At 41.0% G+C, this 72089-nt stretch overlaps 2 protein-coding genes across 4 annotated transcripts in view; both read left to right on the top strand.

Moving 5' to 3' along the window:
• Positions 1-10548, top strand: part of LOC107146081 (polycystic kidney disease protein 1-like 1) — an 82951-nt gene extending 72403 nt beyond the window's left edge. For all 3 annotated transcript variants that reach the window (XM_048786581.1, XM_048786584.1, XM_048786582.1), the window contains 5 exons: positions 491-686; positions 1450-1506; positions 6272-6484; positions 8509-8751; positions 10316-10548. In XM_048786581.1, the coding sequence (XP_048642538.1) occupies positions 491-686; positions 1450-1506; positions 6272-6484; positions 8509-8751; positions 10316-10462 (856 nt within the window). In that variant the 3' untranslated portion in view covers positions 10463-10548. The remainder of the gene's footprint in view (positions 1-490; positions 687-1449; positions 1507-6271; positions 6485-8508; positions 8752-10315) is intronic.
• An 8511-nt stretch (positions 10549-19059) lies between these two features.
• Positions 19060-65141, top strand: LOC125611480 (polycystic kidney disease protein 1-like 1). Its single transcript, XM_048786319.1, has 25 exons — positions 19060-19130; positions 19321-19404; positions 22222-22429; positions 23911-24017; positions 25283-25499; positions 27428-27601; positions 28965-29034; positions 29614-29660; positions 30586-30745; positions 32549-32684; positions 33873-33957; positions 34349-34525; positions 36991-37109; positions 40550-40660; positions 47893-48025; positions 48883-48966; positions 49569-49720; positions 50702-50936; positions 53022-53126; positions 53403-53543; positions 56217-56351; positions 58631-58861; positions 60286-60447; positions 61687-61857; positions 65081-65141. Exons 1-25 carry the CDS (start codon positions 19060-19062, stop codon positions 65084-65086), a joined length of 3321 nt encoding a protein of 1106 aa, XP_048642276.1. The 3' UTR covers positions 65087-65141.
• The last annotated feature ends 6948 nt before the right edge of the window (positions 65142-72089 follow it).

Here is a 72089-nt window from a genome sequence, read left to right as displayed (position 1 = left end):
GACTATTTTCAGGGCTTCGTGTTGTCTTTCCAAGTGCAAATAACTGAAATATACCATTTTTAAATAAGTAAACTAATACCCAGTTGTTGAAATCTGAAGTCATTAACTTGTAATTTTACCAGAAACCACAAGTACAGTATGCATATCCACTCCGTCATGCATCTGAGCATTAATTACCAACTCTGAATTATTAGGATGCTGTGAAACTTCATCCAGCTCTAGCCTCTGTGGTATCTCTGGACTACATTTCCTCACCTGACATGATGTTTCCATATCAGTACCTGTGTGACTTCTTGAGCCCTTTTCAGTTCAAACCAAAGGGTTTTATGGGAGTTTGACAGGATGTCTTGTCTCTGCACAGACCAATTCTCCTTTGTGTCATACTCTTTCTTTCGGGAATCACCCAAGACTAAATTCCATTCCACCCTTAGTCAGCAAGATGAATAGTTTTACAATGTGTCTGATCATGATAGCTCTGTGTTTTCTTCAGATATAATTCCAGTCTGAAAAACCTGTCCACCCTCCAGCTGATGGGGAGTTACATGGAAATGAAGAACTATGTCACCATGATCACTGGGATCCTGAGTCGTTTGGTTAAGGAGAACAGAAATGCATCCTGTGGTCAATGGTCACAAATACAGGATGCATTGATTTCTTCTGTGTGCAAATTAGCTTTTGCAGATCAGGTATGGCCTAGAGCATGGTGAGGGCAGGGTCTGTAAACTTGTGTCAGGTAGTGGGTTCATGGCTGTTTGACTCCCAGGAAGTAGTCATACTGATGAAACACAAGCAAGAAAGGTGACCAGATAGGCAGCCAGCTTGGCTCCCATACATGGGTTTGGTCTCTCTTGCCTTCTGACATGTCTTATAAATGAACACTGCAAGTCAATCATCATAATAGATAATTCCTCTAGTGTAAGTTAAAATTCTGTAAATCCAATCTGATTTTATCTTGTTGACTATAATATCCTTGATAGTCATTATTTTATGCAACTTCTTATGAAATGATGATATAATCAAAGGTTACCATCTTTGTTCACATTTCTGCACCTCTGTCTTATAATGGGCACTAGAGATCATTCACATCTACAAAAAACCTATCTTGTTTCATTGTAAGATTATTCACTTGAACTACTGTTTTTCTTCCTTTATCATTCTCTCTGAACTTTTCTCAAAGTTTCAATTAGTTCTGTTCCTTAATTTCCTTCTCTTTCATGTCAGTTTCTTGATGGGATATGTGAGACTGGCCAGAGGTACATAGGAAGAGGCATGTTAGACCGAAAAGAAAACTCAAACCGGGGTCCTGGTCTTACTGGAGAAGGGCTGGCTCCAAGTCATCTCTTAGTTGAAAGCATAAATTCTGCTCTACTTTTACATAAGCAGGCTGGAACTGAACTAATACACTAATTTCTTCTTTGTTTGTTTGTTGTTTATTTGATTTTGCTGCAGGAAGAAATAATTCATTCTGTTCTTATGTTGAGAAATCTTATAAGCTTCTCTAATAAGGTAAGTGCTATTTCTTTCCATGTTTTATTTTCCTGGTTGTTTTTTTTTTTTTGCATAATTATGAGGCCATGATCATTTTTTTAAATGTTTTGGTACTGGAGATTGAACCCAGGAATGCTGTACTGCTCAGATACATCCCCAACTTTTATTTTTTAGTTTGAGTGACCACAAACTTGCAATCCTCCTGCCTCAGCCTTCTGAGCCTCTGATATTGCCAGCCTGTGCCATGTTGCCCCGCCATTATCAGTTCTTGAAAAATATTCTGTTTAGAGTTATATTTTGACACTTAGATTAGAAACATGACTTTCTCCTAAGAATTCATGTGAATGGGATTGTGCATCTCCAATCATAGCTGAATAATTTCTTTATTTCTATAGAAATTTGGAAACCCAAAGTAGAAATGATTAAACATAAGAGCTATCGATGCTAGGAATCATTTGGTGAAAGAGACATTATTTATTATTAATGCATGTTTTGGATTTTCCTATCTCCCTGCATTCTTTTTTTTTTCTTCTTCAAATCTCTGATGCTCTGCTGTGCCCCCTTCAACAGATGTTCTAATTCTGCCACACTTTAGAGAGCCCATGGGAGTCTCTCATTGCCACCAGTCTGCAAGATGGGTGAAACCACACCCACCTCCCACACTCAGTCACCATAGCAATGATTCCCTACTTCCAGCAAGCATCCGTCCCTCGTTTTATGTTCAGAACCCCATTCAGGACCACCTCATAGTGCCTTATTTCAGCCTGGATGACAAATGCTTCTTATGGTCAAGCTGAGTGCCTACTGCTGGTGGTCCAGTCTGAGTGCCTACTGCTGGTGGTCCTGCCTCCCTCCCATTTTGCATTTTTGGGATTTTTCACCTTGGGTTAAGCTTTCCCTTTGTGGCTTTTTTCCATTTCTCCCTCTGCCAAATGATACCCAACATGCTTAATAATCTTTTTTTTTTTTTTAAATCACTGTCTTCTATCTGGTCCCTCATTTCTATGCACCTCTTTATAGCACAGCATTCAGAAAGTGAGTTCTGAGCTTGCTGTGGCCTATACTAGCTGTCAGTCCTGCATTTTTAAACTGTCAAATTTGAGCTTCCATCTTCTTATCAACACTTTAGTGCTTTCATCAAAGTCACTGGGGATCCTCTCGCTGCCAAGTTCACTAGACACTTCTCCTCACCATCCTCTCCCTCAGAGGACATTCTGTGGGGGTCTTGCCTTTCATTGGGACTCACTTCTCTTGGTTTCATGACACATATTTTCTTGATTGGCCACAATTGCCACCAGTCTGCAAGATGGGTGAAATCACACTCACCTCCCACACTCAGTCACCATAGCAATGATTCCCTACCTCCAGCAAGCATCCATCCCTCGTTTTATGTTTAGAACATAGTAGGATGACCCTATCCCCTTCCCTACCCATCCATGTTGATGTGGTCAGTAGTTCAGGGTTCTGGCTCAGGACTACTAGACTTCTCTGTCCACATCTTCTGTCTGGGTGCTCTCATCTAGTCCTTTAACCCTAGATGGAGATGATAATTACTCCACATCTTATGTCTTCTACCCACACTTTCTCAAGTGCTCCAGTCCCATGCATATAACTACCCACCTCACATTTCCATGAAGGAAAACACTGTGCTCATGCCCAACATGACAAGGTGGAGCTCCCCTGATCCACTCCTCACCTCACCCTCCCCAGCTATGGACAAGGTAGCATTATACACCTGAACTGCTGTGAAAACCCCAGTGTCACCTCAGTATCCTCCCTTTTCCTCATCCAATAACTTACAATTGAGTCTTGTTAGTTCCTCTTCAAAAACATAGCCAGACTCTTCCTGCCTCTTCCATCTCTACTGCCCACCTCTCTAACCTAAGGTCAGAGCCTGTTTCCCCCAGGCTAAGCATCTCTCTCACTGTTCTCTCTGCCTCCTCTCTTGCCACCTTATAACGCATGTCATAGAGCAGCCAGAGGATCATTGTGCAAGCCTGACCCAGTTGATGCCACTCTCCTGCTGAACACTCTTCCAAGGCTTCTCATAGCACGTTGGCTCCTCCTTACCTGTCACTTCTCCTCTCGTGTTCTTTCTGTTCTCCCACGATCCTGGAGACTTGTTCTGGCTCAGAGTCAGGATGGTAATCCCTCTTACTGCCATGCCGACTCCTTTGTTCATCAAATAGCTGAAACCTTTCCTTTGACTCTCAGCTCAAATATAACTTCCTCAAGAGGGTCATCCTTCACCTTCTTTTCTTGTTACTTGGGTTATCTCCTTCAGTATTTTTACAGTCAACATCCATCTCACTTCTTTATTACCCCTCTTTCCTCACTGGAAAACTTCCATTGTAAACTCCACAATGGCAAGAACACAGTTGTGAAATGAATAAATAAATAAGTCATAGTAGGATGGCCCTATCCCCTTCCCTACCCCTCTTGCTCATCTCATCCTCCTCATCTTAAATTGCTCTACTATAAGCATCACCATTCTGGGAAGGAAGGCTGGGTTCCCTTGGCAAAGACCCTCCTCTCTTCTGACAGGCTGTCTTCCTAAGGCATATCTGGCCTATCTCCTGTTTACTGTAAAATTGATGGTTCCTGGTCCTCTGAGGATAAAATTTAATCCTTCTGCATATCGTTTAAGTACTCTACCTGGTTTCAACTCACTCTGCACCTCATATTCAATATCTCCTGATGTAACCACCTTTCACCTTCAATCTCTCTTGATTTTCCTAATGTCCCTGAAATAATAAGTTTTTTCTTAACACAGAAAATGTTATTTCCTATCCTGGGAAATTATTACTTTCTCTTGAAGGCTAGATTCAAATGCCACAATCTCCACGAAATCTTCAGAGCTCCAAAAGCAGGTTTCATTTTATTCTAATAAATTTTGCACATGACTTTATTATAGCACTTTAACACTTGATTTGTAATATTTATTTATTTATTTATTTTGGTACATCTGTCTTCTGACTTGACTAAGCCTCCTAAGACACAAACTGAATTAGTTGAAGTAATGTCAGCTGCTATAACAAATAACCCTGACATCTCAGTAACAGAATACATAGAAGTTTATTCACTCACACATGTTCAGTGTTCAATAGGTATTCAGTACGGGTCTTTCCCATGAGGACTCAGTGGCTCCAGCTCTTTTCCTCTTGTGCTCCAAATATCCCAATATTTCCCCAGTCAAGGAAATAGAAAGTGGAGAAGGTCTACCATTTGTGGATAATGATGTCCTGGAAGTGGGAATGCCTCATTCCATTCACATTCTTTTGGTGAGCAATGGTCACACAGCCTCACCTGAACTCCAGAGACCTGGGACATGGAATTACTGTCCAGCTATGACCCTGCACAGAGCTCACAAGGATGAATCTGGTGGAGATCAAACCACCTCTGCCACAATCCCTCTCTCTTATGTCTCTGAACACTACAGTCTGTTGCAAGCAGTTTTGGGCTTTAAGTGATAAATAAAATTGAACATGATTGACATTTCTAAAGTAACTATTTCTGAAATTTTTGGTTTAAAAGTGGGAAGTGTGAAATTGGGCATAATATGTTCTCTGAGGCATTTTTTGAATTTCTGATGAAAGATGATTTATATTTTAAGTCCTATTTTGATGGTAAGTAACCTTTTGGGTGGGGCCCTTATTAAGTAGTTTAAATATACTTCCAAACTACTTTAATTTTATTGTTGTTAGGAGAATTTGATTTTAAAAGGTATTTTTAAGCTGCATTTTAGTTAAATAAGTATGACCATAAAAAAAAATAGAATGGTAATTTCATATCATTGTACACACATTTGTTTATCAACTTCTGGGAGCTGCTAAGGAACAAAAAAGAAAAGATATAGTCCTTATCTTTTAGGCATTAATGAATGAAATTAAACGTGGAAACATATACTTCAATAAATATGCTGAGTCCCATGCATAACATAACCACAGAATTCTGCAGAAATAGGTAACGGTGAAGCTAACTCCAGTACACATTTAGAGTTGGTTTCAAAATATAAGTAGGAAAAACTCATAACTTTTTTAGATGTAAAAATGGCATTGTGAACCAGCTTTTAGAGAGTTCTTACCTATCAGCAAAACATGTTAAAGTATTCATGGGTAAACATATGTGAGATTTACTTTTAAATATTTGTAAAAAAAAAAAAAAAACTGAGTAAGGAATAAAAGAAAAAATATTGCCAGTGAAGGATAATTTTTGAAGGTGGGTGACAGGTGACTGTATGACTCTACTATTCATTCTCTCAACCTTTGTGTATATTTGAAAATGGTCTATAGTCACAGTTTAGAAAGAGAGAGACAAAAAAGTGGGATTTTGCTGGGTAACAAGAGGTTAAAAGTATTGCAGATAGGAGGACTTATATATTTCATAAGGTGCTAGGAGAAAGCCTTCATTATTTGGGAGAAATTAAGAGTTTAGCATGACTCAACATAGAACATATGTGGGTGATAGGAAAAGAGAAGAGGTTGGGACCATTTTGTGAAAGGATTTGTGAGCGAATTTTAGGGTTCAACCTAAGTAACATTTTAAAACATAAAGGTCTGTAAAGAACAATTTGATTTCCTTGGTCATTTTGTGTGTGAAAAACTAAATGACAGAGAACAAACTGTTATTAAGGAAGCTGACCAGTAGAGATGAAATGTGAACTTAATTCAGTTCTTCTGACCCCAAGTTCAATAATTTTAATTCTCGATAATAATGAAAGAGGCAGAAGCATATGTATCGTATGCTTGGAAAGATTTTATTTACATCTCTTCTTTCCATGAAGTTAAGCTTTTTGAGTGCAATGCACATTCTCAAGTACACGCGGTCACTCCTTGCTCAAGGACAGCTCTTGGGAAGGTTTGTGGTTGACAGACAACTCAGGCTAGAACTTATCCTTCTCATCTCTGGAGTCTGGGAAGCCTCTGCACAGGAAAAATTTAGAAATGAGAACTATCTACAAGAAGAAGGAATGAAGATTATCTCAGATGTATTACTGGTAAGTTAGATTTATTTTTCCTCCACTCATCTGCTGTCATATATAACAAATTAGAATAAATAAAAAAAAGAAAGAATGCTAAGAGAAACATAATGGGTTGGTATGTTATCAGTAGAAGAATTTAATTATTTAGAAATTAAAAATGCAGATGTTTTAATTTAACAATAAAACATTTTATAATGTCAAAACCAAACAACAATAGAAACAGCTTCTGGGCTGAGAATGTAGCTCACTGGTAGGGCACCAACAAACAACAACAGTGAAGCAGCTGTTCCTCTCTCCCAGATTTAACCTGCATTTGTAATTGCTTCTCACAATTGAAAGTAGAATCGTTTTCTGAAGAATTGTGATTACAATTCTAGGTGGTAGATTGATATTTGGAAAAATTTTTTTAAAGGCGATGATTGCATTTTTTTAACCTTTATTTTATTTATTTATTTTTTTGTGGTACTGAGGATCAAATCCATTGCCTCAAAATGCTAGGCAAGCGCTCTACCGCTGAGCCACAATACCAGTCCAAATTTTTTATTTTGAATTTTAAGAGTTTTGTGGTACTTCTGTAATGTTCCCAATGTTTGATAATTTACATTTGGAATACTTGGAAAGATTTTGGACTTAGAAACATCATTCCTTGGGGTACCTTCAATTTTTTTTGAGGAATGATATGAAGTAATGCAAACAATTATATGCATTAACTTAAAAAGTAGCCCTGCTGATCTATAACTGCTTTTAAAAATTCCACAGTTCATTTCACTTATTTCTGCCTCAGGAGCTTTGGAAAATTATAAAAGACAGTTTGTTTTATTGTTTGTTTCATCTTATGAAATGGCCAGTGCTTTCAGGAAGGAGTGAGTTAGTGAATGGGGCTTTGGTCTCTCTTCTCCTACAATCTATCATCCCTGTCACCCAGGTCTCCTTGTTTATGTAATTGGTAACTGCTGGAATTACTTAGGAAATTATACAGTAAATAAATACTCTACTTGAATCTGCTAATAATTGTCATTACACATTAGCATGCTGTGTCACAGCTTTTTATCACTGTGACCAAAATACCTGGCAAGAACAACGTAAGGGAGGAAAAGTTTATTTGGGGCTCATGTTTCAGAGGTTTAGTCCCTGGCCATCTGACTCTATTGCTTTGGACCTGAGTGAGGCAGAACATCATGTGGAAGGGCATGGCAGAGGAAAGCTGCTCAGCTCATAGCAGCAGAGAAGCAGAAAGAGAGTCAGGAACAAAATATACTCTGAGGTCATATCCCCAGTGGCCCATTTCCTCCAGCCTCATCCCACCTGCCTACAGTTTCCACCCAGTAGTTCATTCAAATTATTAATCCAGTTGATGTATTAATCAACTGATATGATTACAGCTCTCATAATCCAATCTTCACTGGATTATTGCTATGTTGTATAACACATGAGCTCTTTGGGGAACACTTGTAGATCCAAACCACAACACATATTTAAAAATGGGTAATAAGTCCTAGGACCCTATGGTCAGGTTAACTATCAAGTCTCCAGATTTTAAAAATGATCATGTATAGCTGGGTGCAGTGGCACATGCCTGTAATCCCAGTAACTCGGGAGGCTGAGACAGTAAGATTGCAAGTTCAAACCTAACCTCAGCAACTTAGTGAAGCCCTAAGCAACTCAGTGAGACACTCTCTCTAATAAAATATGAAAAAGATCTGGGATATGATTCAGTGGTTAAGCACCCCTGGATTCAATCCCTGGTACCAAAAAAAATGAGCATGGTATTAAAACATTTTTGATGGGCTAGGATCCTCTAAGAGCACAGAAATCATTTAAAGAATGAATAAAATTCACAAAAAGATTTGCTTAAACAAAAGAAATCAGTTTGTCTTTTATTATTTGCCATTTTAATTCTTGAGCAAATATTTGCTCAGGCAAATGAACCCAATCTACCTTTAGACAGGTTATCCTGGAATGACTTTTCACCTCTCTCTGGTCTGCATTCAGGTCAGTTTGCTTATTTGCATGCAAGTGTGTGACTCTCTGTGTTTCAGGGCTGTCTTTCCTTGAGCCATCAGAATCATCTCATTGTGAATGCTGGGCAGATGGAGTTCCAGACCCTTCTTCATCACAACCTTCAGCGCTCCATCCAGAACCTGGGCTCTGTCCAGGTGTACTTACCTGGTGACCTGACAGGGCACAGTTCTGCTCAAGAGGGAATGCAGAGCCTGTGCTACATAAGCCAGCTCATGTTCTTCAAGAAAAGCCCTTATCCAGAAGCAGGAGCACCTGGGAAGGTACAGGACAGTGGCAAACTGCCATTGTTAATGGTCATTTTAAATTTTCAGTGATGGCTTCCATAGTAAAGAGACTCGATGAGCACATTTGCACCTGTTTAGTTCCTAAAGCGGATACCTAGAACATGTTGTTGACTCTACTCCTCTTGGAAGAACAGTTTCTTGAGAAAAAATCTTAGCAAAACTTGGTGTTCCTGATAGCTGGGTAATTGGACCCATTCAGAATTCCCTGTGAGGTTTTAAATCTATTGTCAGAGAATACGAGATTCCAGTAGGTTAGAACATGTAGTACAGTGATTATGAGTTGGACAGGTTTGCTTGTTCCTAAAATCAAATGCACATTTCCACTAGAATGAAATCTGAGGAGGGGCTGCCCAGGGTCTATCAGAACTTTCTTTTCTTTTTCTCACCTGAGAGGCACGTCTGGCCTAAACCCAATTAAGATAGGGAAGTCAAGAGGATTGTTCCAGCCACCTGGAAATTTTGTGAATATTCACATCAACTTCTGCATTTAGAAACCCAGTGAGTTCTCCTGAAAGAGAGATAATGTTCACTGTGTTCTCTCTGTTCTCAGCCTCCTGACCCTGCTCCAATACTTGGCTCATTTGAGCATCCAGTGAAATCTAATGAATGAATGTACTAATTATGATGTGCATCTTATTTTCATTAAAAAATCCTTTTTTTAAAGCATTTGTTTCTTTTTTTAGGGAACTGTAAATAGCTAATCAGCATGTGAAAATAATTCATACTAGCAAGAAATAAAGAAATAGCAATTAAAATGATGTTTTAACTTACAAAAATGCAATTATCTAAAAATACTACTTGTGGAAATGTCATGGGAGAACTAAGATGGTGGTTGGTATAAGCTTTGTGAAAGTGCTAGGCACCAAAAGTTTCAAAATACCCAGACCCTGTTAACAGTTGTAGAAATTCACACCAAGGAAATAAGGAAAGATTTCAAAGCAAGATGGGTTTTTTTTTGTTTGTTTGTTTATTCAAAACATTATTTATGATGACCCAAAAAGACAGGTACCTAACTGTTCACTGGTCATTTAAGTGAATTGTAATTTATATATAACTAATTAAAATTATGTCCATAAGGGAATTTTATGAACTTTAGATTTCATGCAAAAAATATGGAAGACTGAATTTCTTTTTTCTGCCCAGTGCGTACTCCATGCATGGAAAAGGTTTGAAATGCATCACCCCCAAAGTTACCTTCTCTGAGCAATGGGCAATCTGTTCTTCACTCTTTTAAATCCCTCTGTGCCTTTCTGATTATTTCTAGTAAGCAGATATGTCTTTTTTGTATGAACACTTCAAAAATTAAAAATACTTTAAAACAAATAATTTTAATAAGGGTAACATAAATGAAGCATTAAGCTCATCCCCAATCCTGCCATTCTAACTGGTAAAACTAGTTTGGGTTTCTATATGATTCTCTAATATCTGGCACATAATTTTGCAGTACTGTGATGGTACCATCACTATACCTTGGTTTCCTTCTTTTCTTGTTTGAGTCAACTCTGGGCTTTGTTTTCTGAGATGGTCTTTGCTTCCTAAGGTTGGCGAAGTCGTGGGGCTCACCCTCTACAGCTGCTCCAGCAGGAGACCCATCCACAGAGGACGGCTGAACACACCTGTAACTGTGGAGTTTGGGGAGGAAGACAGTCCAGTAAGGAGAGCCTTGCCCCATGCCTGCTTCAGTTAGACTGTGCAGGCTAGTTTTTCATGCACTCACTTTTCCACGTACAACTTTCATTTAATTTGTTTTCTTCTCAATGACAGGATAATAAGCACAAAGTGGTCAGACTAAGAATTTTCTAGGAACTGAAAATTTACTTCTTCTGTGTGTTGAAGAAGTTAAAACTTGAACTCTNAGTGAAGCTAGCCAATCCCTAAAAAACAAATACCAAATGTCTTCTTTGATATAATGAGAGCAACTAAGAACAGAGCAGGGAGGAAGAGCAGGAAGAAAAGATTAACATTAAACAGAGACATGAGGTGGGAGGGAAAGGGAGAGAAAAGGGAAATTGCATGGTAATGGAGGGAGACCCTCATTGTTATACAAAATTACATATAAGAGGTTGTGAGGGGAATGGGAAAATAAACAAGGAGAGAAATGAATTACAGTAGATGGGGTAGAGAGAGAAGATGGGAGGGGAGGGGAGCGGGGATAGTTGAGGATAGGAAAGGTAGCAGAATACAACAGTTACTAATAGGGCATTAAGTAAAAATGTGGATGTGTAACCGATGTGATTCTGCAATCTGTATTTGGGGTAAAATTGGGAGTTCATAACCAACTTGAATCTAATGCATGAAATATGATATGTCAAGAGCTTTGTAATGTTTTGAACAACCAATAAAAAAATCAGAAAGATAAAAAAAAACAAAAAAACACATTAAATTAGATTAAAAAACACATTTATGAGGATCTTGTTACATCCTAGGTTCTTGGATAAATGCTCACATTTCAAGTAAAATGGACATTTTCACTTTTAAGATATTCTTTTTAATCAAGTGAGAAAATCAACAAAATGTCAGTAATCATTTTAGAATCTATAAATGTATGTATTTATGCATTTATATAACTTTTGCTGTTATATATTATATTTAGTCATATTGCTTATTAATGCAAAAAGAAAATTTAAAAAAAAGAATGTTTTGTGAAAGTGAATTAAAATGTTTTCAAAGCAATGAAGAGGCTCATTGTCTAAAGAAATTATTTTACTATTTAGACAATAAGCTTCCACATTTTATTTTCCAGGTTACCTTCCTGCCTACTAATTGGCGTGAGAGGAGATATGGGCCAGAATTCTACGTTCAACCCTTTGTTGTTTTCCTTCCTTCCTTCCTTCTTCTTTCCTTCTCTTCCTTTCTTTCTTTTTCCTGCTCCTCTTCTTCCTCCTCTTCCTTCTCCCCTCCTCCTCCTCCTCCTCCTTCTTCCTTTCTCTCAATAAGGAGAAAATGTCCTCAAATATATATAGATATATCTAAGGAGACTTCATAGATTATCTTTCTTAGTAATATTTAGTCTGTGAAATTGGATGGACATTTTAATCACTAAATTGCATAAGAAGGATAAATAAATGAACATTAAAATATTCTTTGGAATCTTACTTTGAAATTGCTAATGGAAGCCTTGAGTTTGTGGGGTGATGCTATTCCACTGTACCTGTTGATTGAGAGAGTAGCTTGACTGAACCAAAGGGGACTCTCAAGCAAGGGCTGTCTCTTAGGCAGACACTGCCTGCTAGCCCTGGCACAGTGCCATCCTGCCCACTGACTTAACCCTCATTCTGCCAAATGAGCTAAGCCATCAAATGTCTGAAATTGTCTATTTCCTCAAAGAGTTCAAGTTTTAACTTCTTCAACACACAGAAGAAGTAAATTTTCAGTTCCTAGAAAATTCTTAGTCTGACCACTTTGTGCTTATTATCCTTTATCTGCCAGTTTCCAGCTCTGCCAACAGGTGCAGTGGAGCATTAAGACAGCTGTGTATGTGCTGCAGAGCCCTCCTAACATGGAGCCAGCACTGTATGTTTTATTCCTATATACTGTGCTGGTTATTCTTGTTTTTCTCTTTTACTGAAGTTTTTTGGTTTTGTGTTCTATTTTTTTTAATGAAATGAAGGATGAAAGTGTCATCCATTTATTAAAAGGCCAACTGGTGCCATGGGATTAGCACATCAGATCGTTTTAGTCCATGCTACTTCTTGTGGCAAGAAGGTTGTTTTTCACAAATTATGTGACTAAAGAGTTGAAAGAGGAAAAAAAACTAGACTTCACTACTTCATTTCTATTTTCTAGATTCTCCAAGAAACCTACTCCCTCTGATTTTCTTGTGAAACGAATCTACTCCTGGGATGAGCAAATTGTCCAAATTTACATACCTGCTGTTCCACAGAAAGGTCAGTGGACAAGATGCTTTTTAATTTTCAATTCTCTTCAGGTGGTGAGAACACAGGCTACAACCTGAGTTTGCAGAGCAGTGTTTTTCTTTCTCATAACATAAACATCCTCATGACACAACCATCCAAGTCATCTCTTTGCCTGCTAATAAATAAACCATTTCTCAATACTCTTGTGAAAACTATACCATAACCAAGTACAGTCCTTGACACTGGGGGACACATGCATTGTTCACAGGACCCTGCCCAACTTTCCACTTCTCCCTGCCTCAAGCTATGACTCCTCCTTCTTCTCAGGGTCCTGGGTTTGTTTCACTGGTAGCTGTCTGCAGTTCCTTCCATTTTCTTTCCTTGGACTCCCCTCCATGGAGCTGCTTTGACCCTAGCAGTTCATTATCCTCCTTTGCCCAAATGCCTTGACTTTGCTTTCTAGCCTGCTGCCCCTTGCGTCCCAGCTAGACATCAGGGACCATGACTTCAGAGGTGAGGCTTCTCTGTATGTCACATAAAAGCAGAGAGCAGGCCCTCTCTGATGATCCTTGCAGAATATTGATCTTGGGGCTCACCCCTTCACAGCAATCTGACTCGTTGCTCAGAATCCTGAGCTCCAGTGTCTTCCCCTGAAGATCAAGAAACTGGAGCTCTATGTGCTTAAGTGGACCACACAGGACTAATAGACACATACTCTAGACCCATGTCCAGCATGCCATGTGGACCTTGAAGGAGAAGTTGGCTTCTGACTCTCAGGTGAATGGGTGAATCCTTTCATCTCTAAATTTTTCCGTACTGAGATATAGTTAATTTCCTCTGAGACCCAGTCACTTCACTTCTCTTTTGAAATGAATTGTATTGCTAATCAGATTCAAATTAAATAAGCCAAACTCAGAAAGTCAAAGGTTGAAAGTTTTCTCTTAGATGCAGAAGCTAGAGAGAAGTCAGGAATTAAAAAGAGAGAGGTGGTCCCATGAAAATGGAAGGGAGAACAGTGGAAGAGAGGGAGGGGATCCAGGAGGAGGGAGAAGGGAAGAAGGATGGGAAAGGGAAGAAACTTCAGGATGAAATTTTTTAAATTGTGCAGTGTGCATGCATGAATATATCACAATGAATGCCACATTTATGCACCAATTTAAAAAATAAATAAATAGAAGGAAGACCAATAAAGTAGAGTAAGGAAAGCAGTGGAGGGGAAAAAGAAGTACTGGAAATTGAAAGGAAGCAAATAATGACACACACATGTTTGAATATGTCAAAATGAACCCCACTGCTATTAACTATAAAGTATGAATAAAAACTTTTAAATTCTGAATTTTTAAACTTCATGGCAATTTTTAAAATTTTACATTTCATATTTCTTTTCTACAGTATTTTTTTTTGTAAAAAAAAATTTCAAACTGACAAAAAAGTTTTAAAAAGTAAAACAAACACCTATATTATTCCATCTGGATTTACCACGCAGCTCACATTTTGCTACACAGAATTTATCCTGGTGTACGACTGAATGTGCATGAATGTGTGGGGGTGTGCATGCTTGTGTGCTTTTGGGTGAGCTCTTAGGAGGAGAAAGAGGAGGAGGGGGAGGAGGAGGGAGAGGAGGAGGATCCAGGGGAAAGAAAATTTCAGACTCATGACATTCCACTTTGAAATACTTTGACAGACATCTCATTAAAAAAAGGGGCTCTCCTACTGAACTCAGTACCATTATAACCCCAAACAATCAACATTAACTTAATATCTACCCTGTAGCCCCTAGTTAAAATTTTGAAATTTTCCCCAATGTCTTTAAACCTTTATATTTCTTATTCAGAATTAAGTCAGACTTCATGAGTGCATTTCATTGCCATATTTTCATAGTCCCTTTAAAATCTAGAACACTTCCCCCAGTTTTAAAAATAACAATGACTTTTTAAATTATTCCAGCTCAGTCATTTCTTTTGGTGTCTCACATTCTAAAATTGTATGATATTTTATGATTAAATTCAGTTTGTAGGTGTTTGGCACATACTCATCAGGTGATGCCCAGCATGGTAGTTAGCTTGAGGAGAGCCCCTCCAGTCTAACAGGCCACTTTTCCCTGCATAGTCATGTGAGGTGAAGCTCCTGAGCCAGCTGAGTGTTCTCTTGCCTGCAGCCTCTCACCCCATGGTTTTAAGTTAGCACTGGTGATATACAGTGGTCCACAGAATGATGACTTTCTAGCTCCACCATAAATCATGTGGCATTCTTCAGTAAAGGAGCACTTCTCTCTCCCTCACCCTTGCTCTTTTGTCTCTTGGTGCATAGAGTGTCTCAAAAATGTGTTCTGTTCATTTCCATCATTTTTCTTTCTGATGCTCAACTTGGTCAAAGAGAGTTCCTTCATAATACTTCTTGAATTTTTTTGACAGGGTAAACCTTCGAGTGCTTGCTTGCTTCCTGGGGTGCAGGATGCCCTGCCTTGTCATGCACTTGACCTGCCCTTCCTTGGAATCAGCTCTTTGTCGTGGGGACATTTAGAATTCCAGACCTGGGCACCAAATGTGCTCATTACTATCAGGGTGTCATTGATTTAATAACTGTGTGTGTGTGTGTGTGTGTGTGTGTGTGTGTGTGTGAGATGAGCTCATGCTAATGTCTTCAATTCAAATCCAACATCCTGGGTTTCTTCTTACTTTCTCCCATTGCACCTTTTTATCCCCATTTTCAAAGATATCTCTAGTATGGCCCAAAAAGCACAGTCAAAATTATTCATATTAATTATTTTCTCTGTGTAGAGTTTTGACATCAATATTATGTAAGATTAAGTCCACTTTTTTTCTTCATGTATTTAATAGTAGAATTTAATTTTATTCATATGTTTTTTTTTTTGCATATGTGAGACATTTACATCATTCACTTGTCTAAACCATACTTGGAGTTAAATCCTGCTTCCAAAAATATCACCCACTCTGCTTGTTCTGAAGTGTCCCTTATGTTTGAATTAGTTCATCTTTTTTTTCCCCCAGTGTTTCAGTTTGGAAAACTGAGCATTCTTTCTTATACTCTCTCATATTTTGCTTTCTTGATTAAATTAGATATTTAGAAGTCACTTCATCAGTTTTCATCTATCAGTTTTTTCAGTCTTCTGTGTGTACGTAAGAAGTTTGTGCATATAGTATATTGAATCTGGGGGAGGGGTGTATCCTCAAGTTAATTCCTAGGTATGTTTTTTCTGGGTCAAAAAGAAAATTCATTTATGGCTATATAAATATTCCAAATTGCCCTCCTGCAATGAATGAAAATACCTGCTTTCCCACAGCTTTGTCAAGAAAAGATATTTTTGATCTATTGAATTTCATCAGATAAGTGAAAATGATAGTTTTAATATGAATTTTATATGAACTGAGCATTTTTCATATGTTTAAAGACAGTCACCAACTTTTTCATGTAAACTTTCATATATACCTATTTTTCTATTGAGCTTGCTTTTTCTTGTTTTTAAGAGCTCTATCTACGTTAGGATGATTTGTGATGTTCCAAGTCCCTCCTGAGACCCTGAACAAACCAGTCACCTCATCTTAGTGGGGATGGAGAGAGTTCAGTGTCTTCAATTGCCATTCAAACCACTTTCTATTTCTCCAAGGCTGTCAGCCAACCTGTCAAACATCAGCATATTGGAGTCTGCATCCTTTTCTATAATATAGATTGCATGTATTTTCTTACAGCTCACCATTGATTTATTTTACTTTGTTTTGAAAAAAAAATTAATAGTGAAATTTACCAGCATTTTCTAGTATTAAATTGTTAGAAACTAATTTCCTATATTCAGATTCTAGAAGAAATCATTCATGTGCTATTTTAGTGTTTGTACAGGTTTTTTTTTCCATTTGTACCTCTGATCAATTGGTGCTTATTATTGTGAGTGAGATGAGGAATGGACCTAATTCCATATTTATACAAATAGTTCATATCTAATGAATGATGACCAGGTATCAGGTTTCTACCTGGTCATCATGCCCACCCCTCCCCGTGGTGACTGCCCTGGTATTTGTTAAAAGTATTAGGAGAAAATTTTAAATAAGTGAAAGATTAAAATGCTTTTTCTTTTAAACATAAAAATTATCTAAAAATGATAGCTTAAAACCAAATGGGTCACTAGGTGCAGTGGTGCACACTTGTAATCCTAGTAGCTTACAAGGCTGAGGCACAAGGATGGCAAGTTCAAGACCAGCATTAGCAACTTAGCAAGGCACCAAGTAACTTAGTAAGTCCCTGTCTCAAAATTAAAAAAAAAAAAAAAGTTTAAAAGGGCTGGGGATGTGGCTCTGTGGTTAAGTGCCCCTGGGTTCAATCCCCTGTACCAAAAAACAAACAAACACCCAAAACACCACACAAATCACTGTACTGTCCTTAAACAAGAAGGATGCAGACTGATATGCTGATGTTTGACAGGTTGGCTGACAGGCTAGGGAGAAATACAAAGTGGCTTGAATGACAACTGAAGACTGAACTCTCTCCATCCCCACTAAGATGAGGTGACTGGTTTGTTCAGGGTCTCAGGAACATCACAAGCCCTAGAAATACTGTTTTCCTTCCTAGCACTTTGCCATAGTCAAATGAAAGTTTGGGTGGGTGTAATTCACCATTTAAATGCTCTGGGAACAAAAAAAGGCCAGAATTTAATGTCCCCTTTCAATCTCTGTCCATCTCTTTCTACTTTCCCCATCTGCCAGTTCCTCTGTCTGGAATGGAGTATACCTTTTGCAAACTTCAGACTGTACTTACTTTCTATTTGCTTTTTCTCTGTGTAGGTGCCAATGTGGGATATTTATCCTTGTTAGACGCTGACTATGACAGAAGACCTCCAAACAAATACTTTGCTAAGGCAGTGAACTACACAGTACATTTCCAGTGGATCCAATGCCTGTTTTGGGATGAGAGAGAGTGGAAATCTGAAAGTTTCTCTCCACAACCAGGAACTTCTCCAGAAAAAGTTAATTGCAGGTATGAGCATACTGTTGGGAAAGAGTCCGGGAATTTTAGCAAGTGACTACATTGGCTTCTTCATTTGGTCTGGGCCCTGGAATCTCTTCTGAATCATGTCCTCCCATGAATAGCTGGAAAAGTCTTGGATGGCACAACCCTAACAGGATGAGCCTTTTATACCCATTCTCATGTCAGTCTTGATTCTTCCATGCTGTCCTGTGGCTCTGAGGGGAGGGGACTGATTTCTACCTGGTCATCATTCCCACCCCTCCCAGTGATGACTGCAGTGCAGTAGCTATTTATTGAGCTTCTTTCTACTCAGAAAAGATTCAATAGAGAAGAGGCAACAGGGGTCCAGTTTTATTATCATGGAAATGCTGGCACCCCTTGGGTGTGCAGTTTGAAGTCAGACAGACAGGGTCCTCTGCTCTCACTGCCCCTCTGTCCCTCCTCTTCCTGTGCAGAGGAGTCCTCACCCCACACCCCCAGGCCTGGCTCAAGGATGAACATCATGAGACTCTGCACAGACATGAGCTCCCTTCTCAGGAATTTCTGGGTATCTGAATCATGTTACTAAATTGGAAATTCTTTATTTTCTAGCCACAAAATTTACAATTGTATGAGAAGCTTAGTCCTTTCATTTTGGTTGTCCTTACCCTCTTGTTAAGTTAGATATCAACAATAATTTAGGCATATTTAGAAGTAGAAATAGTTGTTTCCTCCTTAGGAAAAATTAAACCATAAGAAACTGTATATTATGGTTGCCAGTTAGGAGGCAAATATGTCCTGATTAGAGCATCTCAATGACATTCATCTTTGTTTTTGACTTTATTGTGTTGCACCCTTTTGTGGTTGTGCCATTTGAATTTTCAGGTAATGGCCCAATATTCCACTTTTATATTTAATTATAAATTAATGCCATCATTCATTCTCTATGACATACCAGTCCCTGCTAGGTACTTTTACAGAAATGAGTAACACATGGAAATTGCTCACAAGTTAGTGAAGATGAGATAGGTTTTATTTTTAAAGATAATATACCATAGTGAGCTTCATCTTTATGTATATCTGTAATACACTGATTTTTTTTGAAAAAGCTATATATAAATATAAGACTGATAGAAGAAAGGGAACCAAGAAAGGAAGGAGGAGAAGGAAAGAAATACTGGGGACTAAATTAGAGCAAATTAAATTCCATGTTTGTATAATTATGTCAAAATGAACCCCGATATTATATATTACTATAATGCACTAATAAAAAGTTGTTGTTTTTTTTTTTAAAGATAGTACTCATGGTGGTGGTCATGGTAGGAGCTGCCAATGATAGGGCCTTTGCAATGCCGAGAACAGGTGCTCAGGCAAAGGTTCACAGCATGTGCTGAGTTGCAGAGAGCAGCCCACAGAAGGGCTTAAACTGAGAGTCTCATGGGGAAGCTGGGCTGAGGCAGGTCCTTCCATGGAGTCTGCAACACATTCAGGACAGTCTCCACAGGCGCTGTATCCAGTTCCTGGATGTGAGGATGTCTGGTACTTCAGAGGAGTCTTGGTCCAAAAAATAATTTCAAACTTAGGTTGGGATACACATTGTGAACTGGGCACACATGGTAGCAGTATGTTTAGGACCTGTTTTCTTTTTCATTCTGGTTAGCTTACCACTACCCTGTGAACAGCTGCTCCTGTTACACATTTGGTATCATAATGTGCATTTTCCTCCTAGCTATGACCGCCTCACAGTGTTCTCTGTCTTGAGAAGAAAGCTGAAGGCTGGTTTTGAAGTGAACGACATATCCAGTTTACAGCAGTAAGTTCCATCTTCTAAATCAAGATTTCATTTTGTTGTTGCCACTGCCCACTCAGCATGCTCATGTATAATTAAGCAGATGCTTGAAATCTGTGTTTTAAATGCATTTATTTATTTATTTTTGCATTACAATTCTTAATACACCACTATACCATAATTTATCATATCTCTGATTATATATAAAGTATGTTGACACCAAATTCACATCTTCATACATGTATTTTGTATAATGATGAGGGTCTTATTTTGTTTTTTGGATTATGAATATTAGGAGATAATTGTCTTTAAATACTATATCCAACTGTCTGTCTTAGCTTTTTCACTGCTGTGACTAAAAGATCAAATCAGAATGACTTTAGGGGAGGAAAAGTTTATTTGGGGACTTGCGGTTTCAGAGGTCTCAGTCCATAGACAGCTGGCTGCATTCCAGGCAAAGCAGGACATCATGGTGAAAGAGTATGGCAGAGGGAAGTGGCTCACATGATGATCAGAAAGCAGAGAGAGACACTCCACTTGCCAGATACAAAATACATACCCCAAAGCCACACCCCCAGTGCTCTATCTCCTCCAGCCTCACCCCACCTGTCTTCAGTTACAACTCAATGCCACCAGTGATTAATTCACTGATTGGGTTAAGGCTATCCTAACCCAATCCTTTCTCTGCTAAACCTTCTTTCATTGTCTCACACATGAGCTTTTGGCAGACACCTCACATCCAAACCATAACACTGTCTATACTTACATTCACTGACAAAAGAGATTTATAAACATAAGAGAGTCAACAATTTTTTTTTTAATTTTTAGGTTTAGATTTAGTTCAGTGTGAATTTGGATAATTATAATTGATTATGTTAATATCTATGGTAATGTCACCTCTAGATTTGTCTGACCTGGTTTATACTTATAGTCACAGCTTAATTGTTAATAGCTCTCTTGGTCTCTGAGATGTATCCATTTTAAACAGTAAGTTTAAAATTCACCCTATTTTAATAGCCACTGTTTCATATGAAACAACTTATATTTAGAGTCTGAAACAGGGGCACATCAAGGGCAAGCTTCTGTAGGCAGCAACCTTCTCTGTCTCATTTGTCAAGCTGACCCATGTTTAATACAGAGCTTGTCCCTGGTAGGTGTTCCGTAAACATTTGCTGAGTGAATATTAAGGGCAGATCTGCACTTCCTTGGGTGTTGAGTTTTTGAGTTTTCCTACCTTGATATTCTTATAATAGGAAACTCTGCCTTTATTACTTAATCAACCATAGTATTTCCTGGAATAGTTGGTGAATAAGAGAATTTGTAAATAAGACATTAATTACTAATGTAATTCTTGCTGACCTCAGAGAAGGGTCACCAGTCGTCCAGTGATCAGGGCTCTAAGTGCAGCAGCTCAGCCCTGGTTTCCACAGCACTGACACCATTGGGGAGGGGGCTGTAAACAAAGAGGTTTGGGGAAGCTCAGGGGATGTCCAGATAGAAGACAACACCTGAAGTCACACAGAGGCAGTAGCATCAGGGACATCTGGCCAGAATCCAGGAGGTTCCAAGCCACAGCTTAGGTATAGTAAGGACAAACTAGAGCCAGGTGGTTGTGAGCTGATTGGGTATGGCCTAGAACAAGCTTGTCCTGGTCTTGCTGGGAAAGAAGGAAGAAGAGTCCAGGCAAGACCAAGAGCACAGCCCAATCCTAGATATAGTCAAAGAGCAGTGAGGCAGGGGACATAGCACAGAGTCCCCAAGCAGTATGGACTCCAGGCTCTACCTCTGAAATCTTATCAAAGATTTCATAAGGCTGAGCCCAGCCAGAATACCTTATTAGGTTAAGGGCCCAACACAGGGGACTCTATATGGATACCATTCTGTGGGTCTGCAGGGGCTAGAGGATCTCTCTCCCCAAGCCAGGATTGGTGTGTGACCTACAGGTGGGGAGTAAGCAGTGCCACCCACAGACAGGTACAGGTGGGATGTAGATAAGTCTACCTGTTTGGGTCGCTGCGTCTGAAAGACCTGACCAGAACAACTGTAGAGGAGGAAAGGTTTAACTGAGAAAGGTTTATCTGAGAGCTCACAGTTTCAAAGGTCTCAGTCCATAGACAGCCAGCTCCATTTCTTGGGGCTTGAAGTGAGGCAGAACATCATGGTGGAAGAGTAGGGAAAAGGGAAGCTTCTCACATGGTGATTAGTAAGCAGAGAGGGAAAGTCTTTCAGATTCAAATATATACCCCATAGCCACGCCCCCAATGAACCACTTCCTCCAGCTACACCCCACCTGCATCCTGTCACCATCCAGTTAATACCATCTGGAATTAATTCACTGATTAGGTTAAGGCTAGAATCCAATCATTTCTCCTCCAAACCTTTTGCATTGTTTCACATGTGAGCTTTTGCAGACATCACATCTAAACCATAACACTACCTGAAACCCCTCCAACATCTCCTAGCCTTGCCGTGGAGGCAGAAGAGGGAAGGGGGAAGAATGTTGCATCTGCATGTTTGAAGTACACATCTGCATGCCTTAATCTTCATAATAGCATGAGATTGGCATTTTTCTCATTTCCCGACAAAAGTTCCTCAGGCCCAGCGGGTGCAGCTTCCCACCTCAAAGGCAGGTTCAGCACAGGCCTCCTTGTTCTGGAGTTCATGCCATGGTAGCCCTGTATTCAGAAGCTCCTTGCACTGGGGCTCCAGGACATGTTTGAAAACAACCTGCAGACCATCGTGTGGTGTGTGTGTGTGTGTGTGTGTGTGTGATCAGTTTTCTAAGTGTCTATTTCCATGTGTAATTCTCATTATATCTTTTCCTTTTTTTTTTACTCACAGTCACCCACAAAACCTACTTCCCAGTATTTTTATTGTGATTTTTATGATTCTTTATGGATTTTTGGTTACTAAAAGCAGATGTATAGATAATCATGAAAAAAAGAAAATGGGATACATTTTTCTGCAAGAATATACCCCACCTGGCCACAAGTTGTATGCTGTTGTCATTGACACTGGCTTCAGGGCACCAGCTCGATTTACCTCAAAGGTAACATAAGGCCCTGGGGATACCTCGGTGGAGTCTAAGTGTGTAGCCTTCAATGCACGAGAAGTGATGATTTGATGATTTAACTGAACTGTCAATCACCTGTCACCACCAGCCCCATCCAATTCCCTCTGCCCTCCTGCAACCTGTACATGTGTAAGAGCAGAAGGTGGGACCCCCCTCCACCTTCTCCCAGCTCAAATCCCTTCCCCTCTTTCTGCCTTTACCATGGAAAACAGATCAAAGAGATTGGTTCTGTCTCTGGATTAGTCTCTGTGACTTTCAGAGACAACTCAGTTCTTCTGAGTTGACAGGAATCTATTACCCACCACCCAGATATAGATCTAGGGAGAAAGGAATGAGAATTGATCAGACAAACCTTGGAGATAGGTGGGGACATAGCTGGATTGGAAGCTTGGGGTTAAAAAGAGTCTTCCCAAGCAGATGGAGGATGATATAGAAGGGTGGGGAGTGAGAGGAAATGGTAGGAGGCTGAAGGAAGTGATGCAGCATAGGGGAGCAACCATGCCAAGTGGGCAGTGAGAGCAAGGTCTGAGAGATGAACACCATGAGCAGAACCACAAGTCACAGAGACAAGAAGGGAGGTTCCATCTGCATTCAAAATTCACTCCCATTTCCTGAGGGAACTATGGCTGCTTTTTGGAAACCTGTAGGACTGGGGGCACTGAGAAGAAAATGGGTCAATGAATGTTAGAAAAGAGATGTGTGTGATGGGGATGCCATGGTACAGCTAGGCACAAAATCTAACATGATCTCCACTCACTACAAGCCCTAGCCTATCAACTATATATTTATAGTAATTCATAAACAGTGAACATCACATAGAAGGAAATTCTCTTAACTAGGACTACTTACAGCAGTCCTAGTATCTTTGAATTAAAAAAATATATATCTTTCTTAAGTGAAAGATTGATAAACACAGTACTCATTCCTGGGTAGCAATACACCAGTGAGGAACAACAAGCCCAGCCCCACTGGAAACAGGCCTCCCCAGGGTGCATCTGCAGAGGTGGAAGCTCCTGCCACCTGACCCTGGTGCCACTCCAGGGCCTAGCAGGCCTCCCCCAGTGTTCCTGCCAAGCCAAAGGAAGGAAGATGCTGCCCCCACCATGTGTTCTCTTACCCTGATAAAGATAAATGCCCCAGTAAATCCCAGGTGGGAACTAACATTTCTAGATCAAGGATGTGAAAAACCATCCAGCCACCCCAGGCTCCATTTCCAGGCTCTAATTCCAGGCCCTAATCCCTGTCCTCCAATCCTCCCTAGTCTAGGAGGACTGTGCAGGCCATGAGGGCACCCCCTTCTCCCCTCAGCTCCTTGCTGGGGCCTGTAGCTGTCCCACAGCTTGTCAGGTGGTTTCCAGAAGGATAGAAAGTAGGGAAGATCAGGGAAGCCCAACCCCAGGGGTGCTGGCATCTTCTATGAAACATCTGGAGCTCTCACCCTGTGTCTGTGTTTTAAGGTTTTCATTGTTTTATGTGGTGAAAATGGACTTTCAGAAACCAAAGAGCTCTGCAGTCCTGAGAAGACCCTGTTTGAAAGGAATTCCAGACACACGTTTATCCTGAGGTATTTAGAGATATTTCAACCACACGATTTGGAAAAGATAGGCCAATCAGAATCAGAGTGTTCTCATCATAAGCCCAAAAAAGCAGCATAGAGAACATTGGGAACATCAGTGTACATAAAATTTTATGAAATATTTTTATAGTTTATTATTTGGAGTAGACTAAAGGTAGGTTGTATGAGGGGGGAAAGGAGGGAAGGAGAAAGAGAAAGAAGGAAATCAACTAATTTTGCATGCTAAAATCACAATCACAATTCTAGGCCACTAAACCTACCTAAATTAATTAGTATCATTCCAAATCTGGAAGAGTAAGGACATGTGGTCTTGCAAAGTTGGTGGTATTGGACGAGGCAGGATCATTTATCAAGATAGAAGGCCAGCTCCTGCCACTTTTAGAAATGTGAAAGTACTGAACTAAATTATTTTTTGTACTGGAAAATTTTATTAATAGTATTTTCCATTTGGAGTAATTCTTTATTAAGAGAAAAAAAGTTAACTTCTGACTAATTCACTCCAGGCAAAAATACATTAATGAGATTTTCATGACTTGGATTTAGGAAAACTATAGTCACCAATCCCCCTTGTTCTCAGGGGACATATTCCAGGACCCAGATAGATTCCAGAAACAGCAGATAATACCAACCCTGCATACCTCTGTTTGTTCCTATATATACATACCTAGGATACAGTTTCATTTATTAGTTTTTGCACGCTAAAATCACAATCACAATTCTAGGCCACTAAACCTGCCTAAATTAATTAGTATTATTCCAAACCTGAAGAGTAAGGACATGTAAGAGTAAGGACATGAGTGAGTGAGTATAAGAGTAAGAAGTAAATGAGTTCTTATAGTCATTTATTTAAACTTTTCTTAGCAAAAGAGTAAAGATAACTAATAATAAAGTAGAATAATTATAATATACTATAACAAAATGTATTTAAAACTTATGAATTGTTAATTTCTGGAATTCACCAGTTAATATTTTTGGACTCATGCTTGATGGTGGGGAACTGAAGTCATGGAAAGCAGAACTGAGGTTCAGGGGATAAGTGTGATAGATGCTGAACCCCTGTGTGCTGGGTGGGATTCACTATCCACTGGCCAGCTCTGGGGCTTCCACCTGTCACTCTGCATGGCAGTTATCTGTTGGCATATCTGCTCCTCATGGATCATTAGTGTCCTGAGTGCCAGCATCAGATTTGGCGAGGTGCCATGCCTATGCCATCCTGCACACAGGGCTGATGTGATGCTGCTGTGTGTCATCAGTGCTCCTGCGCAGTTGGGCCCACTCCGGAAGATCCGCCTCTGGCATGACAGCCATGGGCCTTCCCCGAGCTGGTTCATTAGCCACGTGATGGTGAAAGAGCTGCACTCAGGACAGAGCTGGTTCTTCCCTGCCCAGTGCTGGCTGGCTGCGGACCAATGGGATGGCCACGTGGAGCGAGAGCTCACCCGCCTGCGCCATGGGTTGGGTTTCCAGAAAGTAAGTCCCATGCCAGTGCCAACCTGCCTACCTGGTGACTGGCACACCTTAGCACCTAGCTCTGCTTCTCTTCTTATAGTCATTTATTTAAACTTTTCTGAAGTTTGGCATATTATCTCTTTTCTTAGTCAACTATCAGGATATTCATATCTTCAGTGATGCATGCAGTAAGTGGCCATGTAAGCATGAACTGATGGCCTTTGCCAACTTTAATCTCTACAGTAATGTTTCTTCTTTTAACAATTACTGCAATACCACCTATGGAATTTCTGGTTACTGGTGGTTTGCAATGTTCATCAGACCCCTAATTAAAGTCTTTCCAGCACCTTGTGTATACATACAAAACAACTTAGATTACTATCACACAATATAGATGTGATCAGGGCCAGATGGCAGGAGATGGTGAAAAGTGACAGTCACCCATGATCTCACAGACCAACTGTGAAAGTTTTGATTTTTACAAGTTCTCTTCCAATCTTTCCCTATTTCCAGTGTTCCCTATTCATTTTGTATAGTTGTAATAAAAAGACTTATGTGTTTTATGCTTCCTAATTCAACATTTTAGAGTAAATTTCTTTATGAATGCTCTTTATGAACAATTTAAGGACTTTATAATGGCTGATATACACTCTTATTTGCTTAAGTATCCACCTACTGGGTACTCTTGATTTTCTTTTATTTACTTCCATGATAGAAAACTGTAGGTTTGAGTGTGTCTTTGGGTTTCTGGCAAATGATTTCCTAAGATGGTTCTCAAGAGTGAGTCAGGGCCCATGAAAGCTGATATTTCCACAGACACTGGATCTCACCAGTCCACTGGGCTCTCCTTCCAGCATGTCCTATTGTCATGGTGGTGAGGAGAACCAGGCTTACAACTGTAGTAGTTTCTGGCTTGACATTGCTAATTTATTAGGAAGCACAATCATCATGAATTTTAAACAAGGGTTTCTAATCAGCCACAGCATATGGAAATTCTTCAGCACCTGAAACCAAGGGACAGATTCAACTGGGACTTTCCTTCAGACTTCCATGTAAGAATGACCACTTAGCTGACTGAACACAGTTAACAATAGGAGATGTGCATTGTTTCTCCTCCAGCTATTTTGCTTGAGAACTTTGTGTAAGAAATTTACACTAAGTTAGCCACTTATGAGTCCATGTAGCTATATTCCATGAATCCACTGTAACTCATTGGACAATCAGTTGACATATAAAAGACACAGTCTTATTCTGTTTCGATTGTTTTGCTGGTGTTTGCTCATTATTCTACTTGTATTTCATATATCAGTCCTATGTATAAGTAATTCTGGTTTTTTTCTACAATGTTGAGCACTAAATAATGTTTGAATTGCATTGAAACATTAAAAATTTAGTGTAATTCCATGGGCAACATAGTGCCTGCTACATGGTGGACCATGTGGGTTACAGCATGGGTGGCACCAGCTTTTGGTGCACTCAGAGCCCAGTGAAAATGAACAGTCTGTTGGGGAAAGTACTGAGAACAGTTCCTAAATAGTCTATTAGGAACACATGGAGAAGTGTGTTCAGAGACTCTAGAGAGAAGGGGCTTCTGAGCTAATGTTAAAAATTCAGATGCCAGACAAGTGAGAGGGAGGAATGATTGGTACCAAGTCTCAGGGGCCTCCAGTAGGAGGCTGGACTAGGCCAAAGTCCAGGGTGGTGGGAGTGTGTGGTTGCAGCAAGATGCTGGTAATGAGGTGGGAGGAAAGAAGCCAGAGCAAGGGGCTGTGTGGATCATCCACCTGCACCCAGTGGTTATATAGCATCCAGCTAACCAGCCCAGGTAGAAAAGCCAAAAAATTTTGGAGTCTCAGCTTAGGAAATTGTTGGTTATCAGTCAGGATCTCACTTTGTTTACACAAATGTTTGACATCAGGAAATTGTTGTCTTGTGGTTTTCCCTTTCAGCTGTTCTATTCCAAGTTCACAGAGTACCTGGAAGATTTCCATGTCTGGCTCTCCGTGTACAGTCGGCCCTCCTCCAGTGGCTACCTACACACACAGCGGCTCACGGTGTCCTTCTGTCTGCTGTGTGTCTATGCATTCCTTGCAGTCCTGGTCACTGCAGGCGAACATGAGCAGGTGGGAGGCAGCTGATTTTCCCACAATGGCTGCCAATTCTCAAGACCTAAAGCATGGCTCCCTCTTAACCCGGAAATTAGCAAGACTCACTGTACTTGAAGAAGAGTTTAAACCAGGGGAATCAGGCTGTGTACCTGGAGGGACCCCAGGTGACATGGCCAGAGATGTAGCTGGGAAGGGTCTGAAAGATGAAAGGTCTGGGTGAGGAGCTGCTGTGGTTGGCTGACCACTGCTGTATGAGACCTCAAACCCCAGGGGCCACAGAGCATGATATCCCCAGAGGTATTGGTAGCCTGGGTTGTCTCGTGGGAACACTCCCAAGTTTTTTTTAAGGTTGACATTTATTCACATTTTAAACAAATGCTTTGGCTGAGAGAACAGGGAAAAGTTAGCATGGCCACATTAGCATTTGGAATGCCAGTTTACACTGCAAACATGGTCTAATTATTCCTCATGAAATGTAGAGAATTAATTCTGAAACAGTTCAAGCAGTTAAAATGGAGAACCTGTCTCTCCTGAGTGAGGGGAAACAGCATGATTTTGGAGGGTATGGCAAAACAGTGGGATTAGTTTCTTATAACTCAGGGCCACTTATAAGCCCAACCCACTACATCCATATGGTCCCAACCATGCAGCTGCGGATGGTGGCCTTCTTACATGGCACCAGATATCAGAGAGGTCTGGTAACAGTTATAGATTTAGAATTTTTTAAAGGAGTGCCATGTGCAAATAATTAGTTTTTAAAAAAATATTTCAAAAAATCTATCACTAATTGGCAAGAAGGGAACCACCATATTCACCTGGGATGTACTCAGGACCTGTAGTCAGAAAACCTATCTTGGGTCACTCCTGTGAGATCAACTAGTTGTCTAATCTGAGGCCTGACCATTTTTCTTTGTTGGGTGGCACATTGAAGACATTGATGCCTTCTTGTCAGATTATAGCAAGGATTAAGTCCATTGAGAATCCCCTTCATGAAAAATGAGTGTCCACAGGGACTTCTACAGGAGAAAAACAAATGACTTTTTTTTTGTGATTTTTTTTTAACCTGGATTGAGAGAGCAAAGGTTAAGTCTTTGGAACTACAAATGCCCCTGAATTTTGAGTTGGAATCACTTGAGGAGTTATAACTTCTACTGTTGACTGTCGTAGCTCCCTCTGGATGTCGGCCCCACAGACATCACTCTCCGATCCTTTAGTCTGGGTTTCCTGTGCACCCTCCTGGCCTCCCCAGGGTCACAGCTCTTGGCACTGCTCTTCAGGCTCAGCAAGGTACCTGTGGACTATCTGCACGGCCCTATGCTCCTGAGTGGCACCTCCATTGCTGGGGGATATCCTCTCTAACCAGCCTCTACTTCTGCAGGAAGCGATGGAGTATCCCCGGACTGAGGCATGCAGACTGCTAAGAGGAGTGCAGACAGAGGTCCCTCTGGGTAAGCATACACTAGAAACTCAAACTCTCCCCTCAAGCTGATCCCCTGGGCCAATCTTTTAGGTAGGAATGGAATCCCCTACTTCCAGTTTGCATTATGTTTCATATATTTAAAAGCCATCTTATTTTCTGTGGGTTGTCCCTTTCCTTTGCCCCTCTTCATTGACTTCATAGAATCCTTTCTTTTTCTAAACAAGATTTAAGTGATTGCCACTTAGTTATGTAAATGGGCCTTTGTCCAATGGAGACTGAATACTTTTTCCCAGTTGCTATTGTTGTTTCAGTTTTATTATTTTAATTTTTTTATAGTACCATTTATCACTATTTTCTTTTAAGGCTCTTTTTACTATTTAAAACGTTTTTCCAATACTGCTATATTTCCTGAGGGCAGCCCTGGGTGACTGAGGAGGTGTCAATTCCACACTGGGATGGCAACATTAAAAAGTCCTCATCTTAGCTTTGTCCCATATCTCAGAAAGGCTAATTATGATGGGTCAGGAAGAAGAACTGGAGGTAGTGTACCAGGTAGCTTTAAGATGTCCCTGGGTTGACATCATACATTTGCCTTTTTTTCAATCAGATCCTACTTCCTGTAGAGGTACCCAAGACACCCAGGAGCCATGTAAGGTATGTGGACAACTACATGCATTAACTAATTCTCTAGCATAGCAGGCTAATAATAAGATTTCTCTGGCATTCTTCTTTGGCTGCATGTGGTATGACCATGGGAAGGTCACACATTGTGCTGGCTGGGATCCATTATCTGGAAAAGTAGGGCTGATTCTCAAGCCCCAGTGAGGGGGGATGGGCATCCAGGTAGTATCAAGAAGAAGGAGTTTCTGCAGAGGCCAGAAAAATGGGAGAGGAGCAGCCCTGCAGAACCTAGAAAGCCTCATGTATATGTTCAGTGAAAACTGCCAAGGCCCCTGTGAAGAAGAAAGGCCTGGATGTCTGCTTAGCCTGCTCCTTTCAGCCTAGCACGAGGAGCAGGGGCTTGGAGGAGCTGTTGCAGTGATATGAGCTCCAGGTCTCAAATAGGCCTCTGACTAAAAGCAAGTGAAGGGCAGTTTCTAATGGTGTGACCACAGTAACCCATTGGGATTTTGCTTGTGGGATCTAGGTGACTATGCCCGTAGCTTAGTCTGTGCTTCTTAGTCTCTCACCCCTGCCTGGCAGCTTCAGGGCCTTTGCTTGGAGCATTGTATGCCCTATCCCTAAATGCTGTGCTGGGATTCTCTCTCTCCCACCTTGGAGCCTTTTATCAACCATTGCTCTTGACTGAAACCCTCCTTGGGCAGGTAGTGCCTCCTAGGAATCAGGGTGCAATTACCTGAAAAATGGAGCTGCTACCAAGCCACAGGCATTGCTTCATGGTCACCCCACAGGTCCTAAGGAGCCAGCTCCCAAGGCTGACTGTGCTTCCCCCTCAGAATTCAAGGACTGCACTTGACCATGTGCCATGCCTGTCCTGTGAGAAGGCTCATATGGCACCATTGTCGAGGAGTTCACTATCTGTGGGAATATTGACCTTGGCCTGTCCTTGTCATTCCAGCATTCTGTATCAGCCATTCCTTCTGGGAGTGATGGGAGCAGAAGAAAGGCAGAAGGCAATGACACAGCCTGCCCATCCATGGACTTGGAGGCCTGCAGGCCTGACCACCAGGGGACTTTGCAAAGGGAAAAGAGCCACCACTCCCCTCCTGGCTTACAAGGTGACATTGCCATGTGGTTGCAACAGGCAGCCCTCTTTTCTGCAGGCCCATCATCAGCCTTAGCCATGAGAGAGGCAGGATGAACAGAGTTGGAGTTGAGACGCATGTCACTAGACACTTGAGTCTTATCTAAAAACAGGCTTGGACTCATTTGAAATGGTGGCTTCTAACTTTGTCCCAAATCCTGATTGATTTCTTATTTATATTCAGTATAAATTACATCAGATCTTTTTAAAAGCTAGTAATAGTGTCTTCACACTTCTTTAGATATTCTGAAATTTGAAGCTTTGTGTTTTAAATTTTTTCCACATTTCTTTTGCTGGTGCATTATAGTTGTACATAATGGTAGGATTTGTTGTTACATATTCATACACGCACACAATATAACAGTAAATCTACCAATATTATTCCTTAGTCTGTCCCCTTCCCCTTCCCTCCTCCTCCCTCCTGGTCCCTTTCTTCTATTCTCCAGATCTCCCTTCATTAGATTTTCCTTAGATGTGCCCCTCCCATATTTCTTTTCTTTTTTTCTCTGTGGTGAAGCTTTGCTTTTATAAAATGTAAATTAGAGTGAATAGCAGCCCTTCCTTCAATTATGCTGCGGGCTCAGCAATGAGCTGGAAAAGCAGAAAATGACCTGGAAAACAAGGGCTGCACCCAGGGAGGGCAGGTCATCCTGCGCTTGGGTCTCAAGTTGCATGTGTGCAACCATGAGGGCCTACTCAACACAGGGCCTAGAGCATTGGTTTGGGGTAGCAGGTGAACCCTGCTCTGCATACTCACCATAGGAGCAGAAAAAGGTCTTTTCTGTGGGTGAATGAGACCTCAGGTAGGTGAGCCTATAGTACAGGCACCAGTATTGCCAAAAGTATGACTACCCTCCATGGCAAGCTGGACACATGCATTCTGGGAAGTGAAAGCTCAGAAGTGGAAAGTTCGCACTGGTGGACCAGGCGCCAAAGAGGCGGTGGGGAAGGTGTGGCTTAGGAAGACACTGCCATCCCATCCTGGTCACACCTCTGCATTCCTGTTGCATGTTCAGCAAGTGTCCTTTGGTTTGCCCAATGCCAGCTTCCTGGTCTATTGAGATGGGCTGGGTTTAGTTGCCCTTGATTGACACTGCCTCCTGCCCCCAGATGTTCCCCCATTGGGATTTATCTCTAAGAACCATCCCTTGAGAAAAGGAGTTCTACAATTCCCCTCCAAGGAGAGGGACTTTGTGGGGTGACCTCTGGTTATGTGCATGGCTCTGGAGGAATTGCATAGCTAAGAGGAAATGATGAAGGCTGTGGGGACAAGTCACAGCTCTGTGTCCAAATGGTGTGAGTGAGTCTTAATCCAGTCAGAGCAGATCCTACAGATCTAAGTCAGCCTACTTAGTCATTTGGGATCTGAGATGGAAACTAGTCCCTCTGCCTCTAATGTTGGGGACCTCTCCATAATTTTAAGAGGCATTTTAGTAGAACCCCTAAGGTGCTATCCTGGACCTTCAAGCAAAGATCAATGTTCTAGCTCAAAGACCATCAGGAAAGATGAGTTCCTTTTTAACCCATTTGTTCTATTCAGGCCTTCCACTGATTGGGTGAAGGCCCATCTACCGTCAAAAGGCCTCTGCTTTATTCAGTCCACAACACAAATGCTAATGTCATCTGGAAACTCCCTCATAGACACACCCACAATAATCTTTGGCCCAATTTCTAAACACCCTACAACCCAGTCAAGGTGACACTAAGCTCACCATCACACTGTGGGTGAGGATGTTGGGCCTGTTAACCAGCTTGTCTCTGTCTTACTCTTCTGTAGCTCCAAAAGGTGGTTTTGAAGGGCTCATGCCCCAGTGGTCAAGAGCTGGCATGCCTTGGTCAAACTCTGCAGCATGGGCCATTTGTGGATCAGCTTCCCTAGCCTGTGGACTGGGGACAGGACTCATAGGCTACAGGTGAGCTTTTGAGGCTTTCAAATATACTCAGGTCACTTGATGAAAGTCTAGCATTTGTAAAGGAGGCCCCTCTTTTCTAGGAACACATAAAATGCAGATACCAGATGTCACCATTGATATTTTCTCCCTCACCCCACTCCACCCCATGGGAGTGAGCAGAATCATATGCAAACCCCAAAGGATCAGTTGCTTGGGCAAGCTCTGCAACAGCCCGGATGGCATACTGGGTTTTAAATAAGAAGCCCTAGGGTCCTCATTAAGGAATGAAGGGCCAGTCACCAAGCTCCTGAGAGGGAGCTCAGACAAAGTGCTCATCATCTCCTGTTTGAAAAAGCCCAGGCACAAAGGAGGCTGAGGCAGGAAGATTGTAAGTTAAAGGCCAGCCTCAGCAATTTAGAAAGGCCCTGTCTCAAAACAAAAAAATAAAAAGGACAGAGGACATAATTTAGTGGTAGAGCTCACCTGGGTTTAATCCCCAGTACAACAACAAACAAGCCTATGCCTGTGCGACGGTTACCATCCATGCACCATCCATTCGGGACTGCCCCCGGCACTCAGTGCCTCTTGGTCTGGCTGCCGTGTGGCTTTGGTCACCACTAGAGGCCCCAGAGTCATCTCATGGCTCCTGTGGGCCCACATGTTCCTAAACCATGGGAAGTAGGTCACAAAGCCAAGGCCTTTTCTTCCTTATGATCTCCCCTCACCCATATGCACACACTGAATCACCGTGAGGATGGATGAGGCACTAGAGCCCTCTGTGCCTCAGTTTACCCATCTGGAAAGTATGGATCCTCGGCCCTTAATTCTTGGGGTCCAAGGAGGCAGGTGAAGTCCCAAGTGCTCTCCTGCTCCCATTGCATCCACTTGTTGCAGCTGTCACCAGGTCACACCTGCCTTTTCCTCCTCTTCCCTCCCTCTGCTCTGTTGCTGTGTGTTGGATTTCTTTTCTCTTACCACTGAGTAGCTTTAGAAAGGCAGATATTCTCTCAGCAAGGAATGACTCTCCTCTAATGGGCTGAAAGATACAGTGTCCACGTCCAGTAGCCCCAACCTGGCTGCAGTCCCACTTCCTGCCCAAGGTCTCAACCTGCAAAGGTGCTGACCTACTCCTGTGTCCCCATGCTCAGGTGGTAGTGACCATGGTGGCTTGCTCCCACAAGGGTACTGACTGCATTCTCTCCTGGACAGGTTTGTTATGGCTCAGTGTATGAGGTGGCTGCACCTGTTGTCCCTTTCCGTGGTCTGCTGCGTGTTTGTCACCCAGCCACTCATGGTAAGACACACCTTCTGAGGCAGAGGTTCCTCTGTTCAGCAGGACACTGGAGAGGGGGATGCATTTTGGCAATGCATGTTGGCTGCATTTTGGCAATGCATTTCTTTTCTTTATAGTTTGATTTGAGATGTGGTGAGGGAAAAAAAAGAGGGAGCCAGGCCTTGTGCTAAGCTCCATAGGTGACCACCCATTTTTCAGTTGAGGAACCTGAGCCTGGAGAACTTAAGTCTCTCAGGCCAGGCCAGGCCTGGTAAGGGGTCAAGCCTCTGGTGAGTGGTTCAGAACCAGGAAATGGAGGCCTATTGGCAATGAGGTACCAGGAGGACAGTTCTGTGGAGGGAACACAGCCCAATGCTGATGATAGCCCCTGCTATCACATCTCTCCCTCCAGATATGCATCATGGCATTGGGCTTTGCTTGGAAAAAAAAAGACGACAACCAATTTTTTGCTGAGTCTTTATATGAAGCAACCAGGAATCTGGACTTGGAATTGGAAGAACGTTCCGGAAGCCATGTTCCCCTTTCTCACAGCTGCTGTATTTCTGACTGTGCAAGGGAAGTTGAAAAAGTAAGGGGATTATCAGTGCAGCATGAACTGGGCTTTGGAGAACCATGCTGTATGTGTTCTTGTCATGTACTTCCCTTCTTCCCTCCATCCTTAATTTCCTTTCTTTCTCCTTTCCTTCCTATATTCGGTTTTGCTTGTTTGTACATATGGTATTGTCTTAGGTGTGGATGCTATGAAAAAGAGCAAGGTCTTTCAGCCACCACAAAGAAACTCACAGGCTTGTTGTTGACATGAATATACATAAAATAAAATGTGCTATTCTATTCTGAGAAGTAATCACTGGTCCTTATGACCAAGGCTGCAGCCCCAGTTCATTCACAGTCAGATACCATCTCTCCCTCTGCTCACCCTCCCTCCCCTCCTCTCAGAAAGCCCAGAGACTCCAACAGGCTAAGCAACCTCATCAGGTGACTGATCTACAGCCTTCCTCCCTGGCACCTGGATGATGAGAATATATACTGAGCATCAATTATATAGTCCGTGGTCATTGTGTCGTTATGATTTGGATGTGAGGTGTTAGGAGAGCCTTAACCCAATCAGTGAATTAATCCCCTGATGGGATTAACTGAGTGGGAATTGAAGGCAGATGGGTGTGGCTGAAGGAGGTGGGGCATTAGGGGTGTGGCTTTGGGGTATATATTTTGTATCTGGCAAGTGGAGTCTCTCTCTCTCTGCTTCCTGATCATAGTGAGAGCCACTTCCCTCTGCCACACTCTTCTAGCTTGATGTTCTGCCTCACTTCAAGCCCCAAGGAATGGAGTCAGCTGTCCAAGGATTGAGACTCTGAAACTATGAGCCCCCAAATAGACTTTTCCTCCTCTAAAATTTTTTTGTCATGTCTTCTATTCACAGCAGTGAAAAAGCTGACTAAAACAGTCATGCTACATTTACGTTCACTATATCAATTTGTTGCTTATAAGATTTTGTGAAGTAGGCAGGATTATTGCATCCCACTTTAAAGATAAGGATATTGGGGCTCATAGAGGTGAAATAATAAAGGCCAAGGCCACATAGCAGTACGGTACACCCCAGCACCTCATCTGAGGAGCAGTTTTGTTGTGTTTTTTCCTCACACCTGTTGGATCTCAACTTTCCTTTCTGCTTCAAGGCTTTCTTACCTTTTCCCCAGGTGCAGATACTCCACCTCCCTACTCTATCTCTGTTCTTTCTCTTTCTATAGATTTTTCCTCAGGGGTAGATTCCTCTGGCAGATTCAGCCGTGATCCTAAGGGTCAGGTTGGCATCACTAGACCTGTGCCCATCCCATTAGCACCTTGAAATCAAGATGCCTGTATCAGTTAGTTTTGTGTCACTATGACCAAAATACCCAACAAGAACAACTTAGAGGAGGGAGAGTTTATTTGGGGCTCCTGGTTTCAGAGGTCTCAGTCCAAGGGTGGCTGAGTCCATTGCACTGGGCCCAAGATAACCTAGCACACCATGGCAGAAAGGATGATGGAGGAGCATAGCTCCATTCATGGCAGTCAGGAAGTAGAGGAGAAAAGCAGAAAAAAGGGCCACAGGGTAGATACACCCTTCCAGGGTATAGCCCCAGTGACCCACCTCCTCTAGCAGCACTCCACCTGCCCACAGTTACTACCCAGTAAGTCCATTCTAGTTTGATTAGGTGACAGCTCTCATAATCTCACAATTTTTACCTCTGAACATTCCTGCATTAACAGAGAAGCTTTTGGGGGAAACTTCACATCCAAACCACAACAGAGCTCCACCCACCAACCTTCCCCACATTCGGCTTCAGTGCTCACCCTTCTCATGATAACACATCCATCAGCTGAAAGGAATATCCCAACCACCAAGCTTCAATCCCCAGGTTCACTGTTATACCATTTGTACTGCCATGTATTTCTTAAAAGTACAACAGAGGAAGGAGAGCTTCTGAGTTTCCAGATCAATGTCTCCCATATCTGACCTAGGGTCTCCTCATTGAACATGTATTGAATGAACAAATGCGTGAATGAGAAAAAAAATGAATGAACTCCATCCACTGTTATGTGTGTCTTGAACATAAACAGACATAATATGAAAGCAGTAGTATTTTAAAAAAGAAAATCAAAGGTCATTTCTTGCTAAGACTGTACTTTAAAATGTTTTTCCAGACTTTGAAGATCTCTAAAAGAAAATACCATGCAAATGCCAAAGATAATTGCTCCCATAATTTGACAGTAGCAGACATGCCTGTTGTGTAAAGCTGCTCTTTATAGTGGCCCAGCTTCAGCTCCTGCCAAAAAAAAGTTTGGCTGGGATATAAGCAGAGTTTCTTTTAAATGGAGCTACCCTGTCTCCAAACCTCTCCCCAACAACCTGGTATACATTCTCTACATAAAGTAGCTCTTTGTTCCCAAATACCAGGCAAAGCTCAGTGATGACGTTGCTTTTGGCTGATGGTAAATGCCTCTCTCCTTTCACTGCCAGCCTGAGGGTCTTAGCATTTTCATCCCTGACAGGTCTTGGCTGCCCGACAACGAGAACGCAGCCTGCGCTGGGTGCGCCCACCATCCAAGGCTCAGCTCAGGGTCATCAGGGAGAAGATTAGGAAAAAGAGTCGTACAGAGGCAGCCCTAAGGTGGGTGCAGATGTGCATAAGATGGGTGCACTCTCGTCGAACTTCCCTTTCAGAAGGAGCACCTTCCTGCTGATGATCATTCTTAAAAGATTATTCTCATTAGGTATTGGGGAGTACAGGTGGGAAGATCCTTTTCCATATATCATTCTGTGCCCGGCACTGGGATGCAGGGAAATTAGAGTCAGAAAACTTGGTCCTGCAAGCTACCCATGATAAGTTGGTTAACATCTTACTCCCTGGTCCTTAATTTCCTCCATCCATGCATGGACTCAGGAGAGGGGGGTGGGGCGGAGAAAAGAAAAAGACCAGCAACTTTTTAGAGCAAAAATGTGCTTTCAAACAGTTTATAGAAAAAAAGAAACACTATGGCACTTCCACCTATAGTTAGAGAATTGCAAATTAAAACTGGGGAAAAAAAAAATATATATATATATATATATCCATCCACAGGCTCTTTTGGTGAGCTGTGATAAAGTGCTCTCACACTGATAGGAATGTAAAAGGTACAGCCAGCCCCCATGGGGGAATTTGGAACTCTCTAGCACAAGTACAGATGTGCTTACCTTTTGCCCAGACTCCCCAGTAGTAGGAATCACCCTTAAAGACACATTAGCAAAAATATGAGAAAACCCGAGCATAAGACAATTAGTGCAACATCTTGTGTAATAGAAATAGCTTAGGAATAACCACATCTTCCCAGGAGGACAGGGACAGCAAGGAGTTGTGTTTAGATATAACAAAAGCATGAGGAGCCCAGCACAGTGGAGCATGCCTATAACCTCAGCTGCTTAGGAGGGGGGAGGCAGAAGAATCCCAAGTTGGTGGCCAACCTCAGCAACTTAGCGAGACTCTTTCTCAAAATAAAAAAATAAAGACTTAGGCTGTCGCTCAGCAGTAGAATGCTTATCTAGCATGCAAAAGCCCTTGCATTTTCAGTAGTGGCAGGCAGGGTTGGGGGGGGCGGGCGGTGAGGATGGCTTTTAGGGAAAGACCTTCAGGATCTAATGGGAGAAGCTCCAGATAAAGGACTTGCTTGGTGTGCTTCCCCCGCTGCTTAACAGAAAGAATATGAATATGTATGCCCATGAGTCTGCTTATCTTAAAACATAGGAAAGGAAATTACATTTAACTTTAGAAAATGAGTGTTATGGAGAGAGAAGAATAAGATTTTAAAAAGATTTGTGTTAAGATTAAAATTTTGCCCTTACTGGTTAGATTCCACCTCAAAAATATTGGAAGCTTCTAGTCCTAGTTTTGAATTAAAAGTGTAGATATGAACTAATGTGGAATTTAAAACAAAAGAATAATATTTCCCTAGCTCCATTCACTAAGAAAAGAACTAGAAACAATCCAAGAGCAATAAGCCCCAGCACCTAGATTCCAGTCTACAGATACCATTTTCCACCAAAATAATAATAATAATAATAATAATAATAATAATAATAATAAAAAATAAATAAAATCCAGGAATTATTGGGATTTCTGATTTAAAGTCTGTGACAGAAAATACACAAGCTGCTCCTGAAACATTGTTTAATCAAAAGATTAATAACAACTAGAACCATCACCAAAGGACTCAGAAGCCAATTTTAAGGGAGTTCATGTTGGTCAAAGATGGGATAATTTGACACTAGATTAAAAATTGCAACTATAATGAATTAAAGGTTATGAAATATATTTAAAGCCATGAGTTTAGGATGATGCCAAAAACTGTAATAATTGCAACTAACGTTAGAAAACACGCAGAAATCCCCTTTTTAAAAACTAGGAAATACTGTTGCCTTTCCCAATAAACTGCACCTCTGGGAAAATACAGGAAAGGAGAAGGGAATTTTTTTTTCACAGAGGTATTCCAGCTGCTAGGTGAAGGCTAATGATGGAATTAGAACTTGAACGTTTTTTGCAGCTTTTAATTAATTAACTAATCTAGCCACTACTCATCAACAAAGGGCAATATAAAAGAAAGAAGGAGAGAGACCCAGAAATAATCAGACATTGTGTGTTTTCTGACCATCACCCCTAAGCCAGTCTATCCCGAAGAATTCAATCTTAATTTGATGAAGGTTGTTTTTTCTTTTGCAACTTATAGTTTATAGTGAGAACACACTAAATAACACTATAAGGAAGCAAAGACATACAAATCTATAGCACACAGAACCAATTTGTTCAACAAGTAAACTGCAAAGCAACCAAAAAGAGTTCCAGTAGGTACATAATATTAAGAGACATAACAGAAAAGTGGTTAGTGTATTACATCATATTAACATCATAAATAAGGAAAACCATATGATTCTCCCAGTAGATGTCCAGAATGCATGTGACAAAATCGAACATTAATTCATGAAAGAAGGAAACCCCAAAACTCAGCAAACTAGAAATAGAAAAGAAATATTCTAAGCTAATACAAAGGGTATCTATAAAAAATGCTTAGTCTAACATCATACTTGATGGTGAGACACTTTTAGATCAGGAACAAAAGCAGAGATGTCTGTTCTCTCTCCCATTGAAAGTTACAATAGAAATCCTAGCAATTGTAACAAGAAAGAAAAAAAAAACATGAAAACAATATAGATTTGAATGAAAAAATAAAACCATCTACTAGCAGATGACAGGAATAGTCTTAACAGAAATTCCCAAATAATCTACAAGAATGACTACTAGAACTGATAAGTGAATTTAGCAAGCTGGTAGGATACAGGTCAATGTAAAAACATAAATCATGCTTCTATTACACCAGCACAAAATAATCAGAATTTAAGAGGCAATACCGTTTACCACAGCCCCAAAGAAATGAAGTATTTAGACATACATCTAAGAAAGAATTCAAGATCTGTGTGCTGAAACTCATGAAACTGTAATGAAAAAAAATTCCTAAATAGAAATACTGTGTGCATCAATTGGGAGACTGACTTAATATTGTGTGAAGTCTTTCCAGTTTGATCTGTAGATTCAATGTAATTACAAACTAAAATCCCACAAGTCTTTTAAAATGGATACTGACAAACTGATTCTGACATGTATATGGAAAACAAAGAATTAGAATAGTCAAAAAATGTGAAAAAGGAACAGATTGGAGGATTGACACTATGCAATTTTAAGATATACTATAAGGCTGCAGAGACCAAGACTGTTGGTGTTTTGCAGCAGAATCAACACACAGCTCAATAAAAGAGACACATAGAACCACACAAATATGCTCAAGTGATTTTTTTTTATAAACAAAGACCATTCAATGGAAAAAAATATATTCTTTTCAAAAATGGTGCTTAGAAAGTTGGATTTTGATGTGCAAGAAAAATAAATGTGAGTCTCAACATATCTCATACTTTATACAAAAATTTCCTCTCAGGATTCCATTAAAAATGTTCTGCAGAGGGAAAAACCTGGGTATATGCACAGAGGGTTATGAGGATGCTGACTTGAAAAATCTCTTCTTACAGAGACATTTCCATGTACATTCTCATGCTGCTCCTGCTTTTGTTAATAATATATGTGAAATTCTGCCCAGATGAATATTCTCTCAATCAAGCTATCCGGAAGGAATTTATAAGGTGAGAGATTTGAGGAATTCCTCTAGATCTGGGAGTTGTTGTACTAGTTCATGACCAGTGCACACCAAGAGGGAGCCCCGAGCTCAACATTCCAGAAGCAGCTTCCTTCACTTTGTTTCGTGAGCAAGCCATATCACTTGTCACATCTTGGTCTTTTAGTACTGAAGGGGGAGCCCTACAGAAGTCTAGTCTACTTCTTGGGTCCATTTTACCTGTGCATGACTGAGGATCAGTGAAAGGTTTTCACCACATCCCACACACAAAATTTGAGAAAGATTCTCAAATTGACTCACTGGACATTATTTCCCCAGTGTTGCCTCCATTTGCCAACTTTGAGCATGCTCTCAGCATCTCATTTTTGGTAAATAGTGAAACAAGGATATTCCAAGGCACTTTGAGGTCTAGGTCAAAACAGGGTCTTACAATTTCTTATTTGTGCAAGACATTAGAGTTCTTCAACCACAAGCTATGGTTGCAATTCATAATATATGACACCCAATTTCAAACTATCTATAATACTTCCTCAAGTATTCTACCATTTCTCAAGTGTTCATTTACTTCTTCCTGCTTTTAAAAATGGTAGAGTTTCCTGGAGAGCAGTATAGAGATTCCTCAAAAAACTAGAAATGGAACCACTATATGACCTAACTATCCCACTTCTTGATATTTTCCCAAAAGATCTAAAATCGGCATACTATGGCAATGGGACCAACTCCATATTTACAGCTAAATATTCTATAATAGCTAAATTATGGCATCAACCCAGGTGCCCATCAATAGAGGAATGGATTAAGAAATGCCAGACAATCCCTGGAGGGCCTGAGAAGCACTGATGACTGGTGGGACTGGTGTCTGACCACGCTCCTGGATGGGCTGCACCTGGGAGGCCCCTCCGCCGCCGCCGCTGNATATATATATATACACACACACACACATACACACACACACACACACACACACAAAATGGAGTTCTACTCAGCCATAAAGAAGAATGAAACTATGGCATTTGCTGGTAAATGGAGACTATCATGCTATGTGAAATAAACCAAACTGAGAAACTCAAAGGTCTAATGTATTCTCTCATATACAGAAGCTAGATTAAAATAAAGAAAAGGAAGAGGTAAGGATAAGATAATATAAAGAACTAATCAAATATAAATTAATAGATGAACAAAAGGAAATCGAGTAAAGGAAGGAGAATGGGAGAGAGGAGAGAGAACAGGAAGGAAAAGTGGGAGGATCATGAACTGAAATTGATTTTCATGCATGTATGAGTTTGTTGGGATGAATCCAACTACTATGAATAAATATATAGCTCTAATATAAAAATGAAAATAGTAGAATTTTGCTGGGTACAGTGGCACACTCCTGTAATCACAGCAAATAGGGAGGCTAAGGCAGGAGAATCACAAGTTTTAGGCCAGTCTTAGCAACTTAGTGAGCCCCTAAGCAACTAAGAAGACCCTGTCTCAAAATTAAAAAAATAAAATAAAATAAAAAGGACTGGGGATGTGGTTAAGTGAGTTTCAATCCCCAGTACCAAAATAAATAAATAAATATAAAAATAAATTAAAACAGTAGAATTTCTTGTAATTCCAGCTACTTGGAAGGCTGAGGCAGAAGGATCACAAGTTGGAGGCCAGCCTCCACAACTTAGTGAGACCCTGACTCAAAATAAAAAAGAAAAAGAGTTGGGGATATGGCTCAGTAGTAAAGCTTCCCTGAGTTCAGTTCCCAGTACTGAAAATAAAATAAATAAACAAAGAATTTCGTGCGAGGTAAAAATGAAAGAACTTAAAAGTACAAAGCAGAAAAATTACCTTGATACCCCAAGGCAGAGTCATTTGTCAAGCTATTTTTCTTTTCCATGACTTAACATCTTTGAAATTGGGACACACATTGTAACCAACATATACATTTAAATCTAGCATTCCTTTTTCATTGAAAGTTGTTATTAAATCCATAATTGGACTTTATTTCACCTGTTAAAAACATTCTGTCTGATAGTTTTTTCAAGGAAGTGTGACTTTGAAATCTGAAGATCACAGAATGAGTTGATATTCTCAATGGCTTCAGTATTAGAAAGTAAAATATTTCTCTGTGTTCTGGGGTTTACATTCTCTTTCTCCAAAGAATATTTTTAAACAGATTTTTATAGCATTTCTATGAGCGTATTGCCTTTGACTAAGTAATTAAATTTGATAGAAATATTTTTTGCAGGAATGAATGGAAAATTCATATAATTTTGTTTATTATTTAAGAACATTTGTTTTTATCTTCTGCAAAAGGGAGGTTTATTGATACCCAGTCAGATAATGACTAGTAAATGTCAAGCCCCTTGTTAGTTTTATGACTCACTAATGTGGTAAGACCTGAAAGTTCCAGTTCATTGAATCTGGATTCTCCAGAGCTCAATTATACAACATTTTATTGTAAAGCTCAGTGATATTTTCTGCCTACTCAATTGCAAAAGCAGCAATTATTTTTGTTGCTTTCTGACTTTTTAGGTCTCTCACCTGGGCAGGTGCACAAAATATGCCAGTAGGTGGCGATGTGAGCAAAACAAAATGATGATTTGCTGCGTTCTCTGGAAATGGAAATACAAACCCGAAAAACTGCTGACTTTGGCTAGTTTATTTTTTTAATCTTACATTTCATAAGTCAGCATTATCTGACATGTTTCTCATATGAATTGTTGCCACTTGGTATTCAAGTCAGAAATATCACAGCTGAGATAATATTTGTGAGATCTCGCACGTACTTGAAACCAATGTGCTTAGATGAACCGCTCAGATATTACCCCTGTGGTTTCTCAGAGACCTTATGATTCCACAAGGATGCAAAATCTCACTACCTCTGGATGGTCTAACATATCTTGAGCTTGTACTTTGGAGGAATCTAGACTTGGTTGCTGGAATAGGCAGGACAATTAAACTTGTGTATACTTGAATGACTTCAGGTCATACCCTTCTCTATCTTCTTATCATTTTCAACAAAATCACTGTGTCCAATAAGTCTTCTGGTCTCCCCTTTTCATGGAGAAAGATCTGGATGAAACTTCTACATTTCTGTTTGCCATGGGTATTGCCATGAGCACCTTGTCCTTGCCCTTATTCATGTCCAGGTGGATATGAAGCCAGGTGGGAGGACTCTGCTCTGAGGAACATTTGTTCCCTTCCTTACACTTTGGCTCTGGTGCAGAGCTAGACTCATGCTTCCAACATTCTTATGTCCTGGTTCATATCGGAATGTTTAAAACTGGACCCTCTCTGCCTCACCTCACCATCCCCACCTCCCCCCACTACCCCAACACCTCACTCGCACCCCCATCCACCACTCCCTGATCCTGAAACATCAACAACTCCTGAAGGCTTGTTGTTTGTAGCATTCCAGAAAGAGGAGCTAAAGGCCAGGAGGGAAATGAATTACATGGACTAGGCTTCTGGCTTTCTTGTAGCTACCAGGTGACTGCCAGTCCTTTCTAGGCTATAGAATCTTCATCTGTAAAGTGAAGGAGTTGGGCTCCTGGGTTTCTGTGTCTTCACAAAAAGTTACCATATTATTGAATTCTGTCATATTTAAGGGGCATTTGAAGTGTTTCTGAACTCAATAAGGTCTTCATAAAATTCCAAGTAAAATAAAACAAAAATAAAGTACCAGTAAATGAAAAGAGCACTCTGTCCAAGTGCCAGGCATGGAAAATGAGGCTGATTTTATCTCTCACATTGTTTAGCTAGTTTTGTAGGCCTGTTTTATATAATTGCTGTAATTAGTACAGACAGAGCCAGAGTATTCTTGGCTCATTTGGCTCACTACCTGCACTCCAGTGTGCCAGGAGTGTGTGTGAGATGAATTCACTCTGGTGTGGGATGTCTCAGCTTGAGTTTTGCTCCGGTCTTTCTTGACATAGCTTCTTTCATGTTATCTCAACAGGGGCCAGAGTCAGACAGTGAGAACATTCCTTCAAAAGTCATGCAAACTTGGTCTGGGGATGTATTCAGTGATAGAGCACTTGCGTGGCATGAGAGAAGCCCTGGGTTCAATTCCCAGCCCTGGGAGGGAGGGAGTTATGCAAAATCAATGTAGCCATAAAATTTATACTACTTTATTTGATAATAACACAGGAGCATATTGGATGATAGGTATATAGTCAGTTTATCTGTCAAATAATCTTGCTTCTAAGAACAGATGGTTAACATTTCTCTGTTGAAAATTAAGGATCATCCTCTTCCCCTCCTCCTGCCCTTTCTGTCATTGCCTCTCCATCTTTCATGTTTTCCTTCCCCAGGGGCTGTGAATATTTGCAGAGCTGTATCTTCTTGTTTTATGTTCCCATCTCTGGTACCTCTCTGTTTCTTCTTCCCATCCTCTTGAAGTTTTGGTAGGTCTCCAACTTGCTCTGTGTTTGACATATAGTCGGACCAAAGTTTCAGAGAAGGGGAAAGTAGAGAATCAGCACCCAACAGGCAGCCTGCATAGGTTAGGCAAAACTAATGAAGCCCAAATATGTGAATGGAGAGGAGGTCCTCCATCTGTAGGAAAGATGAAATAAAACCAGTCAAATTAGCTAGCTGGAGTTTTATTCCCACATGTTATGGAAAATTTTGAACGTATTAATAGTGTATATAAATTGTTCATTGAGACTCTTTGCATCTTTCTCTTAACTTCTATGTTAATAACTTTTCTCTTTTTCTTGGATTCTTTTCCTTTTATATTGTCCAATTTTGTCATGCCTCTAAAATTTTAAAACACTTTTTCTCAATTATCTCCAAAAGCTTCCCTCAATCACCAATGAAATATCTACTCCAACTCTTGCCTGAGAACGTGTTCTCTGTGCTGTGCTGGCCAACATTTAACTGTCCTGTTCTCTCTGGAGAACAAGGGCACTGGCTTATAGCATCTGCCTGCCAATTTCCGTGGTGTAAATGCTCCCACCATTGTCCATTTCATGCAACCAAGGTGATATCCCTGAACATGGAGTTGGAAAGAGAAGTGCACAATTGGTTGTCAGGCACCCCCATCTCTGTAGCCTAACTTTGCTCAAGTCCACGACCACCATTTGAAGAACATATCTTGAGCTTGTACTTTGGAGGAATCTAGACTTGGTTGCTGGAATAGGCAGGACAATTAAACTTGTGTATACTTGAATGACTTCAGGTCATACCCTTCTCTATCTTCTTATCATTTTCAACAAAATCACTGTGTCCAATAAGTCTTCTGGTCTCCCCTTTTCATGGAGAAAGATCTGGATGAAACTTCTACATTTCTGTTTGCCATGGGTATTGCCATGAGCACCTTGTCCTTGCCCTTATTCATGTCCAGGTGGATATGAAGCCAGGTGGGAGGACTCTGCTCTGAGGAACATTTGTTCCCTTCCTTACACTTTGGCTCTGGTGCAGAGCTAGACTCATGCTTCCAACAGTAGCCTTGGGTGCACATGGTTCTTTCACATTGACTGAGCAAGCTGAGAATGGTACATTCTGTCAGGTTGAAATTAATTTAGTGCTTCCTTAAGTCCATCCCTTGGAGGAGAATGAAGCAGACATCTAATGAATACAATAAAGAAGCTAACTGGATCAAATGGTGATTCCACTCCAAATTTTCTAAGGAATCTCCATACTGCTTTCCAGATTGGTTGCACCAATTTGTAGTCCCACCAGCAATGTATGAGTGTGCCTCCCCCACCACCAACACTCCTCACCAATCCTTATGGTGGTTTGTATTCTTGATAACTGCCATTCTGACCGGCATGAGATGAAATATTAGAGTAGTTTCAATTTGCGTTTCTCTAATTACTAGAGATGTTGAACATTTTTCCGTATATTTGCTGAGTAAATGTATATCTTCTTTTGAGAAGTGTCTAAAATAAGATGGACATCATTACCCTAGGTACATGTATGACTGCAAGTGTGCTGTGTCGCTACATCATGTACAACCAGAGAAATGAAAAGTTGTACTGCACTTGTGTACAATGAATCAAAATGCATTCTGCTATCATATATACCTAATTTAATTAATTAATTAATTAATACTAAAAACATTTTTTTAAAAAGCTAACTGGATAAGCCAGGTATAGCTCAGTAGTACTTCGTTTGCCTAGTATGTATACGGTTGCAGCCCCAAGTAATAAAAAAGGCAGTTAATTGGAAACTAGCATTTGCTGATGTCCTACTATGTGCCAGGCTGCTCTTCAATTGTGCCTACTCATCCAACACTATGGGAGCAGGTTAAACACCGTGTCCTTCCACCAGTCAGTGGAGAGAGGACTGTGCCCTGGTCTGGGTGTCTGGCACCCTCTGCACCAGCCATACTGGCCACCCACTCCTAACTTCCCAAGCATATGGCTTCCTCTGCTGTCCTCTCCAGCCTGAAAACCTCCCCCTCAGATGACCATGAGACTCCTCCCTTGTGGCCTTCAGGCCTTTGCTGACTGGTCACCTCATATATTCCTTAGCCACTTGAACTAAATCCTTCAGCTTTCTCACCCTGCCACTTTCTGTCTGTCATTCGTGCTTAGATTTTCCCTCATTTGTATTTATCACTTACATAGTATGTTTTGCTTATGCAGATGATCCTTGATTTATGATGGGGTTAGGTCCTGATAAAGCCCTCATATACTGAGAGCACCCTAAGTTAACACCACCCGCCCAGTTCATCTTCCTCCTAACTTAGCCTGGCCTTCCTTGAACGTGCTAAGAACACTGACATTCACTTACTGTTGGTGTAGCATCTAACACAAAGCTTGTAATAAAGTGTGGAACATCTCATGGAATTTATTGAAAACTGTGCTGAAAGTGGACATTTAGAGTGGCTGGATGGTATGCTTTTCCACCATTGTACAGCCAAAAAAATTGCGGAGTTGAACCCACAGGGGACCACCTTATATCTTATTTGCTGTTCATTTCCCCACAGGAGGGCAGGGATTTTATTTTTCATTGCCAGTGCCTAGAAGAGGGTCTGGCATTTAGTAGTTGCACAGGAACATTTGTTGAGTGAATGTGTGAGTGAATGAACAAGTGCTTTGCCTGCTCTTCTTCTTTCTTTCCTGCCATGGAGGAGCAAAGGGAATTCCAGGATTTGTGCCTCACGCTATGGATGGCCTTGACTTAATTCCTGCAGAGAATCTAAAATTAAAAATTGGCAAGGGAAAAACCAGTTTTTGTTCTCAATTTTGATTGTTCTCAAGGATATAGAAATAACTTTTTTGTTGTTGTTTTTGTTCTTAAATTAAGAAATGCCAGACAATCCCTGGAGGGCCTGAGAAGCACTGATGACTGGTGGGACTGGTGTCTGACCACGCTCCTGGATGGGCTGCACCTGGGAGGCCCCTCCGCCGCCGCCGCTGCTGCTACTCAGGGGACTCAGGTGGGCTTTCCTTTTCCTCTTCACTGCACATCACCCCAGAAGTCACTTGACAGGGGACCTGCAGCACCGTTTGGGTCCTGAATAACCACGTGGCTGTAAGGTCTGTGACTCTGCTCTGTGGGTGCCTTGGCCAACAGAGCACCCCACTACTTTCCCTGTCTGGAGCCCACTTACTCCTCCCATGTCACCCTCCTGGGCTCTGCAGGATGCTCCATGTTCTGCACTTGCAGAGCTGAACCAGACACAGGGGGACTTCTGGGAGACATGGGGGGCAGAGATGGAAGAATCTAGTTCAGTATGTAAAATACCATGGCAAAGGCACAAGGAGCATCTCAGAGCAGGGAGGAGCAAATGGCTAAGACAGGGCATCAAGGAAGCTTCCGGAAAAAGGCAAGTCTGATCCCAAGTTCAGAAGAAAAAGTGAATGTGCTTTTTGTATAATCCAATTCTTTGTTCATATTTTATTTTCTCCTCCCTCCCCTTTTAAAGATAAAGTATGTTTATCCTGCAGTCCTCAAACATTTTCTCATTTCATTTAGTTTATTCTCTATAGTTTTGTGGAATGACAACATTATTAAAACTTGAGAAAAAGATAAAAATAGATCATTCCTATGAAGTGCAAATTATAAAGACATCTTTTGAATGATGTTAGTCCTTTTCCATAATGAGGCTGGGGAGGGAGTTGTGTCTTTCTTAGAATGTTGCTTGCATCCTTGGAGTGTTTTTTAGAAGGAAGGATTTGGGCCCTGATAGACTAGGCAGTTACCAAGTATCCCCATGATTCCTTAGCACAACTTGAAGGTGGTGTTTGAGGTTTACAACATGCGCCTTCCTCTGAGTCTCTTTCTGTTCTTTAGCCTGGAGCCCTTGGTGGAAAATGCTACCTAATAGGCACTTCAGTAATTAAGCAGCAAAAAGTTTCTCCTTGCAGAATACACAAGGTAAGATGTTCTCCTTCTTTTACTTCTAAAAATAAACTTAATTAGAAAAGTCTGGGAGACACTGGTGCTGGAAGCTGGCAGATCTATTGGCTTCTCAGAGCACTAAAGGTGACTTGAACTTGTCAGGTGCCAGGGCTGGGAAGAGTGGGAGCCTGGCCTTCTTTCTCTCCTTGTGGACTGTTTCCAAATGCCTCTCCTAGGCTCAGCATTCTGCAGTAGGTTTGCTTGGTTCAGTTTTTCCTTAGAGATCTGGTGTTCTAGGTGAAAGCAAGAATTTTAAAATCTAAAAGTCTAAAAATAAAATATTAACATATTCTTTGCTAGAAATATCCAAAATATGACATTTTACTTGTATCATCCCTTAATGGGATCTGCATCTGTCCAAGCCTCAGACTGCTCATGTACTGACTTTCAATAGGTAGAGCCTTGATCCCTCTAGCTCATGCTAGATCCCAGTGACTATGAGACAGGCTGAAAAATGGTCCTGAGTAGAGCAGGGCACCTTGTTATATTATGTGCATGCAGGGCTTGGAAACCCCAGAATACAGTGAACCTGGGAACAGCGGTTAGTGGCTTCTTCTAATTGGTAGCTTGTCCTACAGCCTCCCAGGCCATTTTCAGCGCTTCTCGAGGACTCTCCTCCTACATGCAGCCCTGCAAATGGAGGTTTTGAGAACCAAAATGTGACCCCTGGTGGTCCCAGGGTCTGGGGGTTGAGAAAAGAGGACTTCGTGCTCAGCCTGGGCAGAACAAGGTCAGTGCGAGTCAGAAGCCAGCATTCATCTGAACCTGCTGGGCAGCTCCTGGCCCAGACACCACTGGATGTGCCCATCTGCACAGGTGCTGCAGGCTCCAGAGGCAGGCACAGCACTTTCATGGCCTGCACAGTACTTGTTATTGCTGTGATGTGATGAAGAGCTGTACTTTAGGGTGTGAGAAAACTCAGCCTTGGGCCTGCAGACTAAGCACATGGGGGAGAAGAGAGCAGAATGTTCTCCCAAAAAGTGGTTACTAGAGCCTCCCAAGGCTACAGAGGTTTTGTTCTATGCTGACTGTGCTGATCAGGGTGTTTACATGTCCCCAGATGTGGAGTAGGACTGTCACTTCTTCGTGTCACACCAGGAAGATGAGGAGCAGACACCGCCCACACTGTGGCCAGACCTGTGGTCAGGTGGCCTGCCCCATCCTGCCAGAACCCTTTGCTCATCCCCACCTTCCTGGCTCCCTGAGCAGCCTTCATCCCATACCAGGATGGGGTTCTGCTTACAGCAGGAGGAAGTCTTTACAGTTGCAGTAATATGCATTTCGAGGACTAGAAAATTTTAAAAGGAAATGATTTAATTTTTACTAAACATGGATTAATAAAAAATGTTAAAAATGAAGACCATTGCCCAAAGAGGAAAATGAATATTTTAGAGCACTTGGGGTGGAATATCGGGCATCTCTGCCTCACATCACACAAGTGAGGCGTGGAGAACCTCCCATGGCCTGGATTCCATCCTGCCTGTGCACCCCTTTGGCTGTTGCAGGGAAGAGAGTGGAACATAAGGAGAGGAACAGTGAGCTTCTAGGGAGAGTGTCCCTAATATAGAGAAAGGCCATTTGAAGCCCAGGTGTTGCTTGTCCTTGTGAAGGCTTACACCAGGTAGTCCCAGCATGGGGCTGTGGCTGAATTTTTCTGTGGATTTCAAAGCTTGACTCCTGATCTTCCCTCTGAACTTGTGCTGCTTTGCAGGCCTGAAGCCCAGGCGGCCCTGACTGCACTCAGGGCCAGCAGATGGATTGACCACAGCACCAGGGCTGTGTCTGTGCATTTCACCCTCTACAACCCTCCAACCAGACTTTTCACGAGTGTGACCATGAGCGCGGAGGTCCTCCCCACTGGGGATCTTGTCCCCTCATCTCTGATAGAGTCCTTCCGAATCTTCCGCGGTGACTCAGCCCTTTGGTATTCTCTTGTGCTCCCTGAGGTGAGCTCACCTGCACTTGGCCTCCTGGACTAGCATGGGGGGAGGGGCCTCACAGAACAGAGTATTCCCACCAAGCAGGACCAACACACTCTGTAGGCCCACCCCTCACCTACACCCTTGTTGTGTCTCTTACACATAGCAGAATTTGTGCTAGGTGTTGAGCACAAGTGGCTGGGGAGGCTGAGGCAGGAGGATCATGAGTTCAAAGCCAACCTCATCACTTAGTGAGGCCCCAAGCAACTCAGTGAGACCCTGTCTCTAAATAAAATATCAAAAATGGCTGAGGATGTGGTTCAGTGGTTAATTGCCCATGGATGAATTGAATCATCCCTGGTACCAAAAAAAAAAGGAAAAAGAAAAAGAAAGCAATCATCATATACAAGGCAAGCACAAATACAGAGCTGGGTAGATGCACTAATTTTTCATAGGAGGATTGGGGCAAATATCTAGATCAGTCTAGGTCTCTTAAGACTCCTAAGATGGGCATCAGTTACTGTGACACAGTCGACTGTGGTCTGACAATATTTAATTAAAAATTCCAGAAGAAAATAAGTCATGAGTTTTAAGCAACTTTATCATAGTATATGGCTATAATTATTCTATTTTATTATTAATTATTGATGTTAATTTCATATGTGCTGAATTTATAAGTCAATCCTTATTAGAGATATGAATTCATAGAAAAAACACAGAATATCTAGGAATCAGTATTCTTTACAGCTTCAGACACTCACTGGGGGTCTTGAAATGTATTCCCCTCAGATGAGGGAGGGACTGCCATACAAAGTCTGAGAGGCTTAAATAACAGGCATTTGTTTAACACAGTTCTGGAGGCTAGAAGTTCAAGATCAAGACACCAGAAGGACGGGCTCTGATGAGGTCTCTCTTCTTGGCTGATAGACAGCCACCTTCTCACTGTGTCCTCCCATGGCCCCTTCTGTGCTCAAGTGAATGAGAAGAGAGCTTATGGCATTTCTGGCTGCTCTGTGTGAGAGGACACGAATTCTACAGGATCGGGCCCCACGCTCTTGCCCTCAGTTAATCTCAGAAACTTCCTTTGAGGCCCCATCCTCAAACACAGACACACAGAAGGTTCCAGGTCCCAGACTTTTGGGCCACAAACTTTGGTCCCTTGCACCAGGGCTCTGGATGAGATGGAGTGGCTCAGTAGCTTCACTGATCTGTGAAAAGCACCAGAGTCATTTCGAGCCTTTTCTTAGAAACTTTTGCTAGAATGAGGCCTTATTTAGCTTTTCTGCCTCAGAGAACCAAGTCCCATTCTTACTTCCAATTATGTTGGTAGCTTCTTAGAACAGGTCCATGGGCATAGGCACATGGCTCCAAAAAGGACAGAGAGAAATTCATGAAGGCCCTGCTAATGGGTTTCAATCCCACATAAATACATGAGTAATTTGGAATTTTTTATTAACCTTTATTTTATTTATTTATTTTTATGTGTTGCTGAGGATAGAACCCAACCCAGTGTTTCACGTGTACTAGGCAAGTACTCCACTACTGAGCTATAACTCCAGCCCCAATAATTTAGAGTTTGAACTAGTGCTGAATGAGGGTATGAATAAATGGGTAACTCATCACTGGTAAGAAAACTGCTATAAGATCTTTATCAGGAGCTTTTAAAGACTTTATGTGGTCAAAAATATTTATATATAGATGTCATATTTCATACATATATGTGTATGTGTGTGTGTATAGACACACACACATACACACACACACACACACACACAGTCTTTGGTGGTGCTGAGGAAGGCCTAGAGTGGCCAGCATAAAGGCTAGGAAGCCTGATTTTGGCAGTGGACACTCCCATGGTGGTTCTGATGCCTGCAGTGCCGACACCCAGCATAGTTGGGTTTCTATGAGAGCTTGACACATAAAGTGGTACCACCCTGCCCAAGAGCCATTGCAGGACAAGTTCATTATCAAATGCTACAGAGCAAGAATGTGACTTGCATCATGTTTATTCAGAAGTGATTGGCAAGAAAGGTTCTTGGCAGCCAGAAAGTTAGACTTCTGAAAAACATTTGAATTTCCACTTATCTTGCATGTTTGTATCGCCCTCACCAGCTGGTCTTCCTGGTACTCAACCTGATTCACCTCTGCTTTCAACTCTGTAGAATGGTTGAGGAGGGTGTCCTCGACTATTGGCAAAAGCCAAGGAGCTGGCTGGAGGTAACTGTCTTAAGTCATTTTCTTTGTGAGAAAAAAATGTCAATAATGTATTTTTGTCTGAAAAGAACAAATCTTTTTAATGGGAAGTTGATTATGCACTAGCTAATTGCAACATCATTACAGTGTCTCCCTCTATCCTGTTAATGCTGAAACAGCATTTGAAACCACGTCTACTGAACACTCTTGCAGTTGATTTATGGACCAAACATGGTCAGATGCCAGGCAACCCCTCCTTAGGAGCTGGCTGAGCCTCCCCCTTTCTCCTCATTGCTGCAGCTCTCTGTTATTGGAGTGACCCTCACCTACTACACAGCCTCCAGCCACCTCACCACCCTTGCTGGGGATGTCACTGACCAGTTCCACAAAGGATTTTGTCAGGTGTCTGTGGACCTCAGTCTTATGGCGTTGTGGAATCAGGTATGGTGGGGGACTCAGGGCTACACAGAGAGGTACCATGACTGATGCTGTCCAAAAGGCAAAGTTCACAAAAGGTCTAAAAGGTGTGATCGGTTTGTTTCATGTTGAGTGACAATGCTCTGAGCTTGCAGAAGATGGTGGCCAGAACAGTTAGGGGCCTGGAAAACTTAAGACATGCTTTGCAAGCTGGGGTATGTGGATTCTGCATGGGGCAGAACTATATGGCTTGATACTCTTTGGGTTACTAAATTTCATGAGGAAGCAGGTGTCCATGCAGTATGGAGGAAGGAGGCCAGGCTGACATGTATAGGTGCACTGTGTCTTTCTCCCTTCATCTGTGACAATCCTAGACACAGGTGATCTTTACCAGTGATGATCCTGAGGCTCAAGGAAAAGCCCAAATCTCACAATAGGGGGACATCCAGCTTCCAAGTCCCTGTACCTTAATCCCCCCTGAGGCTCCCATCTATAGGATGGAACATTTTGCCAGAAGGATCAGGCAAACATGTGCAGGACAGGACAGGTAAGCCCTAGGGATGGGTGCCACAGGACAAGGATCCCACACCACCTGCAGGACCTTCTGCAGGTCCACTGCCTTATGCCGTGATGGGTTTGTGGAAGTTGAACCCACACATTCCTTGTCCTGTTACACCCACAGCTAATACTTCCTTCATCTAAAGACCTCCCTAGACCTCCATTTCTACACCTAAAGGGCCCCAGGGCCACCCCATAGCCTGAATTGACCTCATGTCCCAGGGCTCATTGGTCCCAGAGCAGCCTGGCAGACAAGGGACCAGTTCCCCTCCAGCCTCCACCCCCCCACTCAGCTCTGCCATTTCCCCTCCCTCTCCTCTTGCTCCTCCTGTGATCTTGCCCTGACCTGGCTCTCCAGTCTGCCATGTAGGGAGGCCTGCTGGTCTTCCTCCACTGAAGCTAAGCCCTCCCTTCCTGGCCAAATGTTGTCCCTGTCTCCTTTCGGAAGTCATTTTGTTGAAAGCCCCAGGAACTCACTAGCCCAGAGAATAATATGTGCTCTAAAGTAGCCCACACAGGGGAATATCTGGCTTTCATCTTGAAGGAAAAGAATACAAATTGTCTTTCTTTGCAAATGTCACTAGAACTACAGAGCTTCTTGAAGAGTCTTGAGCCCTCCTGGGAAAGAGAGAGTACCATGCACCCGCTAAAAGCTCACTGCCCCCTCAGTAGTGCATGAGCTCAGCAGAGGTTCATGATTCCTGGGGCCGGGCACAAATTATGTAGTCATCTTCAGGTCTTTAAAAGGTAGAACCATGATATACAACCTAAGGGTTTTCCTAGCAGTTGAGCTGGGGGAGGGAGTATGTGTTTGTACATATACATACATGTATGCATACCCCTCAAGCACAGAGCTTGGCACATGGTGGTGTCTGGTAAGTGAAAGTTATAATAATAATAACAACTAGGAACACTTTATGATAACCCTCAAATAAAATGTAGTCCAGACAGGGGTCCTTTCCACTCTGCCCACAGGGAGTTCATAGATATACTGTCCAATTTCATAACCATGAGCCACATGTGGCTGTTGAGAATTTGAAGTGTGGCTAGTCCAAACTGAGATGTGCTACAAGTGTGAAATAATCGGTGGATTTTACAAATTTAGTATGAAAATATCTCAGTAATTCTTATACATGGGAATGATATTTTTTAGATATATTGGTTTTAATAAAATTTCCCTGTTTACTTTTACTTTTTAAAATGCATGAACTAGAAAATTTGAAATTCCACTGTAGCTTGCATTTTATTTCTCCTGCCAGGCACATGCTATAGTTCTGATCATGCCTGTTCTCTCCAAGCAGAGCCATGCCTGCTTGCTCTAAGGTGTGATAGTCACAGCTTCTCTAGGCCTTGGTTTTCAGAGGTCATTTTGATTTTCTCTAAAAAAAAAAAAAAAAAATCAGAAAACTTTTCTCCTTTGCCCACATAGTTTTTTAAACATCCAACTTTTATTTCTTTCTCTTCAACTTATCATCTTGGTGAGAACAGATGATATCATACATAAGAAAGCATCCTTTAGAAATGAGCCCCCTTTAAAAAGGTGAGCTATCTTCTTAGAGTGTCTATGGATGTGAATGCCGGTGCTGGATACAGGTCTGAGAGGCTGAGTTGGATCTGCCATGTCTCTTGCTGTGCTACTTTTGTTTGATCACTTCATTTATTGGATCTATAGTCTCTAGAGGTATAAAATGGAAATGCTTCTAATTTTTATAAGGATTAAAATTGAAAAATCTGCATGAAAAGCATTATTAACTTGGAACATATTCTGTACATATGAAGAGGAGAAGAAATTAGTCTGCACTGCACATTTTCTTTGTCACCTCCCACCCCATGGTGGTGGTTTTCTTACAATACAGTTCACCCCAAGCTCAGGTAGCAAAATGGCCAGACCTGCCCTGTCCTGATGTTTACAGAAATTCAAGGCCAGAACTCAGACCTGGTCTTCCTGAAAATGTTCTAATTTGAACTTCCTCCTGGTTCTGGCTCATTCTCCTCTGCAGACATTGATATTCATATTCCTGGAAGATTCATGGTCTGTATAGCTCCATCTCTTCATGCATGACTCACAGGTGTGTGCGTGCCTCTGCACTGTCCTATGATTGGCATGACACACTGACCTGCTGTGTTTTTCTGTTGCAGCGGACACGATGGCTCCAGGGGATCCTCTCATTCCTGTGGATATTGAAAGGCATTTACCTTCTTGGCTCCTTAAACACCACAGTGTCCTGCCCTTCCATGATACATTCCTCTCTCTCCAGAGTCTTTGCACCAGTGGTAAGAATTGTCCCTCTTTACCCAGGGATTTCTCAGCTCAGCCATATGTTGGCATACTGTCATTGGTTAGGGAAAAACAAACCTCTCTCAAGGTGATTCACCACCCTAAATTCCAGTCCTCTAATCCATTACAGTGTGGATTTAGATAACTGAAAGCAGTAGTTATATCATAAATTATGGTCATAACAATAACCATGATTTATTAAACACTTGCTATGTATTATACTTTCCTGCAGCATATTATTTGTACTACTATTGTAAGTAGTTATTATCACTTACTGAGTTTTCTAAGTGTCCAGTGTGGTCAGCGGTGCCTTTTGTATGTTAACTCACTTAAAAATCACAATAAGCTATGGGCAGACCTAGCAGTTTTCCTTAGGAAGGTAGCAAAGGGCTAAGAAAGAGGATGAGGCTTACCTTGGAGCCGTAACTCCTAGGAACTTAGTTACTACAACCATGCTCTGCTTCTGGGAAGACCTCTAACCTCACCCTGGCATCCATTTGTCACCCTGACCCTACACCTAAGGAATTCTCTACTAATATGCCAGAAATTATTTTCATATTATTTAATTCACTAGTATAGTCATACAATATCAGTGGAACACAATAGAAAGAAAACAAAAGCAGACAGGTAGTAGTTACCTCTCTGTATGAGTTCTCAGGAATGCCTGGCTTAACCCCAGGAGACATTAGATCTTCATCCAGGGTGGACCTAAAGTCTAGATTAGAGGGTACAGTCCAAGATCAGCAGGTCCAGAGTGCAATCTGTAGCCTTGATGAAGTTCGTGGGTGCTGGTAATTCTAATCTGGTTGCTCCAGCCATACTGGCTCTAGTGTAATGTGGGTTCCCTAACCTGCACAGAATAAGTCAGGCTGAGGTAGAGTCTTGCCAGAAGACCTGAGTGAAGAGGCTCTGGCTCTCAGGTCCAGGACTCAAGAAACACACAAGGAATCAAGCATAGGTCTCCTGCTTCAGGGAACATGATCCCCAGACTCTGCTGGTCATGTGTATAGAGGGACAGGCTCAGAAAAGCAAGGCCAAGAGAGCAGACCTTGGAGTCAGAAAGAACTGCTTTCCATTTTATCTGCTCCATTCCTAGCTCACCATTGTGACCACAAACCAATAACCCAACCTCCACCTCTAGGAAATATATCAATGCTATTTACCTGGGAGGATAATCTCTATCCTTATATGTGGAATTTATCCAGAAACTCAGCTGGTCATTATTAACACCACTGAGCAAAAATTCTTCTATGGAGAGAAAAAAAACCCATAATATAAACAGATGTCTATTTATTGTAGGACAAAGTATGAATGCACTGGAACCTAAGAAGTCCAGGTAGACCACTAGCTTAATTTTCTGAACTCACAGATTGAACTCATAGATTGCACTCTCTTCCTTCTGAGTTCCACTAAGTTTGTGTGATTCTACATTTCAAAGTAAATAATACTACACTTAGTTCCTGGGTAGGAGCAGGGGAGTTTGGGTGCAGGGCCAAAATGACAGGTGGAGTCAATGCCCTGCACAAGCACAGAACACGGCTGTGGCTGCAGCTTGGGAGGCCCCCAGTGGCCAGGCCATGGTCCACTTACACAGACCTGTGACAGATGACTAGCTGGTGATCTTTCATCCAGACTGAAAACATGCTTGTCAGTACCAGAGGTGGATCGAGTGGATGGAGTAAGAAATAAACCATGATATAGATGCAGTCCCTGAGGCCCCAGACTAAGATCTCTGTCTAGTATAGCCCAGACCGTGAGCTTAACTGGAACCAAATTCACTCAGAATTGACTTTTCTATTGCTTCTTAAATGGCCTATTTTACTGAGTCCTTGCTGGATTCTGGGGACATAAAGAAGAGAAGTGCCCCCACGTGGCCTCCTGTTGGAGTAGGAGTTGGGGGGGGCGGGATTCCAGCATGGGTGGGGGAAGGGGACAGGCCGCCAATGTCAAAGGCAGACAGAAGGGAATCAACTGAGAGAGGACAATGGCACCAGGTAGGAAGAGCAATTGGGATACAGAGGAGCACCTTGCAGAGCTTCTTGGTATTGGAGGGTGAGGGTACAGATGAGAACAGAGACTCCTGGGCAGAAGAGAAGGGATGGAGATTAGCCTTTCAGGAATTGGTCTTGAACCAGGGTGGGCAAGAGCCTCACTCCACAAACTGCTTCTCCAAGATTTTCACTATTTAAAAGTATTTAAAACCCCCCAGAGGTGCCGTGTCTTCTATCCCAAGAAGTGCTGACAAGGTCATTGTCTCAGGCTTTTCTCTCTGCAGCTGATGGGGGCCCTACTGCTGGTCACCCACTCCCACCTGCACTGGTTTCTGCTCTTCACCTGGACACTGACATCGGTCACCTTTGCAGATTTCTTCCCCAGGCTGCTATTTCATTTTCCAGGAAGAAGCCAAAAAAATTCATTCCACAGCCTTTCTGAGTCTGACCAGGAAGACATGGCTCGTTACTGTGGGGCCCTCTTTCTGTTGACAGCCATGTTGTGTTTTGGAATGGTATGTAAACCTGTCCCACACCTTGAAATCAAAGACTATCAAAGTTCCATCTGCTGTTGGGATGAAATATTCTTTGTCCATGTGGACAGAAAGTTCCAGGCTTTACAGACCAGATCTCATGGGAACGGATCCCAAGGCCCATATAATCTATTATGGGAAGGGGTCCAATGCAGTTAGTTTGATTCTGTCTTTGCCTAGAGCATTCCAGCAACCTAACACCCACCCCAGGAGGCTACCTCCTCCAGGAAGCCTTCCAGGACCCTTGCCCTGCCCTGAATCATCACATCTCTTCTCACTCTGAACTTGACCTCAAGTTGTTACAGGTAATCTAATCATACAAGCTTCACATTACACTTCTCTGAGATGGAGGCCATTTGTGGAATGGGACTGTTTCGTGCCCACCCACTGATCAGCAACTGGCAAATCTAGTCATGTCACTCAGCATAAACCCCTTTGACAGAGGAGGAGATTGTTTTGTGCTCTAACCATGCAGCCCTCATGTAGGACTGACAGAGTTAGCAAATAAAAATACAGAACATCCAGTTACTTCAATTTCAATACAATGAATAATTGTTTCATATCAGTATGTCTCCTTCAATAATTCAGATACATTTATTTTAAAAATTATTTGTTACTTACAGGAAATTAAAATGTAACTGGCCCTGTATTTTATGTGACCACCCCACTGCTCAGTTCTCACCTGCTCTGCCCAGCTTCTTCCCAGGGGCCACTCTAGGCCACAGTGTTCACATCATAAGGGGTGGGCCAGGGATGCAGTGGCTACAGGTGTTCCTGTTGAAGACTCAGGGTTGGAGTCTTATCACCACAGCTTCTTCTTGTCAATAGGGAACAGCTTACCTGTGAGGTTTCATAGGATACACAAAAGCAGTCTTTAAATGGCTTAAATTTTGCTTCTTTGGGTTATTTTTAAGAAATCTGAAGGTATAAAAAATTATTTGGTGCCATCAGAATTTTGAGCTAACAGGTATCAGTGTGAACTAAAGAAATAAACAACCTAGGGATCCATAAGACGCAGAATCATTTAGATAACATACATGAGGACCCAGCATCCTGCCGAGTCTCTGGGTTCTTTCAATATCCCAGGCACAGGCAGATGCTCCCATGTAGGGTTTCCAGAGGCCACAGTGGCTAGCACAGAGCATTGAAGCTGAGATGTAGACAATATAAATGAAGACACATATCATATAAATAATATTAGCTCCAACTGTTAATTTCCATTGCCAAGTTCATATTGCTGCCATTTAATTTAATTCATGAAATACATTTTCTTAATTTTTTCTTTTTACCAAGCAGTTACTAAAAATTGATAGACTGGCATCATGGGACATAATCTCTATTTCATTGTTTATCAAATTAACAAAGTGTGCTAACAAAGAATTTTTCCATTTTATTTTCTTCTCCAGCTGAGAGGTTCCCTGGTGACTTATTTCCAAAAAAGAAAATCTTCTCACAGTAAATCTCTTGTGAGATTTAAAGACATCACTGCTTACACATGGGTGAAGGCCCTCACCTTTCTGGGTCTGGAAATGCCAAAGCCGGAAGAAGCTCAGGTGGTTGCAGATCATGTAAGACATGGGAACCTAGAGTAGTGAGCATAGTAGCACACTTAAATTGGTGATTTCACTGCAGAATTTTACTTTTGTCTTCAAAATGTGATCATGATTCTTTGCCAGATATCAGTGTGAAGTGTCAAATGTTAGGTCTCAGCCATAATGGAGCTCTTAGAATTCTCCCTTGAGATTCTAAAGTACTTTGCAATTTACCAAGCACATTCTCTACATTAACTCACTAAATCCTTATAATGACCCTGTATGGTTAGAAAGATGGAGTTTCTGCCCCAGGACACAAATTTTTTTATTCAGCATTTTTGTTGCTGTGACCAAAAGACCTGGCAAGAACAATTAGAGGAGGAAAACTTTATTTGGACCACAGTTTCAGAGGTCTGAGTCCACAGATAGCTGATTCCATCTGGGTTCAAGATGAGGCAGAACATGATGGCAGGATGGTGTAGAGGAGGAAGACAGCTCAGGGCATGGCAATCAGGAAACAGAGAGAGAGCTCTCTTCAGGAGGGACAAAATATAAACCCCAAGCCACACCCCCTGTAACCCAGCCACACCCTACCTGCCTACAGTTACCACCCAGTTAATCCTCATCAATGGGTTACAACTCTCATCATCTAATTATTTCCCCTCTATACCTTCTTGCACTGTCTCACACATGAGCTTTTGAGGGCACCTCATAGATAAACATAACACACATACATTATATTCTGTCCCCTTTAGTTAGTCATTCGCTTTTGGTATGTGTTACCAGACAAAAACTCCTACCTAAAACTTGGAACCCTAGGAACAGTTGGGTGTAGTCACACCAGACATGAGTGCCAACAAAGCCAAACAGGTATTTATTTGCACAGTGAATATTCAACTGTCTTCCATGGCTGATATTTATGTATTACTTGGTGCAGTTCTGAAGCTTGTCATATGTAATCATGATACTGTAGATTTGCACAGGACTCTACTCTGTCCTGTGTTTCCCCACTTCCCTACTGATTACAGCAATTATCTTTTATGAAGACATCATTAACCAAAGCATTTATGCAAATATCAGCATATGCACAATATCAGTGAAGGGACAGAGACATGGAGACATGAAGAGACAGGTCTAGTTCCAAGGTCCTGTGACCCCATGGTTCAGTGCATTTTCTAACATAGCACAATCCCTCAAAGTTGGTACCTTTAAATGCTTCAGAAAATAAAAACAATTACATTCTTGAATGCATATACTTAACTTTCTTCCCTTCAGAATTATTACTGGGATGAATTTGAAAGTCTGTTAGACGAACTTCTGATGAAGATTGATGGGTTGTCTGAAAGCCTAGAACTCTCTCTTCCAGAAACACAACACAGGAGTACAGTGGAGGCAAGAGCAGAAGAGAGTCCTTTAGTGGGTGTTTCAGGTTTCCAAGCCACTGAGGTAAGATTTTGCAAAATTATTTTTGTCAGTTTTCTTTAGAGCAAAGGTTCTAGAGTTCTAAAATTGTTCTGAAATAGTTGCAAATAACAAGGTTGATTTGCATGAATATTCTCTAAAGATAATACCAACATAAAATATACTTTGGTCAGAACTAAGAAACTGCCTAACAATTTAAAATGTATGGCAAGACTTCCAATTTAAAATGATGGCATTAGTATCCATCTGCCCTATCATTTTTTATTACAACTGGAATCAACTCAAAGAGACTGAAAAAAAGAAATAAAAGTTCCATCCACCCCCCGCAAAGAAACTAAAAAATAGCTATGAACCAGAATATGACCAGCAATCCTATAAATGACTGCCAAGTACACTCAAAATTAAACTAGTGGGAGAAAGAACACCACCACTTCCAAGACAGGACTAAAATCTCCAAATTAGTATTTTTGAAGGTTCCAGCTAAAGACCCTCTTTTTGGAATAAAATTTTGTAAAGCAAAATGGAGTTAAAAGGATATTCCTGAACCTAAGACCACACAGATCTAGGGAGAGAGAACCAAAGAGAGAGTATGTGGGAAACCATCCTTTGTGAGATGCTGTCTGTTGATGTAGCAGCTTGGAGGAGGAACAACAACTGGTGGCTCACAGACCTGGAGCTGTACTCCTTCAACTAAAGAAAAATCTGCACAGGTGAACACTTCATGTGCTGGGTTACAATGTGAAAAAGAAAGGTATATCCTTAGCTCCAGTGGTACAGACATTCCAGTGGCAAATTCCCTGAGACCCAGAGAGATGCTCTGTCAGCCCAAAGCATTCGTTTTCCATGTCTGAGTGGCAGTGAATGCTCCCTGAACACAGGAGAACAGAAGTGCCTGCAACCAGCTCATTACCTCAACCCTTCCCTGGTCCCAGTTAATAGCTCCTTGGGAAGATGAGCTCTCCAATGTAGACATGAGTAGTAACAATAAAAGTGGATCATTCCGGGGCTGGGGTGCTGGCTCAGTGGCAGAGTGCTTGCCTAGCATTGTGTGAGACACTTGGTTCAATTCTCAACACCACATAAAATGAATAAATAAAAATAAAGGTATTGTGTCCATCTACAACTAAAAAAAATTGATCATTCCTGGATCTATGCAAACATCTGCAGGAAAAGGTAAGAAATAAAAATGACCAAATGAGAAAAAGAGGAAGATCGTAATTTTAAAAACATTGCTGCAGATGGGTAAAAATTGTAACCAAGAAGATCGTTTCTGCCTTCCTGCCTGCCTTCCTCCCTTCCTTCCTTCCTTCCTTCCTTCCTTCCTTCCTTCCTAGTTATAGTTAGACATAATAGTTGGGTTCATTTTAACATAATCACACATGCATGGAATTTACTCCATTTCAGTACCCAGTGCCCTCCTCTACCCTCTCTTCCTCCCCCCCCCACCATTCTTCTTCTTCTACTTTACTGAAAATCAAGATATTTTGTCATGAAAAATAACTTAGTGAAAAAAAATGACTTTTAGAAAAAGGAATGCAAAACCAAGATTAAGGAGTTTCAAAGATGAAATGAAAAGAATAAAATGAAAGATGTGAGAAAAGAAATGGGGAAAACTATACACAGATGAAGAAGAAAAGCAAGAGTAATAGGTTCACAGAAAAGAAAGGAAAGGGTATGGATAAAGGTTTAAAAAAATTCAATATAAATAAGTTTAACCCCCAGGTGTGGTGGTGCATTCCTATGATCCCAGTGGCTCAGGAGGCTGAGGCAGGAAGATCATGAGTTCAAAGCCAGCCTCAGCAACATGAGATGCTAAGCAACCCAGTAGAACCTGTCCCTAAATAAAATACAAAACAGAACAGGGGATATGTCTCAGTGATAGAGTGCCCCTGAGTTCAATCTCCAGTACCCCAAAATTTAAAAAATTAGTATATTTAACCAATAGTTAAAATTGATTTTAGGAATAAAATAGGCATAGAAATCAGTCAAAAGGGTGTAATTAGTGTTTACCCAACAAAAAGTTGACCAGGAAAAGTATGTATTTAAAGAAAAAATTTTAAGATTTTTATGGGACTGGGGTTGTGACTCAGTGGTAGAGTGCTTGTCTCGCATGTGTGGAGCACTGGGTTTGATCATTAGAACCACATAAATAAATAAATAAAATAAAGGGATTGTGTCCATTTACAACTAAAATGTTTTTTAAAAAGACTTTCCTGAAATAAAGATATACACTTACACAGATTTTCTAGATTACCAATAAGATCACACCTTGCTAAACCCATCATAAACTTTTAGCTCTGTAAGTTGAAATACATTTGATACATCTAAAGTACCAAACACTATAGCTTAGCAACTTACAGGACACTGTAGAATATCAACCTTTTCCCCTTGAGATCTTGGAGCTGACTGAGAGCCACAGCTCTGGGTACAGCTTCTACTGAATGCACTCTGCCTTTGCTTCACTATAGAGCTGAAAAATCCTAAGTCTAATCATTGTAAGTCAGGAATAACCTGTGTATCTAAAAAGGAACCATATCCCAGGAAAGAAATGGGTTTAAATCAATTAAAACTAGAGAAAGTCCTAAAAAGTTTGTTATTGAACTTAAATAGTAATATATTTCTATTGATAACCAGATCCCTTCTTTCTCCCCCCAAATCAAACCACCTCCAAGTGATTTAGAATTATTTAAGTTACTTAACATTTTTCATTGCTTACCAGTTATTATTTTAATTAAATCTATTTGAATGTACATGTGAGTTGGAAATCGAACAAATGACCAGACAAATGAAATTTTTAGAGAATAGGAAATATAATGACCAGTTGTGTAAAAACTCAGGGAGAACTCAGTTGTGTAACCATCCAGTCCTGGGATTTTCTTGGTTGGAAGGCTTCTGATGGTATCCTCAATTTCCTTACTTGAAATTGATTTGTTTAAATTGTGTATATCATTCTGATTTAATTTGGGCATATGATATGCCTCTAGAAATTTGTCAATACCTTCAATATTTGCTCTTTTATTGGAATACAAATTTTCAAAATAATTTCTAATTATGTTCTGTATTTCTGTACTATCTGTCATAATACTTCCTTTTCATCACAGATGTTAGTATTTTGAGTTTTCTATCTCCTTCTCTTCATTAGCATGGCTAATGTTTAATAATTTTATTTATTTGTTTATAATGAATCAACTTTTGTTTGACAAAATTTTTTTCAATTGTTTCTTTGTTTCAATTTCATTGATTTCAGCTCTGATTTCAAATGATTCCAAAACCAGACAAAGACACATCAAAGAAAGAAAACTTCAGACCAATATCTCTAATGAATATAGATGGAAAAATAAATAAAATTCTGGCAAATCAAATACAAAAAGATAGTGCACCATGATCAAATAGGGTTCATCCCAGGGATGCAAGGTTGGTTCAATATATGGAAATCAATAAATGTAACTCATCACATCAATAGACTTAAAGATAAGAACCATATGGTCATCTCAATAGATGCAGAGAAAGCATTTTTAAAAATGCACCATTTCATGTTCAAAACACTAAGAAAACTAGAGCTATCAGGAACATACTTCAACATTGGAAAGTCTATCTATGCTAAGCCCTAGGCCAATGGCATTCTAAATAGAGACAAATTGAAAGCATTTCCTGTAAGAACTGGAATGAGACAGGGATGTCCTCTTTCACCTCTTCTATATAACATAGTTCCTGAAACTCTATCCAGAGCAATCAGACAGATGAAAGAAATTAAAGGAATCTAAACAGGAAAAGAAGTGCCCAAATTATCACTCTTCGCAGACGACAAGAGTCTATATCTAGAAGACCCAAAAAATTCCACCAGAAATCTCCTAAAACTAATAAATGAATTCAGCAAAGCAGCTGGATATAAAATCAACACCCAAAAATCAAAGGCATTTCTGTACATCAGAGACAAATCCTCAGAAAGAGAAACTAGGAAATCCACCCCATTTACAATAGCTTCAAAAAAATAAAATACTTGGGAATCAACTGAACAAAAGTGGTGAAAGACCTCTACAATGAAAACCACAGCATGCTAAAGAAAGAAGATGGGAAAATCTCCCTTGTTCTTGAATAGGCAGAATTAATATTGTCAAAATAACCATACTACCAAAAGCACTATACAGATTCAATGCAATCCCAATCAAAATCCTAGTGACATACCTCATAAATATAGAAAAAGCAATCATGAAATTCATCTAGAAAAATAAGAGACCCAGAATAACCAAAGCAATCCTTAGCAAGATGAGTGAAGCAGGTGGCATTACTGTTCCAGACCTTAAACTATACTACAGAGCAATGGTAACAAAAACAGCATGGTATTGGCACCAAGTTAGAACTATAGACCAATGGTACAGAATAGAGGACACAGAGAATAACGCAGATAATTACAGTTGTCTAATATTATATTAGACAAAGGCGCCAACAACGTGCAATGGAGAAAACATAGCCTCTTCAACAAATAATGCCGGGAAAACTGGAAATCCATATGTAACTAAATGAAATTAAACCTCTATCTCTCACTATACACAAAGCTCAACTCAAAAGTTTATCAAGGACCTAGGAATTAAACCAGAAACCTTGTTCCTAATGGAAGAAAAAGTAGGCCCAAATATCCATCATGTAGGATTAGGCACCAACTTCCTTTATAAGACTCTTACAGCACAAGAATTAAAACCACGGATCAATAAATGGGATGGATTCAACCTCAAAAGCTTCTTCTCAACAAAAGAAACAATCAGTGAGGTAAAGAGAGAGCCTACGGAATGGGAGCACATCTTTACCACAAGCACATCAGATGGAGCACTAATCTCTAGGATACATAAAGCATTCAAAAATATTAACACCAAAAAAAAAAACCTAATCAGTAAATGAGCCAAGGAACTAAATGGACACTTCTCAAAATAGGATGTTCATTCAATCAACAAATATATGGAAAAATGTTCAACAGCTCTAGCAATTCGAGAAATGCAAATCAAACCTACTCTAAGATTTCATCTCACTCCAGTCAGAATGGCAGCTATCAAGAATACAAACAACAATAAGTGTTGGCAAGGATGTGGGGGAAAGGCACACTCATACACTGCTGGTAGGGACTGCATATTGGTGCAGCCAGTCTGGAAAGCAGTATGGAGATTCCTTGGAAAGCTTGGAATGGAGCCAACATTTGACCCAGCTATCCCACTCCTCGGTCTATACCCAAAGGACTTAAAATCAGCATACTGTAGAAACACAGCCACATTAATATTTATAGCTGCTCAATTCACAATAACTAAACTGTGGAATGAAACTAGATGCCCTTCAATAGATGAATGGATAAATAAACAATGGTATATATACACAACGGAATATTACTCAGCATTAAAAGAGAATAAAATTATGGCAATTACAGGTAAATGGATGGAGCTGGAGAATATCATGCTAAGCAAATTAAGCCAAACCCAAAAACCAAGGGACTGATATTCTGATAAGTGGGTGCTGATCTATAATGGGGGGGGGCTGTTGAGAATGGAGGAACTTTGATTGAGCCAAGGGTAGGGAGAGAAGGGGAGGGGAGATGGGAGAAGGAAAGATATTGGAATGAGACAGACATCACTAGCCTAGGTACATGTATGACTGTACATGTGGTGTGATTCTACATAATGGAAAAAACATAAAGTTGTGCTCCATTTGTGTACAATGAATTGAAAAGCTTTCTGCTTTTATATAACTGATTGGAACTAATAAAAAATAAGCTAAAAAACCCCACCTCACTTCTTTGTAAATTAGCCAGTCTGTGGTCTTCCATTGTAGCAATAAAAACCAGAGAAAGACAGGGCTCCTGAGGGAAGCAGAGATCAGGAGCTCAGGGTTGAGCACCAGAGCCAGACACACTACCTCCCATGGAGAGCTTGCTTCCCTTCAGCCCCATGGAGAGAACAAACCAAGGCAATTCCTCCTGATGGATGTTTGAAAGCAGGTCACTGGGAGGGACTACTGCTGGTACACTGTCCTCTGGCTAACAGGTTCTTTAACTCCCATCTTGTTCCTTTCATTTCTTTGTTACTAATAATCATATCTTACTTTTCAAACTCCACAGAATGTTATTCCAATAGATGCTGTCATGAAGCTGCAGTATGAAGAAATCCATGGCCTGACTCACTTGAGCAGCCAAGTAGGATCCAGGCTCCCTTGTCCAGGCTTCACATACTCCCCCAGAGGGTCCAGAAAAGGCCCTGTCCCCAGCAAATAAATGGTATGTTTGGTAAAAACAAAACAAAACAAAAAATCCTTGCTGCCCCTAGGTTTCAACTCTGGATGGAAGAGCTCTGTATGCCAGGGCAGTGCCATGCCACTCCACGCCAGAGCATACACTACATGCTGCCTGTAACCACAGGATGCACAGGACAGAGCAGAGAGCATCAGCACTCCACAAGTTAGCAGGTAAAACAGACAGCCTGATATTTCAAAAAAAAAAAAATAGGAGGAAAGCAACATTTCCTGTATACACCTGCTTTTAAAATTATAGCTTAAAAGCTATGCTTCAAGTGAGTAAGTAAATAAATAAGAATAGAACTTATTTATAAAAAAAAAAGTTAGAAGTCCCAGTCTCATAAATAAGTCTAGGTCATATAAGTCCTAGTCTTATAAATAAGTCAAGTCTAGTCTTTAGCAAGAACATCTCATTACACAAATCAAAAAAGTACATTAGGTTTACAAGGCATACATGTGGAAAAGGAGTTTCCTATCTTCAATATCATCCTCCCCAGCCCAGTAGTAGTAATAAGCCCTTTCCCTGGTAATTGGTAAAAATTTGATTTGGGGACCTGCATTCACATTTTTGCCTTCAGTGTGGTTTAGATTAATAGTACCCAATACATTTCATAATTTAATTATAATCTTTCTTTATGATACCATCTTTATGAAATCCTTCTTTATAAAACAACAAAAAACAATCATCTTCTTTGGTGTTGGAGGGATTGAACCCAGGACTGCATACCTGGTAGGCAAGTGCTCTACCACTGAAATACACTCTCACCCATTAAAAAAAATCAGTTTTGGGTTGGGGCTGGGGCTCATTGGCAGAGTGCTCACCTGGCATGCATGACAACCAGAGCTATATCCTCATCACCACATAAAAATAAAATAAAGGTATTCTGTCCATCTACAACCAAAAAATATATATTAAAATAAATCAGTTTTGATACCTTCCTAATGTGTCAAGATATGTGAGCTCAACATGGTAGAAAGGTGTCAAAGCTGATTTGACACCTGAAGTAGTTGGATGTAACCTGACTTTTGCTGTAAAGATATTAATTACCAACATAGAATAAGGTAAAAATTATAAGATGTTCCCTAAGTAGAAGACACCTTACCAGCAAGGTTATCTTTCTTCCCAATCCTCTATTGGTCTTAAACTATAATTTCATTTTCTTGACTTACAACATTAGCTAGGAACTCAGTAAGATGTTAAAAAGGAGTAGCAGGAGAGGATACCCTTGACTGTTCATGATCTTAGTGAGAAAGTTTCAAGTTTATTATCATTAAAAATGAGGTAGGGGTGATATGGCAGGTGGCAGGAGCAGAACATCAGAAAATGAAGGATATAGTCACTGCCAAAGCAGCAGCCCTCATTCAACTTCAAGAAGAAAATAAAAAATTGCCCACCAAATTGAAAATAGTGATCAAGATATGTTTAGAGAAACTCTGCAGAATTTATCTCATATCATTAGAGAAAAAGACATTGAAATAGATGTACTAAGTCAGAAATAACAGTCTTTATTGGAAGTTTTACGAATCTCTGGCACTGGTCATGAGGTTCCAGGTGTTAATAGTCATCAGTTCGAGGAGCTCCTACAACAATGTGATGAATTAAAACAGCAAGTGAAAAAAATGGAGGAATGGAAACTACAGGTAATGACAAATCTCCAAAATCTGCATCATAAGTCAGCCCAACACGAGAAAGACCTTGTTCAACTTGAAGCCCAAGTTTTGGTTGACAGTGGTAACAGTTCTAAATTAGAAGCAGACTACACTGGCCTCATCCACTGTTATGAGCTGAACGAAATCAAACTCAAACATTTTGGGCACATATTAGGCCAGGTGCAGCTGTACCTAGGGCAACTTTGCAGCAGCAAAAATCTCTTTTTAGGAAAATTTGATATGATTACACCCCAGCTCTCCTCTACCTCATCAACTTACTCCCAGTCAGCAGAGGTCAAAGAGCTGAGAAAATCACTGCAAGAAAAAGAGGCCACCATTAAGGAGCTCTCCAGGAGAATTACCATAGGTTGTCTGATGTAACTGCTGCCACCTCCAAGAGAGAAAAGACAGAACATGAACAAACTGATTCTGAAATTAAACAGCTCAAGGAAAAACAAGATCTGTTACAAAATTTACTGAAAGAAAAAGACCTCTTAATTCAAGCCAAAAGTGATCAGATACTTTCTTCAAATGCGAAGTTCACTAACAAAGTGACTGAAAATGAGTTGTTGAGGCAAGCAATAACAAATCTCAAGGAGAGAATATTAATTGTAGAAATGGACATTTCTCAACTAAAAGGGGGAAATGTAAAAATAGTATAAACATCCAAAGAAAAGGAAATGGAGTATCAAGCATTACAAGAGATGAACTTGAAGTTCTCTGTGATGCTGCGAGAACAAGAGTTGGAGTACAAGTTGATGAAGGAGAAAGCTCTTGCCTTTGAGAAACTGTTACGAGAAATGGAACAGCGCAAGGCTGGGGAATTAAATCAGCTTTTAAATGCAGTTGAATCCATGCAGGAGAAGACCATTCTATGTCATCAGGAGACAGACCAACTCACCTTGTCCCTAAAGAGCAAACAGATGGAAAAGAGGATCCTCCAGCAAGAGGTTTAACACTTATGTGACAAAGAATTACACTTAAATCAGGAGGTACAAAGACTGAGGAGCCATCTTTTAGAATCAGAAGATTCTTACACCCAGGAAACTTGGGCTGCAGAGAAGACAGAGATGAACCTGACAGAGAAAGTCACACTATTGGAAAAAAAAGCTACTTTCCTCTTCTAATTCAAGTCATCAAGCCAGTGTGCAGGTAGTAGAGTCCCTGCAGAAATAGGTGTGCTTACTCTCCCAAGAGAGATATGAGAATGCACTGCAGCTTTCGCTCTACCAGGAACAAGGAAAGCAGTATGCCATGTCATTAACTAACCTGTAGATGGTTCTAGAGCATTTCCAACAAGAATAAAAAGCTATGTATTTGGCTGAATTAGAAAAGGAAAGACAACATATAACCAAATGGAAGGAAAAGGCAGAAAACCTAGAAAGAGAGGCATTATTATTACAGGAACATTTGGATGAAGCCAATGGTGTGTTGGATTCAGCAACCAGACTTACACAACAGTTACATCTAAAGGAAGAACAGATTGAAGGACTTAAAAAGCAAAATGAGCTCCAACAAGAAATGTTGAATGATGTACAAAAGAAATTGATGGACTCAGAAAATGGCACAGAAGGAAAAGTGGACAAAGCCCTAATGAGAAACCTGTTCATTGGGCTTTTCCATACACTGAAAAGTAAGCGTCATGAAGTGTTACAGTTAATGGAAAGCATCCTGGACATTCAAAAGAGGGAAATGGAGCAGTTGTTGAATGGAGATGATGGTGGTGTTACTAAGTGGATGATGGGTTGGCTTAGAGGAGGATCAAAAAATGTCCCCAGCATATCTTTGAGACTGAATGAGCAATGTCTGCTTAATAGTTCTTTTTCAGAACTTTTTGTAAAATTTCTGGAAACAGAATCTCCTTCATGTGTTCCACCACCAAAACTTTCTGCTCCTGCCATGAAATGTCTAGACTCCAGAGGAAGGAGAAAGGAAGGTGAGAATGTACCAAGAAGTTTGAAAGATGCAGCAGAATTCAGAGCTGGTAGAAGAGCAGCTGTGAATCCATTCTTGGTACCACGTTCTGCGGCTGTGCCACTGATTAGCCTAGATGGACTTGGACCTGGTGGGCCTGGGAATCTCCTTTTGAATCCTGTCGCAGACTTCATGCCCACCTTTACACCATTGCCAGTGTCCGCCGACAATAGCGCCAGGGACCTTTTAAAGCAGTAGGTGATTCTCAAGGCAGAGATGATTTAGCACTTTAAAGAAGCCATAAACACTTTTTACTTTTACAAAGTGGCCTTTTTGAAAAGAAGTCATGTATTTGCTGGGAAAAAGAAAAAGAAAAAAGTTGGTATATAGAGCTACAGGTATTTTGACTCCTCCTCCCC

The sequence above is a fragment of the Marmota marmota genome, unplaced genomic scaffold (assembly GCF_001458135.2).
Source record: "Marmota marmota marmota unplaced genomic scaffold, marMar, whole genome shotgun sequence".
NCBI classification, from domain to species: domain Eukaryota; kingdom Metazoa; phylum Chordata; class Mammalia; order Rodentia; family Sciuridae; genus Marmota; species Marmota marmota.
This window is presented reverse-complemented; position numbering and strand designations above follow the sequence as displayed.

Coding starts and splice junctions, on each gene's coding strand:
- LOC125611480 (XM_048786319.1), top strand. CDS start 19,060: ATGGAGTCTGCAACACATTCAGGACAGTCTCCACAGGCGCTGTATCCA. Junction 29,035..29,613: donor GCAGACAGAGGTCCCTCTGG/GTAAGCATACAC, acceptor TTTTTCAATCAG/ATCCTACTTCCTGTAGAGGT. Junction 30,746..32,548: donor CTCCCCTCCTGGCTTACAAG/GTGACATTGCCA, acceptor ACTCTTCTGTAG/CTCCAAAAGGTGGTTTTGAA.